Here is a 67,098-nt window from a genome sequence, read left to right on the forward strand (position 1 = left end):
AAGATAGTTTTACTAGATGTAGAGCCCGGTTTGACATATTTTTTTCTCTTAGTACTTTAAATATGGCATTTAAATCAGGCTTTTCAGTGCATCCTGTCCTTTGTCATTGCCAATGACAAATAAGCTGCTAATCTTATTGATGAACTATTATACGTGACAATTAGTTTTTCACTTGCTGCTTCAAGATTCTGCTTTTGTCTTTGACTGTTTGATAATATGTCCTGGCTTTGATTTCCTAGTTTATCCTAATTAGAGTCCATTGACCCTTTAGGTATGGAGATTCGTATCTTTTACCAAATTAGAACATTTTCAGCCGTTATTACTGCAAGTATTATTTTTCTCCTTTCTCCTCTCTTTTAGGCTGAATATACATGAACGTGATGGTTCTAGGGAACAGTAAGATGACCCTCAGGTGGGATGCACAAGTTCCAGTGTTTATTTGCCAGCAGAGGGCATTCCCACAACATACATGGTTGTTCAGGCATAGGAAGTAATGATGATGCAGGCTAGAATAGTAAGGATATTCAATGAGTGATCAGTGAGTGATTAACATAACATCTTCAATTCAGTTGGATCAGTGTCCACAAGGAGCTTGATAATGACCAGGACATCAAAAAGAAAATAATCCACACAGCAGTGGTCACATAGAGGCCAAACAATGGACAGTGAAGCCTGAAGGAGAGAGTTGGCAAGCCCTGTAAACAAGGACATGGCTGCAAGAAGGTGACAGATCTGTTGGTGCATGATTGTAGCAGAGTGGAGGGACCAGCAGATGACAACATAATGGTCAACAACCAATACAGTAAAAAGCACACACTCCATGGAGCCAAAAGCCAAAGCCACAGAATACTGAACAATGCAGCTTATGTAGCTGATATTCTTAACTTCTCCACAAGCTTACCATTATTTGAGGAACAATGCAGTTAGTAAAATGCATGTCCAAAATTGAGAGGTTTGGGAAGAAGAAGTACATTGGGGTGTGGAGCCTGCTATCCAGGAGGGAAATTAAGATGATGGCTGCGTTGCCTGTGAGTGTCATCATGTAGAACCCAGAAACAAAGAAAGGATGAACTCAACCTGGGGATACTCTGAGAAGTCAACTAAGATAATGTCTTCCCCTGAGATGACATTATTTTCACCATCTTCTTATTTCATAGCAACTGAAATAAAATCAAGTATTCTCTCTATATTGCCAAAACAGATGGACAAAAATTAGTCAATTTTTACATAATAGTCCCTACTAATTCATAGGTTTTTCTAACAATTCCAAACAATGAGAACTCAAATTTCCTGATGTATAAAATAATTTAAATGATTTAAATGTAAATCCAAAGTCACAAAGAATGCAAAAACTTGATGGAAGTAGCCTAAAAGTACATTAAGGTCTTTTAGGTGCTTCACTTGATCCCATTAATTAAATATTTATCTAGGAAGCCTATAGTTTCTATTTCACTTAGATATCCACTCTTAATTGGTACACTCTTGATTAGTGTAGGAAGAATGAGAGAAAATATCAAGTGATAATAAAAATGAAACGAAAACTAGGATATGGTAGTTGATGTGATAAATTAATTCGCCCTGGCAATGAGTATGATACAATAGTGACTGTGATATTAAAATAAGCAGTGAGTGTTGGACCAAACTGACACAGCCACAATGATAAAATTTTTGTATATAGTTTCAATTGGTTTCATGAAACCAATAAGGTAATTTCTTGTTTCCCTCACAAATACTAGTTTGCTTTATATTCTGTTGACATAAAACAAATAGATGACTAGTTGTTTCTTTAGCAAACATGAGGTTAGTCAAGATCAAGAAGTAACTGCATTTCCAGATTTGCAACCATGGTGAGACATGTGCATGTCCCCCACAAAAAATGGAGAGAGCTGTTTTAAATAGGGGCAAATGAAGTTGAGATAGCTCTAGTAAACAGAGTCCACTGGAAAAATTAAGAGTTTGAAGTACAGTAGCTTTTCATTGGGTAAGTTGTGACAGTTTCTTATTGGCTGAGCTCTTGAAGGAAGAAGAGGAAGTCTTTTTCGTTTTGGGCTCTGTTATTTTTATAGGTGTGAAAAGCTTCCCTGCCTGACATCCAGACTATCTTAAGTGAGATTTCCTTTTATTATTTCTTGACAATTTCTCCCTTTTGATCAAGATTGTTCTCTGAAAGCATCACTGATTGAGAGTCAGGTTTTCTGGTTCCAGTGACTTTTTATCCCTCAATGCAAAGAAGGACATTCCTGGATATACTGTCCTACATCAAATGGAAATTGCACAGATTTGAAACCTATTGACGTTCACATCTGAATCACAGGGAGTTGTAAGAAGAAGAACGCTGAAGTACTTATTATGTGAAGTCCCTAAGTTAACAAGATTACAGAGATTGGTGATCATCTTTAGCATTGTGTCATCATCAAAGAGGAACTTCCAACAGACCTGGTCTATATATCTTGGGAAAGCTATCTCATCAGATGTCAGCTGCTTCAGTTCTGGGAAATCTTTGCTTTCAGGTCAACAGATGGCTGTCAGTTTGAGTCAAAGTTTCGTGCTTTCTTTAGGTGTGTTTGTGAATCCAAGAGTCTATTTCCTGAAATTTGGTGACACAAAGGTTGGTTATCAGTACCTGATAGAAGCCTTACAAGCGAGTTTGAAGATAGTCCTTCTGGAGCAGCTGTCCCCAACTTTTTTGGCACCAGGGACCGTTTCATGGAAGACAATTTTTCCACAGACGGATCGGGGGCAGGGGGATGGTTCAGGCGGTAATGCGAGTGATGGGGAGCGGCAGATGAAGCTTCGCTTGCTCGCCCACCCGCCGCTCACCTCCTGCTGTTTGGCCTGTTCCTAACAGGCTGCGGACCGGTACTGGTCTGTGGCCCGGGGGTTGCGCACCCCTGTTCTGGAGATTTCATTTCTAAAATCCCCAAATATCCAGGTTGCAAGTGTGAGGCTTAAGACATTTGTCTCCCATGAGTGCACTGTGAAAAGATCGCTTTACCAAAACATGCTTACTTTTAGTAGAAGAAATTAGGACTTCACAATATTGGAGTACCTCTCCATTTAGCAGTTGTGGGTCAAAAGAGGCAAGAGTCAAGTGCATTGGGTATCCTGTGGCTATCTCAAACAATGAGCATTTATGAGTTCCAAGAGGAGAATTTATAGCAATGCTTTTGGCCAAGTTATTTGGAGGGCCTCTACAATTTTCCAATTGGGACTTCATGCCTTCACCTAAACCAGAGGAATGAGGGTAGTAAGTGCAGTGACAGTTTTGTAAAACTTACCAAACAGCACAGATGTGTTGAAGTACTTGACCACTAAAAAGGATTCTTTGTCCTTTATGCAGTTAGAGAAGAGTTTCCCAGGTGGGGACAACCTTTTCCTAATGGTTTTAAGCCACAAAAGAGGGAGTAACCTGCCTGCAAGGGAAGGCTTCAGTTCAGTGTTGAACAGGCCATGACTAAAACATATTTATATCCACAAGACTGGGGAAGTTGTATGAAATTCATGTGCCAGACCTCAAATGGTTAATTAATCAGTTTAAAAAATCAGGAAACAGTATGAGCAAGCTTCCCTGGGTTGAGCTTTGGACAAGTGGATCAACTGAGTTAGGCATTTTTGCAGGATTTTAAATAATTCCCCACAAATATTGATTCATGAACATTGTTATCTTGTCAATAAACCTATGGTTTAATGCAGGCACAGGGGTGAGGAATGAGAATTTTAGAGTGTTAGGTCCAAACCTAGTTTTCTCTTTTATCAAACCAACAGTTGTTGAATTTCCATCTTGCTTTTCCTTTTCTGAGGATCACTGCTTCTCTAGTGAGATTTTCTGTGTTGTAATTTAGAGAAATATCCCTTTGGACCATGAGAGTTTTGGCTGCTGTTGGGTCCTTAAAGGGCAGCATTCCTTGTGAAAATGTCAGCAAGGTGATATCCCTAGCTTTCAGAGAGTCAAGTTTAGGATGACCTGAAATATTAATAATAGCTGAAGTGTCAGTTTGAAGTGCTGCATCCAATGATTCCTGAACATAGGGGCCATTTAAAATTTTATTTTCCCTGGAAGTAAGGAGTCACATTGCTTCTAAAACTTTCCAAAATCATGAGCCACTCCAAAAGCTTATGTACTATCAATATAGACATTGGCAGTTTTGTCCTTGGCTGAAGTACAAAACCATATCAGAGTACATAATTCAGCCTCTTTGGGAAAAGTAGTCATAGGTAAAGGTGCTGCCTCAGCAGTATCAATGGAAGTTGCTGTAGCATAGGGAGAACAATATTTGCCATTATTGCCTTTTAAATAAGAATCTTTGGTGAGCCATGAGAAATTGACTTCATTGGTGATGGAGGTGAGAAGACTAGCAGGGTTAAAGTGATTAAAACATCAACAAGAAAAATATGGTAGACACCTATTTTTTCAGCCAGGGTTTGAGTGTCCTGGTAGGGTCATTGCTCTTGCCCTTTGGTAGCTTGGCTGCTAGTCAGATCGAGGATGAAGCAGAACAGTTCTTTAGAAGTGACCACACAAACAACTGGGCAGTTTCGGCATGTACATCCCAATTCTGGTTTAATTATCAACATGTTACAAATATCCTATATGTTTATAGAACTATTAAGAGGCTAGGTATTCCTGACAGGACAAGAAAAAGAAGATGGAAACACTTGGGGTGGAAGATTGAAGATTTAAATGGTGGTCAAGACAAGATGGTGGAGTAGAAGAACCTTGAGCTCACCTCCTCTCACGAGAACACCAAAATCACAACTAATGGTGGAACAACCATCAATAAAAAAGACCAGAGCCTACCAAAAAGATATTCTACATCCAAAGACAAAGAAGAAACCACAGTGAGATGGTAGGAGGGGCACACTTGCAATATAATCAAGTCCCAACCCCCATAAGTGTGCAACCAACAAACTGGAGAATAATTATATTGCAGAAGTTCTCCCATAGGAGTGAGGGTTCTGAGCTCCATGTCAGGCTCCCGGCCTGAGTGTCTGGCAATGGGAGGAGGAGCACCCAGAGCATTTAGCTTTTGAAGGCCAGTGGGTCTTGATGGCTGAAGCTCCACAGGACTCCACTCTTGAAGGGCACACACAAGGTCTTGCATGCACAAGGACCCAGGGCAAAAGCAGTGACTTCATAGGAGCCTGGACCAGACCTAGTTGGTATTGGAGGGTCTCCTGGGGAGATAGGGGCCAGCTGTGGCTCTCTCTGGGGTCATAAAAGCTGGTGGTAGACATAGCAGGGAGCATTCATCTATGTGAATTCTGGCTGGAGGCAGACATCTTTGGTACTTGGCACCAAGACCTGGCCCCTCCAACAGTCTGTAGGCTCCAGTGTTGGGATGCCTTAGGCCAAACAAAAAAAGGGTGCAAACACAACCCCACCCATCAGCAGAGAGGCTGCCTAAAGACTTCCTAAGCCCACAGCCACCTCTAGACATGCTGCTTGACATGGCCCTGTCCACCAGATGGCCAAGAACCAGCTCCAACTATCAGTGGACAGGCACCAGCCACTTCCACCAGGAAGCCTGCACAAGCCTCTAGACCAGCCTCACTCATTGGGGGACAGATACCAGAAGCAAGAAAACTATAGTCCTGCAGCCTGTGGAACTGAGTTCACAAACAGTTCAGAACCAATCTTGGCATCAGATGGTCCCTGGACCTTGGGTGATGAGAAGGTAGTGTACTGCTGGATATATATGACATCCCCTACAGAGGACCACTTCTCCAAGGTTGAGAAGCATAACTAACCTTCCACATATATAAACATACAAGTAGAAATTTAGACAAAATGAGAGAGCACAGGAATGTGTTCCAAACAAAGGAACAAGATAAAACCCTGAAGAAAAACGAAGTGACATGTAGATAAGCAATCTACCTGAGAAAGTGTCAGAGTAATGATCGTAAAGATGATCCAAGAACTTGGGAGAAGAATGGATGCACAGAGTGACAATTTACAAGAAGTTTTCAACAAAGAGAAAACATAAAGAACAATCAGAGTTGAAGAATATAAGAACTGAAACGAAAAATACACTAGAAGGAATCGACAGCAGAATTAATGAGGCAGAAGGACAGATAAGTGAGCTGGAAGACAGAGTGGTGGAAATCACTGCCATGGAACAGAATAAAGAAAAAAGAATGCAAAGAAATGAGGACAGTTTAAGAGACTTCTGAGACAATGTCAAACACCAACATTCACATTATAGTGGTCCCAGAAGGAGAAGAGAGACAGATAGGGTCTGAGAAAATACTTGAAGAGATAATAGCTGAAAACTTCCCTAACACAGGAAAGGAAACAGTCACCCAAGTTCAGGAAGCACAGAGAGTCCCATACAGGATTAACCCAGGGAGGAACATGCTGAGACACATAGAAATCAAATTGACAAAAAGTAAAAATAAAGTGAAAATATTAAAAGCAACAAGAGAAAAGCAACAAATGACATACAAGAGTATTCCCATAAAATTATCAGCTGATTTTTCAGCAGAAACTCTGCAGGACAGAAAGGAGTGGCATGATATATTTAAAGTGATGAAAGGGAAGAACCTACAACCAAGAATACTCTACCCAGCAAGGCTCTCATTCAGATTTGACAGAGAAATCAAAAGTTTTAGAGACAAGCAAAAGCTAAAGAATTCAGTAACACCAAATCAGTTTTACAACAAATGTTAAAGGAACTTCTCTAAGAGGAAAGGAAAAGGCCATAACTAGAAACAAGGAAATTATGAAATGGGAAAGCTCTCCAGTAAAGGCAAACATAGAATAAAAGTAGGAAGTCATCCACACACAAATATGAAATCTAAACCAGTAATCATGAGAGGAGGAGAGTACAAATGCAGGATATTTGAAATGCATTTGAAATTGAGATCAACTTAAAACATATATATGTATACATATACACATATATATACATGTTACATACATATATACAGCACTATATATATGTGTGTGTGTGTATATATATATATATATAGACTACTATATCAAAACCTCAAAATCTATAATAGATATACAAACAAGAAAGAAAATAGAATCCAAACACAACACTAATGATAGTCATCAAATCACAAGAGAAGAGAATAAAAGAGGGAAGGAAGAAAAAAGGCCTACAAAAACAAATCCAAAACATTTAACAAAATGGCAATAAGGACATACATACTGATAATTAACCTTAAATGTAAATGGATTAAATACTCCAACCGAAAGGCATAGATTGGCTGAATAGATACAAAAATGACCCATATATATGCTGTCCACAAGAGACCCACTTCAGATCTAGGGACACATACAGACTGAAAGAGTACCCCGCTAAGATCCACCTTGTTGACTATCAAGTAAAATAAAAGAACATATTCTAGAGGAAATAATATCCATAGGACCAAAAAAAAAATGCCACCAGAAAGCCTGCTCTTCTAGGGGAAAGTGCAGTGAAACACAGTATGTTTGTAATAGACGTTCTGTTCCCCTGCACAGAGGTGCTTGCTATACACCTATCACACTCTAAAGAAATATTAGAATGCTTTAGTAAGACATGTACAAAGTTTCAAATAAATACATTAAGTGCAAAAAAAGTTGTTGATATTTACTCAAACGTGGGTGTTTCAATATTCATTTATGTAACAAATTGCTGGCCACAGGTGTTAGTTTCTGCAAAAATCCCCTGGTCAATAATGTGTTAATGCAAACTCTTTATTATTCAAATCCTAGCCGGAAGGAATGACAAAGAGCAAAGGGCAAAACATAGAAATTCACATGAGACTATATACACTATGATATTTACAAATTTATGCCATCTTTTACTAGCAAGGAAAATGAAACAAGGCTTTTCTAGCCAAAACAAGAGTAGATTTTCTCATAAGAAGGATGGACTATATATGGGTAAGGAATATCCAATACCTGGCACTACAGGAGGCCAGTACGAAAATCCCAACAAATACCAAAATGTCACTTATCAATAGCCCCACACAAAACAATCAAAACATAAAAATTAAACCAACCTGCATATTAGAAATACATGTCAATTCAACCATGGAACAAACAGGCTTCAAAATGAAGAGAAAAATGTTAATTGATTTAAGGACAAAACAATACCTGTTAATCATTAAGTAGTATTGCTTACAGAGTACTTACAGAATTCTCTCACTTCAGTGTTCATTTTTGAACGTGTAAGTAGTAAATATCCAGTCGAGAGATCCCCTTTAAGAATGAGGCACTGATAAAGACAATATAACTCTAAAAATTATTCTTTCATGTTATTTTTTTCTGGAACATTATACATGGATTAATTTGTATCAGGCTTTCTCAGATTTCTTACACATACAGGGTTTCTTTCCAGTGGGAGTTTTCACATGTAAGAATGAAGGCCAACTGATGTTTTCCCCACATTGCTTACATTCAAGAGAGGTTTCTATTAAGTATGAGATCTTTCATGCCTTCGAAAGGAATTGGGTCGACTGAAGGCTTTCCCACATTCTCTACATTTGTAGGGTTTCTCACCAGTGTGTATTCTCATGTGCCCTCGAAAGGTAGTGCGATAAATGAAGGCTTTCCCACATTCTGTACATTCATAAGGTTTCTCTCCAGTGTGAGTTTTTTCATGTGTTCGAAAGGATGTGTAACAACTGAAGGCTCTGCCACATTGCTTACATTCGTAGGGTTTCTCTCCTGTGTGAGTTCTTTGATGTATTCGAAATGAACTGGGAAAATTGAATGCTTTCCCACATTCCTTACACTTATAAGGTCCATCTCCAGTGTGCATTATCATGTGTGTTCGAACACTTGAGGGAGAAATGAAGGCTTTCCCACATTCTTTACATTTATAGGGTTTCTCTCCAGTGTGCTTTCTCACATGTCCTTGAAAGGTTGTGCGATAAATGAAGGTTTTCCCACATTCTGCACATTCATAGGGTTTCTCTCCAGTGTGAGTTCTTTCATGTATTCGAAAGGAACTGGGCCAACTGAAAGTTTTACCACACTGTTTACATTCATATGGTTTTTCTCCAGTGTGAGTCCTTTCGTGCGATCGAAACGAACTGGGACAAATGAAGGCTTTCCCACATTCCTTACATTTATAAGGTCCATCTCCAGTGTGTGTTATCATGTGTGTACGAATGCTTGAAAGAGATATGAAGGCTTTACCACATTCCTTACATTCATAGGGTTTCTCGCCAGTGTGAATTCTTTCATGTATTCGCAAACCTAGAGGAGAACTGAAGGTTTTCTCACATCGTTTACATTCATATTGTTTCTCTGCAGTGTGAATCCTTTCATGTCTTCGAAAGGAACTGGGACAACTGAGGGCTTTACCACACTGCTTACATTCATAGGGTTTTTCTCCAGTGTGACTTCTTTCATGTATTCGCAAACCTAGAGGAGACCTGAGGGATTTACCACACTGTTTACATACGAAGGGTTTCTCTCCAGTGTGAGTTCTTTCATGTGCTCGAAATGAAGTGGAACAACTAAAGGCTTTTCCACATTCCTTACATTTATAGGGTCCTTCTCCAGTGTGTGTTATCATGTGTCTTCGAAAGGTTGTGAGCCATGTGAAGGCTTTACCACATTCCTTACATTCATAGGGTTTCTCTCCAGTGTGAGTCCTTTCATGTCTGTGAACAGATTTGCGGTAACTGAAGGCTTTCCCACATTCCTTGCATTTATATGGCTTCTCCTCATCTTCATGATACTCATATGGTTTGTGTCCACTGTGAGATCTGATGTGTCTATTAAGGAATGAATGACGCATGAAGACTTTCCCACACACATTACATTCACATGGTTTTACTCCAGAAAGAGTTTCCTGGTTCAGATTAAGATTTGGAATCTGGCTGACAGTTTCTCTATCTTGATTACCTTCTTTGCTTTCACAGAGTTTTTCTACCATATGACTTCTGTAAAAAATGAGAAATTATTAATGATTTCTTTACCAATTTCACATTTATTAGTAGGGTATTAGAATTATATTTTTATATTTTATAGCAAAAGTGAAGGTTTTTTGCCCTTTCTGAACTTTTTGAGGGTGATTTATACTGAAAGCTCTGTAAGAGGACTTGACATAGCTATTATGAGAACAGTAATATTAATATATTGGGTTTCTTAATATTGTTTCCAAAAACACTGGACATCTATGTCATGTTTAAGTAAATGTTTTCGGTGAAAAAAATTTAAGGATAACTTTGAAGCTGGGGTTGTTTTTTCGTTTATTTTAAAAAGTTTATGACATACCAGGATTCTCATGTGGCACACTGCTATCTACTGTGTGTGACTCACCTTAGTCTTCTCCCTTGGGTTTTGTACCAATCTTCAATGTTATGATTGTCCCATTTTTTTCCTAAAATGCAGACCCAGAAAAATAATGCAAATTATTGGAAATTATAGAAAAATATTAGATTCTAGGTCCACGATGAGCTGTGACCATGCTTAGTTTATTTACCAATGTACAGCAGTCCCCCCTTACCCCCAGTTTTGCTTTCTGTGGTGTCAGTTACCTACGGTCAATTGCAGTCTGAAAATACTAAACTGTGCTCCCTTCCAAGTAGTATGATGAAATCTTGCAACGTCCTGCTCTGTCCTGTCCAGGATGTGAATCATCCCTTTGTTCAGTGTATCCATGCTGTATATGCTACCTACCCATCAGTCACTTAGTAGCCATCTCAGTTTTCAGATCACTGTGGTGGTACTGCAGTGCTTGTGTTCAAGTAATCCTTATTTTAATTAATTATGGCCCCAAAGCGCAAGAATAATGATATTGGTAATTAGGATATGCCAAAGAAAAGTTATAAAGTACTCCCTTTAAGTGAAAAAATGAAAGTTCTTGATTTAAGGGAAGAAAAAAATCATACACTGATGTTGCTAAGATCTATAGGAAAGATGAAACTTCTATCATGAAATTTTGAAGAAGGAAAAAGAAATTGATCTTAGTTTTGCTGTCTCATCTCAAACTGCAAAAGTTATGGACACTTAACACTTATGCATGTTAAGTTCATGTCTATTATACGTGTTCTGTTCTTAGTTATCATTATCAATCTGTTACTGTGCACCAAATTTCTAAATTAAATTTATTATCATAGGTATGTATGTATAGGATTCAGTACTATCTGCAGTTTCAGGCATCCACTCGTGGTCTTGGAATGTATCCCCTGCAGATAAGGGGGGACTACTGTATTCCTTTTCCATATTCCACATCTTGGAACAGTGTTGATGGGCAAGAAATACTTGTTCTCTAACTGAAGAAGTGAAGGAATGTTGTCATGCTTACCTATTGAGGCCAGGTTCCTCAAGGTTTCCTGCATCACATCTCTGTAAAGTTTCTTCTGCGAAGGATTCAGTAAAGCCCACTCCTCCTGGGTGAAGTTCACAGCCACATCCTCGAAGGTCACTGAGTCCTAAAACATCCCAAATATGTTTCCAGTAAGATGTGTGAATCTGACAGAACTGGGGATTTATACTCAATTTATAGGAAGATTACATATAATTCTGTCACCTTCAAACATTTATTTTATGTCTTGGTCATCAGAAACTGACTCTATGTCCTTACTTCTTCATGAATTTAACAGCATAATGAACACGTGCAAATTATTTATTCATTTTCACTGTGATCACTTTAAATGTTATTGCTCTCTGATGTCAGGGTCTAGAGCACCTTGGAGAAATGAGAGAAATGCTACACAAATGAATCAAATATCATTTTAAACACATCAATCTCTTGTGAAAAAAAACTCATCTCCTTGTTATTATACACCATTTAACTCTGTATACTCCACTGATGTATGAGGTCAAATATGCAGGAGTTTTTAAGGAATAAGACACAGTGAAGAACTGGAAGCTTTTTCTTCTATTCCCATCACCAAACATGACAGTCCAGGAGGCCTGTGGAAATCCAACTTGTGAAAAGGATCAGTTTGCCATACTGGCCTGAGAATTACTCCAGGTGATTAGAAATAGCCAGGTGCAATTGGCTAGGTTAAAATATTCTTGTAAAGAAGTAGTACTTTTAGCTTGTGTAAAATTTATTGCAGACTCAGTTTCTCCATTCTCTCTCTGTCCCATTCATGGAGCTAGGAAGTTACTCAGAAGTTAAGGCTCAGACAACTTCACATGATATGACATGCTAAAAAGACAAAACTACTTAGACCTCAACAAAACCCTATACACAATGAGCCTCAGAGCTGCTTCTCGCCAGTTTTTAGCACACATAATGAAATGATGAAGTGCCAAAAGATTTCTTTTTGGTCAAAGCCCTTGCTAAATAACCTTGAGGAACAGGTTAAGAGCTGCATTTTGCACAGGAATTCACTACACTCCATAAAGGTCTGATGGTGAATCTGCCCATGATTATATAATGCATAAAGGATTCACAGCGCTTTCCTCCGAAGAATGTAAAACCTCCATTCTCTAATTTCAGGTGGAAGTTTCCTGGCCAGCCACTCCAGAGGCAATCCTCCCAACATGTCTCATTTCTGAGCTCCCACATGGTGCACAGAAGCATAACGGCCCAGCCCTAAATATAGGAATACGTAAATTGATGACACCACACACTGCCAATAGTGTACAAAAGGGTTTATTACTTCCATAATTGAGGTCTCTGAGGAGTAAGGCAGGCCTCACAAGAAGGCATGAAATGGCTTGAGAGTGCAAGGAAAAGTACATGAACTTAATTTTTAGTTGAGGTTGTGGGTGGACTGAAGAGAGAGTTCACATACAAGGGCAGAAGCAGGCATGAATTGAATCTCTTGTCACTGCCAAAGGAAGGAAACTAAGGCTTTCCTATCATCATGGATACATGTGGGTCACAAGAGGAGGAAGGAGGGATGAGGCTTCAAAGCTGTCAGCAGTTAAACATAAAAAACTGGAGACAGAGACTTCTCTTTTCTTGTTCATTGTATAATGAACTTAGAAACTATCATTCCTAACCTCACAAGAAAAAAAACAAAGAACTGAAGACACAGAGCAAACCAGTTTCCAAAATCGGAAAGATAGAAAGAAGCTATTTTGAAACAGCTATTCTTTTTTTTTTTTTTTTCTGTACGTGGGCCTCTCACTGTTGTGGCCTCTCCCGTTGCGAAGCACAGGCTCCAGACGCGCAGGCTCAGTGGCCATGGCTCACGGGCCCAGCCGCTCCGCTGCATGTGGGATCTTCCAGGACTGGGGCAAGAACCCGTGTCCCCTGCATCAGCAGGCGGACTCTCAACCACTGTGCCACCAGGGAAGCCCTGAAACAGCTATTCTTAACAAGGCCTATCCTCAGAAGAGACTATTTCACCAGGGCCTAATGCAAAGACAAAAAAGAATACAACATCTAAGAACTTTGGGACAATGACAGCAGGTGTAAAATACACATAATGAGAATACCTGATAGAAAAGCAGAAAGGAAAAAAAAATAAGTGAAGCAATCATCACTGAGATTTTCCTAACATTAGTGATAGTCAGCAAACTGCAGATCCAGGAAACTAAGAAAAACACAAAACATGAAAAACAAAAAAACAACACCAAAAACTTCACTGCCAAGCACATCATTTTCAACTGGAGAAAAATCAAAGACAAAGGGAACATTCTGAAAGAAGCCAGAGGGAAAAAACAAACCTTAGTTTTACTTAAGGATAAGAATTAAATCAGACCTCTTTTCAAAAACTATGCAAGCAAGAAATATCATATAACTGGAATCAAACTATCCTTTGGAATCTGGGTTCTTTCACTTAGCAATAAATATATATATATAAGATTTATCCATGTTGTTGCATATATTAATAGTTCATTACTTTTTATTGCTGAGTAGGATTGCATTGTACAGATGTACTATAATTTATTCATTCACCAGATGACATTTGAGTTGTTTCCAGGTTTTGGTGATTATGAATAAAGGTGCTGTAAACATTCACATACCAAAAAACAAAACAACAACAACAAAAAACCCAACTATGCAAGAGAATGGAATGAAATATTTAAAGTGCACAGTGTAAAAAAACACCATCCTACAACTCTGTGTCAAGCAAAATTATTCTTCAAAAGTGAGGGAGAATATTTTGTAATAACCTACATGGGAAAAGAATCTGGAAAATAATTATATATATAAATTAAATAACTGAATATATATATAATAATTGAATAACTTTGCCATATATCTGAAATGAACACACACTATAAATCAACTATACTTCAATAAAAAAATATTAAAAAGCCGATAAGCCTTTGTAATAAAAAAAAAAATCTCTAGGACTGCTGCATCTCAGGAAAAAAAAAAGTGACGGAGAAATACTTTCTGAGAAAAATTGAGGAACTCTGATATCAATACACCTGGTTTTACAAGAAACAGTAAAAGAAATTCATTAGAAGGTACAGGCATACCTTGGAGACAATGAGGGTTCAGTTCCAGACTACCACAATAAAGCAAATCACATGAATTTTTTGGTTTGCCAGTGCATGTAAAGTTATGTTTATACTATTCTGTACTCTGTTAAGTGTGCACTAACGTTATGTATAAAAATACAATGTACATACCTTAATTTAAAAATACTTTATTGCTAAAAAATGCTAACCATCATCAGAGCCTTCAGCAAGTGATGGCAGTAACATCAAAGATTACTGATCACACACCACCATAACAAATGTAACAAAAATTTGAAATATTGTGAGAATTACCAAAATGTGACAGACACACAAAGTGAGCAAATGCTATTGAAAAAAAGGTGCCAATAGATTTGCTTCACACAGGGTTACAACCAACCTTCAACTTGCAAAAAATGCATTACCTGTAAAGTGCAATAAAGTGAATTGCAATAAAATAAGCTATGTCTGAAAATGATATAAACAGGTGAAACATTAGAAAAGAGGACCCTTTAAGAACTGTTCTCAGTTCACTATAGCCTTGTTGGTCTCATGGACACAAGCCCCACTGGTTTTCAAAGCTAGATGTTTTGGAGCTTCCCTGGTGGTCCAGTGGTTATAAGATTCTGCCCTTCCACTGCAGGGGGCATGGGTTCCATCCCTGATCAGGGAACTAAGATCCCACATGCTGTGTGGCTAGATGTTTGGGGGGCTTGTCTTCATGTGTGACTCTTAAAAGCTGGGGTGCCAAGTGTGGGGTCTAAACCCTTTGCTCCTCAAGGAGAAGCTTGGAGTTTTGAGTGTCTTCCTGAAGGTGGGGTACCATGTGGGGGGGGTTGGTTATGGTAAGATTGTGCCTCAGCTTCTACCCACTTTGATGTGGGTGTTCTCATTTGCCCTGTGCATAGGGAATCGCCAGTTATGGGCAACGAGAGATGAGCTGCTGCATGTTCCTGTATGCATGACAATGTCTGCTGCTGCCCTGCTGGATCACACCCCAGGCTCTCGGGGCTCTCTCCGCATAGCTAGACTGAGTCCTCTCCCAGGGCCTGTCTGCCCGGGATTCCTGGGGTGCTGCCGTGTGTGTGCAAGGACAATGGTTGCTTCCAGCCGCCCCACCAAGATCACACCCAAGACCCTTGGTCTTTGTGTCCAGACCAAATCTTTCCCTAGGTCCCAGTTGGCCCAGATCTCCCACCAGGCTGTGGCGTGGAGTGTGCAGGGCCAGGGTATTTGCCCAATTCAGACTGGGGAGTGGCGAGGCTCTCTCTGCCCTGATTGTTGACAAGCCAGCATGTGCACAATCCTTGCGAGTAGTGTCTTGGCCTCTCCAGCCCTTCTGACTGTCCTAGTGGTTCTCCAAGCAGCCAAGGGAGCTAGTCTCCTCTCTGCAGGATGCCAGGACTGGGACACACAGACTGTGGCTCCACCTGCTTGCTCCCCAAGGTGAGGGGCTGCCCGTGTGGACCTTCTCTTCCTTTCAGATCCCTCCCAGGGGCACAGATCCCAACCTGATGTCTTTTTTTCTGTCCTACCCAGTTACATGGAGATCTTTCTTGCAGCTTTGGTTGTACAGAAGTTCTTCTGGGGACCTCCCTAGTGGTCCAGTGGTTAAGACTGCACTTCCACTGTAGGGGGCGTGGGTTCGATTCCTGGTTGGGGAACTAAGATCCTTCAAGCTGTGTGGCGTGGGCCAAAAAAAAAAAGTTCTTCTATCAGGTTCCAGTTAATTTTCTGTGAGAACTGTAGAAGATTTTTGATGTGTTTTTAGGGGTAGGTGAGTTCCACATCCTCCTACCCTGTCATCTTGATTCCCCTTTCTCCTTTCCAATTATTAAATTATTATACTATTTGTTATGGTGATCTGTGATCCATGATCTTTGATGTTTCTACAATGACTCACTGAAGGCTCAGACGATGATTGGTATTTTTTAGCTCTAAAGTATTTTAAAAGTAAGGTATGTACACTTTTTATACATAATACTATTATACACTTAATAGACCTTGATATAAGGTAAACATAGATTTATATACACTAGGAAACCAAACTTCATGTGATAATTGCTTCATTGTGATAACTGCTTTATTGCAGTGGACTGAACCTGCAATATCTCTGAGGTATGCCTGTGGTAGATACACAAAATATAAAGATAAGGAATCTAAGCATACCAAAAAAGACAGGAATCTAAGCAAGCGAAGAAGACAGGAAAATAGGAATTACAAAACAGCCAGAAGACAGTGAACAAAATAGCAATAAGGACATACCTATCAATAATTACTTTAAATGTAAAAGAAATAATAAATTCTCCCATCAAAACACAGAGTGGCTGAATGGATTTAAAAAAAAAAAAAGACTCACCTATATACTGCCTACAAAAATCTCACCTGAGATAAAAGTGCACACAAAGACTGAAAGAATGGAAAAAAAATATTCCATGCAAATGGAAACCAGAAGAAAGCTGGGGTAGCTATACTTGTAACAGTCAAAATAGACTTAAGACAAAGACTGTTATAAGGGACAAAAAAGGTCATTATATAATGATAAAGGGGTAAATCCAAAAAGAGAATATAATATTTGTAAACACTTATGCACTCAAAATAGAAACATTTGAATATATAAAACAAAATTTAACAGATCTAAAGGGAGAAGTAGAAAGCCATACAATAACAGAAAGGGACTTTAATATCCCAATTTCATCAGTGGATACATCATTCAGACAGAAAATCAATAAAGAAACACTTGCCTTCAGTGACATATTAGGCCAGTCATTCTGTCCAAAAGCAACAAAGATACACAATCTTCTCAAGGGCACACGGAACATTCTCCAGGAGACAGCATATGTTAGACCACAAAACAAGTCTTAATAAATTTAAGATTAAAGTCACATTAAGCATCTTTCCCAACCACAATGCAATACAACTAGAAATCGATTATGAGAAGAAAACTGGAAAATTCACATGTGGAGATTAAACATGATACTGAACAACCAATAGGTTAAAGAAATCAAAAGAGAAATTTTAAAAATTACCTTAGACAAATGAATTGGAAATATAGTAGAACCCCATTATCTGTGAGGGATACATTCCAAGACACTGAGTGGATGCCTGAAACCATAAAGAGTACTTAACCCCACAAATATAATGTTTATTCCTATACATACACATGCACACACAGAGTGCATACAACGAACAAAGGGATGATTCATATCCCAGGCAACATGTAGCAGGACGGGACAAAGTTTTCTCACACTCCTCAGGACAATGCACAATTCAAAGCTTTATTTTAAAAAATGTTTAATGTATTTTTAAAATGTTTATTTCTGTAATTTTCCATTTAATATTTTCAAAGCACAGTTGACTGCAGGTAACTGAAACTGTAAAAAGCAAAACTGCAGATAAAGGGAGACTATTGTGCAACATACTGAAACTTACAGGATGCAGCAAAAGCATTTCCAAGAGGGAAGTTCATAGTGACAATGATAAATCAAGAAACAAAAAAGATCTCAAAAAACCTAACTTTACACCTCAAGGAGCTAGAAAAAAAGAAAAAACAAATGCCAAAGTTAATAAAATGAAGGAAATAACAAAGATCACAGTGGAAATAAATGAAAAAGACTGAGAGTAAAAAAAAAATCAATGAAACTAAGAGCTTTTAAAATATGACAGAAAAAAAATTAAAAAATAAAAAAATAAAATATAAGACAGATATCCAGTAGAGATGGTGGAGGAATAAGACGTGGAGATCACCTTCCTCCACACAAATACACCAAAAATACATCTACATGTGGAACAACTCCTACAGAACACCTACTAAATGCTGGCAGAAGACCTCAGACTTTCCAGAGGGCAAGAAACTCCCCACGTACCTGGCCGGGTGGCTGACAGGATCTTGGTGCTCTGGCCTGGTGCCAGGCCTGAGCCTCTGAGGTGGGAGAGCCGAGTTCAGTTCACTGGACCACCAGAGACCTCCTGGCCCCATGTAATATCAATCAGAGAGAACTCTTCCAGAGATCTCTGTTTCAACCCTAAGACCCAGCTCCACTCAACGGCCAGCAAGCTCCAGTGCTGGACACCCCAAGCCAAACAACTAGCAAGACAGGAACACAACGTGACCCATTAGCAGAAAGACTGCCTAAAATCATACTCAGTTCCCAAACACCCCATAACACACCACTGGACACAGCCCTGCCCACCAGAAAGACAAGATACAGCCCCACCCACCAGAACACAGGCACCAGTCTTCTCTACCAGGAAGCCTACACAAGCCCCTGAACCAACCTTACCCACTGGGGGCAGACACCAAAAACAACATGAACTACGAACCTGTAGCCTGCAAAAAAGAGACACCAAACACAGTAAGTTAAACAAAACGAGAAGAGAGAGAAATATGCAGCAGATGAAGAAGCAAGGTAAAAACACACCAGACCAAACAAATTAACAGGAAATAGGCAGCCTATCTGAAAAAGAATTCAGAGTAATGAAAGAAAAGATGACCCAAAAATCTTGGACATAGAATGAAGAAAATACAAGAAGTGTTTAACAAGACCTAGAAGGACTAAAGAGCAAACAAACAATGATGAACACCACAATAAATGTAATCAAGAATTCTCTGGAAAGAATCAACAGCAGAATAAATGAGGCAGAAGAAAGGGTAAGACCCTGGAAGATAAAATAGTGTAAACAACTGCTGCAGAGCAGAATAAAGAAAAAAGAATGAGAAGAATTCAGGACAGTCTCAGAGACCTCTAGGACAACATTAAATGTATCAACATTCAAATTATAGGGGTCCCAGAAGAAGAAGAGAAAAAGAAAGGAACTGAGAAAATATTTGAAGAGATTATAGTTGAAAACTTCCCTAACAAGGGAAAGGAAATAGTCAATCAAGTCCAGGAAGCAGAGAGAGTCCCATGCAAGAGAAATCCAAGGATAAACACGCCAAGACACATATTAATCAGATGATCAAAAATTAAATACAAAGAAAAAATATTAAAAGCAGCAAGGGAAAAACAACAAATAACATACAAGGGAATCCCCATAAGGTTAACAGCTGATCTTTCAGCAGAAACTCTGCAAGCCAGAAGGAAGTGGCAGGACGTACTTAAAGTGATGAAAGGGAGAAACCTACAACCAAGATTACTCAACCAAGCAAGGATCTCATTCAGATTAGACAGAGAAATTAAAACCTTTACAAACAACCAAAAACTAAGAGAATTCAGCACCACCAAACCAGGTTTACAACAAATGTTAAAGGAACTTCTCTAGGCAGGAAACACAAGAGAAGGAAAAGACCTACAATAACAAACCCAGAACAATTAAGAAAATGGTAATAGGAACATACATATCAATAACTACGTTAAATGTAAATGGATTAAATGCTCCAACCAAAAGACACAGACTGGCTGAATGGATACAAAAACAAGACCCGTTTATATACTGTCTACAAGAGAGCCACTTCAGACCTAGGGACACATACAGATGGAAAGTGAGGGGATGGAAAAAGATATTCCATGCAAAGGGAAACCAAAAGAAAGCTGGCGTAGCAATTCTCATATCAGACAAAAAAGACTTTAAAATAAAGACTATTACAAAAGACAAAGAAGGACACTATATAATGATCAAGGGATCACTCCAAGAAGATGATATAACAATTGTAAATATTTACACACCCAACATAGGAGCACCTCAATACATAAGGCAAATACTAACAGTCATAAAAGGAGAAATCGACAGTAACACAATCATAGTAGGGGACTTTAACACCCCACTTTCACCAATGGACAGATCATCCAAAATGAAAATAAGGAAACACAAGCTTCAAATGATACATTAAACAAGACAGACTTAATTGATATTAATAGGACATTCCATCCAAAAACAACAAAATACACTTTCTTCTCAAGTGCTCATGGAACATTCTCCAGGACAGATCATAGCTTGGATCACAAATCAAGCCTTGGTAAATACAGGAAAACTGAAATCGTACCAAGTGTCTTTTCCGACCACAATGCTATGAGACTAGATATCAATTACAGGAAAAAATCTGTAAAAAATACAAACACATGGAGGTGAAACAATACACTACTTAATAACCAAGAGATCTCTGAAGAAATTAAAGAGGAAATCTAAAAATACCTAGAAACAAATGACAATGAAAACACGACAACCCAAAACCTATGGGAGGAAAAAACAATTCTAAGAGGGAAATTTATAGCAATACAATCCTACCTCAAGAAACAAGAAACAAGCAATACAATCCTACCTCAAATAAACAACCTAACTTTACACCTTAAGCAATTAGAGAAAGAAGAACAAAAAACCCCAAAGTTAGCATAAGGAAAGAAATCATAAAGATTAGATCAGAAATAAATGAAAAAGAAATGAAGGAAACAATAGCAAAGCTCAATAAAACTAAAAGCTGGTTCTTTGAGAAGATAAAGAAAATTGATAAACCATTAGCCAGACTCATCAAGAAAAAAAGGGAAAAAACTCAAATTAACAGCATTAGAAATGAAAAAGGAGAAGAAACAACTGACACTGCAGAAATACAAAGGATCATGAGAGACTACTACAAGCAACTATATGCAAATAAAATGGACAATCTGGAAGAAATGGACAAATTCTAGAAAAGCACAACCTTCCAAGACTGAACCAGGAAGAAATAGAAAATATAAACAGGCCACTCACAAGCACTGAAATTGAAATTGCGACTAAAAATCTTCCAACAAACAAAAGCCCAGGACCAGGGCTTCCCTGGTGGCGCAATGATTGAGAGTCTGCCTGCCAATGCAGGGGACACGGGTTCGTGCCCTCGTCTGGGAAGATCCCACATGCCGCGGAGGGGCTGGGCCCGTGAGCCATGGCCGCTGAGCCTGCGCGTCCGGAGCCTGTGCTCCGCAGTGGGAGAGGCCACAGCAGTTAGAGGCCCGCGTACCGCAAAAAAAAAAAAAAAAGCCCAGGACCAGATGGCGTCACAGGCGAATTCTATCAAATATTTAGCAAAGAGCTAACACCTATCCTTCTCCAACTCTTCCAAAACATAGTAGAGGGGAGGACCCCTGGTAGCAAAACCAGACAAAGATGTCACAAAAAAAGAAAACTAAAGGCCAATATCACTGATGACCATAGAAGCAAAAATCCTCAACAAAATACCAGCAAACAGAATCCAAAAGCACTTTAAAAGGATCACACACCATGATCAAGTGGGGTTTATCCCAGGAATGCAAGGATTCTTGACTATACGCAAATCAATCAATGTGATACACCATATTAACAAACCAAAGGATAAAAACCATACAATAATCTCAATAGATGCAGAAAAAGCTTTCAGCAAAATTCGTTTATGATAAAATCTATCCATTTATGATAAAATCTCCAGAAAGTAGGCATCGAGGGAACTTACCTCAACATAATAAAGGCAATATATGACAAACACACAGCCAACATTGTTTTCAACGGTGAAAAACTGAATCCACTTCCTCTAAGATCAGGAACAAGACAAGGCTGCCCACTCCCACCACTATTATTCAACATAGATTTGGAAGTTTTAGCCACAGCAGTAAGAGAAAAGAAAGAAATAAAAGGAATCCAAATCAGAAAAGAAGAAGTAAAACTGACCCTGGTTGCAGATGACATGAAACTACACATAGAGAATCCTAAAGATGCTACCAGAAAACTATTAGAGCTAATCAGTGAATTTGGTAAAGTAGCAGGATGGAAAATCAATACACAGAAACCTCTGGCATTCCCATATACTAACAATGAAAAGTGTGGAAGAAAAATTAAGGAAACACTCTCATTTACCACTGCAACAAAAAGAGTAAAATACCTAGGAATAAACCTACCAAAGGAGACAAAAGACCTGTATGCAGAAAACTATAAGACACTAATGAAATAAATTAAAGATGATACAAACAGATGGATATATATGTGTGTATGTATGTGTGTGTATATATATATATATATATATATATATATATATATATATACACACACACACACAAATACACACACACATACACACCATGTTCTTGGATTTGAAGAATCAACATTTTGAAAATGACTATACTACCCAAAGAAACCTATAGATTCAATGCAATCTCCATCAAACTACCAGTGGCATTTTTCACAGAACTAGAACAAAAAATTTTACAATTACTATGGAAACACAAAAGACCCCGAATAGACAAAGCAATCTTGAGAAAGAAAAATGAAGCTGAGGAATCAGGCTCCCTGACTTGAGACTACACTACAAAGCTATAGTAATCAAGACAATATGGTACTGGCACAAAAACAGAAATATAGATCAATGCAACAGGATAGAAAGCCCAGAGATAAACCCACGCACCTATGGTCACCCTATCTTTGATAAAAGAGGCAAGAATATACAATGGAGAAAAGACAGCCCTCTCAATAAGTGGAGCTAGGAAAACTGGACAGCTACCTGTAAAAGTGTGAAATAGAACACTCCCTAACACCATACACAAAAATAAATTCAAAATGGATTAAAGACCTAAATGTAAGGCCAAACACTATAAAACTCTTAGAGGGAAACATAGGCAGAACACTCTATGACATAAATCACAGCAAGATCCTTTTTGACCCACCTCCTAGAGAAATGGAATTAAAAACAAAATGAAACAAATGGGACCTAATGAAACTTAAAAACCTTTGCACAACAAAGGAAACCATAAACAAGATGAAAACACAACCCTCAGAATGGGAGAAAATATTTCCAAACAAAGTAATGGAGAAAGGATTTATTTCCAAAATATACAAGCAGCTCATGCAGCTCAATATCAATAAAACAAACAACCCAATCCAAAAATGGGCAGAAGACCTAAATAGACATTTCTCCAAAGAATATATACAGATTCCTAACAAACACATGAAAGGATGCTCAACATCATTAATTGTTAGACAAATGCACATCAGAAGTACAACGAGGGCTTCCCTGGTGGCGCAGTGGTTGAGAGTCCGCCTGCCGATGCAGGGGACACGGGTTCGTGCCCCAGTCCGGGAAGATCCCACATGCAGCGGAGCGGCTGGGCCCGTGAGCCATGGCCGGTGAGCCTGCACATTCAGAGCCTGTGCTCCGCAACGGGAGAGGACACAACAGTGAGAGGCTCACGTATCGCAAAAAAAAAAAAAAAAGAAAAAAAGAAATAAAAGATAAACTGAAAAACCTTTAGCTAGACTCATGAAGACAAAAAAGAGAAGATCCAAATAATAAAATCAGAAATGAGAAATGTTACAACAGGTACCACAGAAATACAAAGGATCAGAAGAGACTTCTATGAACAATTACATGCCCCCAAAATTGGACAACCTATAAGAAATTCCTAGAAACATACAACCTCCCAAGACTGAATCATGAAGAAATAGGAAAGCTGAAAAGGCCAATTACTAGTAAGGTGATTCAATCAGTAATCTAAAACCTCCCATCAAAGAAAAGTCTAGGGCCAGCTAGCTTTACTGGTGAATTCTAACAAACATTTAGAGAAAACTAATATCAATCCTTTGCAAACTCTTCCAAAAAATAGGACAGAACACTTCGAAACTCATTTTACAAGGCCAACATTCTGCTCATACCAAAACCAGACAAGGACTCCACAAGAAAATTACAGGCCAGGAAGAAAGTAAATATAAGAATCCTGAAGAAACTATTATTATACAAAGTTCAACAACAAATTAAAGGGATCACACACCATGTTCATGTGGGATTTATTCCAAGGATGCAAGGATGGTTCAACAGCTGTGTATCAATCAATGTGATACACCACATTAACAAAATGAAGGATAATAACCACACAGTCATCTTGATAGATGCAGAAAAAGCATTTGACAAAATTCAACATCCATTTATGATAAAAATACTCAATAAAGTGGGTATAGAGGGAATGTACCTCAATATAATTAAAACCATATATTACAAGCCCACAGTTAACATCATACTCATCAGTGAAAAGCTGAAAGTATTCCCTCTAAGATCAGGAACAAGGCAAGGATGCCCACTCTTGCCACTTTTATTCAACATAGTATTGGAAATCCTAGCCATAGCAATCAGAGAGAGAGAGAGAGAGAGAGAGAGAGAGAGAGAGAGAGAGACAGACAGAATCTAAATTGGAAAGGAAGAAGTAAAATTGTCACTCTTTGCAGATGACATAACACTATGCACAGAAAATCCTAGTGACACCAAAAAACTAGTAGGGCTCATTAATAAATTTGGTACAGTTGCAGGATACAAAATTAATATACAGAAAAGCTGAAAGCTTTTCTTCTAAGATCAGGAACAAGACAAAGATGCCCACTACATAGTATTGGATAAGCTAAAACAATTAGGCAAGAAAAAGAAACAAAAGGCATCCAAATTGGAAAGAAAGAAGTAAAACCGTCACTATTTGCAGATGACATGACATTATATATAGAAAGCTCTAAAGACTCCATATCTGTTGGAACCAATAAACAAATTCAGTAAGGCTGCAGGATACAATATCAATATACAAAAATCTATCTCTATACACTAACAATGAATTATCAAAAATAGAAATTAAGAAAATAATACTAATTAGTTTGGTATTAACAGTTACATGCTACTATATATAAAATAGATATAAATAAGGACCTATTATTTAGCACAAGGAGCTATATTCAGTATCTTGTAATTACCTATGATGGAAAATAATCTGAAAAAGGATTATATATAACTGAATCACTTTTACTGTATACCTGAAACTAACACAACATTGTAAATCAAGTATACTTCAATTTAAAAAAAAAAGCCAATTAGTAATTAGCAAATCAGATCATATTCTAATTAGATCAAACTCTTGAAAACCAGGAATTTCAGTCTGAGAGAAAAGAGATACACATTTACTAGAGAGACTAAAATCCTGTAGTCCTGTGGAAACATCAGTCTAAACTTAAATTTTATCTTTTGTAAAAAAACAAAAAATTCTCTACTTCAGTGACAAAAAAAAGAGAAAACAATTCTATTTACAACTGCATTAAAAAGAATAAAATACCTGAGAATAAATTTAACCAAGGACGTGAAAGACTTGTATACTGAAATTTATAAGGTGCTGATGAAAGAAATTGAAGATACAAATAAATGGAAAGATATTTTGCCCTCATGGATTGGAAATATGTCCATTCTACCCAAGGCAATGAACAATTCAATGCAATCCCTATCCAAATTTCAATGGCATTTTCCACAAAATAGAACAAACAATACTAAAATTTGTATGGAACCACAAAGACCCTGAATAGCCAAAGTAATCTTGAGAAAGAACAATACTGGTAGCATAATGCTTCCTGATTTCAAACTATATTACAAAGCTAAAAACAAAACAGTATGGTATTGGCATAAAACAGACATATATAGATCAGTGAAACAGAATAAAGAGTCTAAGGAAAAAACCCCATGCGTATATGGTCAATTAATTTTTGGCAAAAAAACCCAGAATATACAATGGGGAAAGGACAGTTTCTTCAATAAATGGTTTGGGAAAACTGGACAGCTACATGCAAAGGAATGAAACTGGACCACTATCTTACACCATATACAAAAATCAACTCAAATGAATTAACTAAATTGGAAGATTGGGATAGACATACACACACTAATATATAAAAAATAGAGGACTTCCATGGTGGTGCAGTGGTTAAGAATCTGCCTGCCAATGCAGGGGACACAGGTTCCATCCCTGGTCTGGGAAGATCCCACATGCCGCGGAGCAACTAAGCCCATGCGCCACAACTACTGAGCCTGTGCTCTAGAGCCCACGTGCCACAACTACTGAAGCCTGCATGCCTAGAGCCCATGCTCCGCAATGAGAAGCCACTGCAATGAGAAACCCGTGCACCACAATGAAGAGTAGCCCCCGCTCTTTGCAACTAGAGAAAGTCTGCATGCAGCAACGAAGACCCAACACAGCCAAAAATAAATAAATAAATAAATTCAAAAAAAAGATAGTAAGGACCTACTGTATGTATAGCACAGGGAACTCTACTCAATACTCTGAAATGACGTATATGGGAAAAGAATCTAAAAAAGAGTGGATATGTGTACAACTGATTTACTTTGCTGTACACCTGAAACTAACACAACATTGTAAATCAACAATACTCCAATAAAAATTTTTTTTAAATGGCATAAGACTTGACATAAGCCTCAATACCATAAGAATCCTAGAAGAAAACACAGGCAGTAACCTCTTTGATATCAGTCTTAGAGATGATTTTTTTGGTTTTGACACCAAAAACAAAAGCAAGAAAAGCAAAAGTGAACAAGTGGGACTACATCAAACTAAAAAGCTTCTGCACAGCCATGGAAACCATCAACAAAAAGAAAAGGCAAACTACTGAGTGGGAGAAAATACTTGCAATCAAATGTGATAAGGAATTACTATCCAAAATATATAAAGAACTCATACAACTAACTCAACAGCACAAAAACAATCTGATTTAAAAAAAATGAACAGAGGATCTGAACTGATACTTATCCAGAGACATACAGATGGCCAGTAGGTACATGAAATGTGCTCAACATTACTACCACAATGAGATATCACCTCACACCTGTTAGAATGACTATTATCAAAAAGACAAAAACTAACAAGTGTTGGTGAGTAAGTGCAGAGAAGGCAACTCTTGCACATTGTTGGTGGGGATGTAAATTGATGAAGCCACTATGGAAACCAGTGTGGAGGTTCCTCAAAAAATTTAAAAATCCAAACAAATTTTTTGGCCAACCCAATATTTGCACCCCCATGTTCTCTGCAACACTATTTACAATAGCCAAGACATGGAAACAACCTAAGTGCCCAATGATGGATGAATGGATTTAAAAAATGTGTACACACACACATATATATATATAATGGAATACTAGTCAGTCATAAAAAGGAAATCTTGCCATTTGTGACATGGATGGACCTTAAGGGTATTATGCTAAGTGAAATAAGTCAGAGAGAAAAATACCATATGATCTTACCTATATATGGAATCTGAAGCAAAGAACGAAAACCCTGAGTATTCCCTCGCAGTCCAGTGATTGGGATGTGGTGCTTTCACAGCCGTGGGCCTGGGTTCAATCCCTGTTCAGGGAACTAAGATCCTGCAAGCCATGCAGCAAAACAAACAAACAAAAAAAAAACCCCCAAGTTCACAGATATGGAGAATAGACTGGTAGCTGCCAGAGGTGGGACGTGAAGGTGTGGGGGGGGGGCGCTGTTGAGGGGTGGGCGAAATAGGTGAAGGCAGATCAAAAATTACAAACTTTCAGTTATAAAATAAGTCAGGGGATATAATGTGCAGCATTGTGACTATAATTAATAATACTTTATTGCATATCAGAAAGTTGCTGAGAGGAAATTTCAAAAATTTCATCACAAGAAAAAAAACTGTAACTGTGTGATGATGTTACGCTAGTTTAACTAGACTTATTGTGGTAATACTTCACAATGTATACAAATATCAAATCGTTATATATCAATTATATCTCAATATCTCACTTGAAATATATCAATTATATCTCAATAAAAATAAGTAAAATGACCAAAAAAAGAAATGATTAAGGAAGACATAAAAATTGCAGGAACAGAGACTATCAACAAAACCAAAAGCTGGTGTGCTTTGAAATAATCAGTAAAATTGATAAAGGTCTAGTCAAGCTAACTGAGTAAAAAGGGTAGACAGAAGTTAGTAATATCAGGAATGAAAGGAGTGTAAATAAAATGGAAAACCATTTGATAGAATCTAACATCCACTTATGATAACACACTAGGAATAGAGGGGAGTTCAGGCTCTTGAGATAGAACATCTTCATGAAACTTGTAGGCAACATCACAATGGTGAGAAACTAGATGCTTTTTTTTTGTAAGGTAAGAAACTAGGTAAGGAAGTCTCCTCTCACCACTCCTATTCAACACTGTACTGGAAGACCTAGCTAATGCAATAAGGCAAGAAAAGGAAATAAAATGTATACAGATTGGGAAGAAAGAAATAAAACTGTCTTTGTTGTGTATGACATGATTTTCTATGTAAAATATCTGAAAGAAACCATAACACCAGAGATCCCTCCAGGAATTAATGAGAGTATAGAAAGACTGAGAATACAGAAGTCAACTGCTTTCTTATAGACCCAGAGAAATATAGCCAACTGATCTTTGATAAAGGACTAAAAGGCAATTCAATGGAAAAAAGAAAGTCTTTTCAACAAACAGTACTGGAAATAGTGGATATCCACATGCAAAAAACAAGTAAACCTAGACACAGACCTTACACAAAACTTAAAATAGACCATAGCTCTAAATGTAAAATGCAAAAGTAAAAAACTTCTAGAAGATAACATAGGAGAAAATCAAGGTGATCTTGTGTTAATTGATGAATTTTAAGATACAACACCAAAAGCAAGATCCAAGAAAGAAAACAATAAGCTTCACTTCATTAAAATCCCCTGTGCTACAAAAGACAGTGGTAAGAGAATATAAAGACAGTCACAGATTGGGGAAAAAATCTTTGCAGAACACTTATCTGACAAAGGACTGGTATCCAACAAGTCTAAAGAACTCTTAAAATGCAACAGTAAGATGACAAACAATCCAGTTAAAAAATGGGCAAAATTCGGGACACTTCCCTGGTGGTCCAGTGGTTAAGACTCCATGCTTCCAATGCAGGGGGCATGGGTTTGATCCCTGGTTGGGGAACTAAGATTCCACATGCTGTGTGGCACAGCCAAAAAAAAAAAAAAGGGCAAAATTGAAAATAAGCAAGAATCCCTGAGGAAAAAAAATAAAGTCCCAAACATGGGGGAAAAATGGGCAAAAGATTTGCACACACATCAATAAAGAAGATATACAGATGTTAAATAAGCATATGAAAAGAAGCTCAACATCAAATATCATTAGGAAATTGCAAATAAAACAAATAGATACCACTAAACGGTTATTACAACAGGTAAAATACAAAACACTCAGAATACCAAATATTGATGAAGATGTAAAGCTACAGGAATCCTTACTCATTGCTGATGCGAATGGAAAATGGTATGCCTACTTTGGAAGACAGGCGGTTTTTTCACAAACTAAACATACCCTTATCATAGGATCTAGCTCCTAGATTATACTCCTTGTATATTTATATTTACCCAAATGAGTTGAAAACTTGTCTTCACACAGAAATATGCAAATCAGTGTTTATAGGTGTTTTATGCATAATTGCCAAGACTTAGAGTTAAGCAAGATACACTTCAATAGTTGAATACAACCAGTGGTACATCCATATGATGAAATATTGTTCAGTGATAAAAAGAAATGAGCTATCAAGCTATCAACAGAAAGGAGGAAGCTGCTGTGTACTGGTTTGTTATAATTTCAAATTAATGCATTTATGGCTTAAGTGAAGTTGTTTTGATCTACCTGCTTATGGCTCAAGTAAAGATATTTTGGTCCAAGAGTGAATTTGTTTACTTTGGGAGGCCATGTCAGGATGACGCCATCAAAATTGTGCTTATCATTATGAACATGTGGAGAAGTGACAATCATGTGACGGACATTTAAACTTTAAACACCAAGAATCTGTGAGGACTTAAGTTGAGTGTTCAGTCTGGGTAAGGCTACTCTTTGCTAATCTAAAAAGCTCTCAGAAGATCATGAGACACTTGCTCCTGCTGTGGCCAGGTTACTCTTGGATAGCAATGGTGTTAAAACAAGCAGCAGTCTCAGGAAGAGAAGTTTGTTTCTGCCTTGGCGAGCCTACTCCTCATAGGCAGTGGTGCAAGCCATGAAATGGTCCCTGGACCAAGCAGCCTACCTTGCCTGCCAACACTAGTGCCTTTGCCCAGCAGGGAGGGATCTAAGTGGGCATCTGATACCCAGCTTTTAGTTGGAAGGACTGACACTATCACGAACCAATTCATATAAAGGTGCAACTCAACTAAATTTGGACTTTATTTCTTTCATCTTCCCTTTGGCTGGAACAACAGTGTAATTAAACTATCATTGGTTTGGGGTACGTTATGTCTTTACTGGCTTATTAAGAGACATTATCCTATTTGCTATTGGCTTGTGAAATATTATAAATTATAATTCCCGCAGTGAACCTGTGTTAAATAAATTACTGGCAAAGACAGTCTCAGTCTCTGAGCATAATTTGCCTGAATGAAACAGGAAACTTAGAAGCATATCGCTAAGTGAAAGAAGACACTCTGACAAGGCTACAAACTGTATGATTCCTACTGTTTAGGACATTCTGGAAGAGATAAAACTATGAGCCAGTAAAAAGATCTTTGCTTGGGAAGGATTTGGGGGTTTGAGGGAAGGATGAATGAACAGGTGAAGCACAGGGTATCCTTAGCAAAGTTAAACTATTCTATAGAAATGATGGATACATGTCATTATACATTTGCCAAAACCCCTACATTGTATAACACAAAGAGTCAAGGCTAATATAAACAGTGGACTTTATAGCATCGATATTGAACCATGAATTGTAACAAATATACCATAATAATATGAGATGTAAAAAAATAGTACAAACTGTGTGGATGCAGAGGGGTCAAGTGGGAACACTCTGTACTTTCTGATCAATTTTTCTGTAAGCCTAAAATGTTCTAAAAAACTGGATATCTCACTGTTTCATACCTTACTATTTTTTAAATCCTTTACAAACATTATTTAAAATTAAGAGAAATTTATATACACCGTACTTTCCTACCTAGTAGTCTGTTTTTAATTAACTGTTGCTACTTTAAATTTATTTTTAAATTAATTTTAATTTTTCTACATAGGAAATCATTCTAAATTTAATTCTTTAAACACTATTGGGTATAAAACTGCAAACTGTAGAAAGTGAAAAACTTCAAATGTCTTTCTAACTAAAAGGACAAACGACATCATAGTTTGTCCCTCCACTATATTTCACATTCAGGATATGGTCAGGAATGAGTAGCATATTATAATGCATTAGGGGTTTGCATTTAATCCATGAAGAAACCTACTAGGATTTTCAAAGACTTTCCTAAGTTTGAGTAGTTTTTCTCATATCAATTAAAACAGAAATTCAACAGTTTTTTTCACTCATCAACACAAGTAGAAATTCACTTGCCTTAAGAATTGTACAGCCTTTTAAATATCAAAGTTCTCTAGGGACAAGCACATACAGAAACTGATCTAAAAATGAAAAATGTGCCTGAGAACCTAAACATACCCATCTCACAGCTTAAGATTCTGTTGCCTAAAAGGCACAGAAATTCTGTTTGGTTCCAGGATTTTCTTGCCTTAAACACATATTTTTCAATCAACTTATATTTTTCAAAGCCTAAGAAATCAAACATCACATACACTCACCAAGGAAATAAAATTGCAAACTGCTAAGGGAAACTAGAGTTAAAGGACTGAAATATCCAATAGATAAAGGCATCTAAAGAAAAGAAACACAAATATTCAAATCAGCTCAGGTAAGAAGTCTGCTTGCCCACAGTTAAGAACGAAAACCCACATTCAGAAAGTTAAACGCATTCCCAAGCTTGGGGTCTAGATACCCAGGTTGAGATACAACCCCTAAGGTGGGTCAGTCCCTGGTGAAGGAGGGTAGGGACACCTGAACAGTCACCGGAGAGAACTCTCCTCACATTCTCACAAGTGAGGAAATTCTCAGGTAGATTCAGTTTAAGATCCGACTTAAACTCCCAAATTCATAAACTTTTTGTCCAGGAGACAGAACTCCTGACCACAGACTTTTTTAATACACAAAATACACTCTGAGTGCTATATCATGGATGCAGAACTCAAACATAAAACATCTAGGCCAAAGAAAACCCCCCCACTGCCGGCTCCAGATGGGAACTTTAGTTTGGAGTCACTGGCCTCAGGCCTCTGCTCCAGTCACAATACTTTGGATCACCAATGATGATTTAAATGACATAAACCCAGTGATTCAATAATCCAGACAAATCACTCAACCCAGTATTTATGTGTAAAGGAAGAGAGAAGACTGTAAGGCAATTTTTTTTTTTTCCAACAGGAAAATCCCAAAACACCTATTCCTGTCGGAAAATGAAGATGTCAATGAATTAATTCCAAAAAAAGAAACTGATTTGTAAACAATCGTATTGGAACACTTCTAGATTTTGCAAGTCTAAGTCCTGATATGCCATTGGAAATCACCCAAAAGACCTCAGAATATTACTACATCCACTCAGGGTGGGGAAAAAAAAAAAAGGAAACAAAAATTTTAACACACAGAATGTAATAATGAAATATTTTTCTGAAATTCACCTTTCTTGCCTCTTTGGAAAAACTTTATACTGTCTCCCCAGGTCTACTGAATAAATAAAATTTACACTTATTGAAAAACTGAGTCTCAAATAAGTGAATAAATCTTTTCAAAGAGAGAAACTCAGGAACGGAGGCAGTGCTGAAAAAAGATCACCCAGGAAAGTTTCTCAAGAGGACCCTCCACCCAAAGGTCTTCCCATAGGATGTCCGTGACCAAGAAGGATTTTGAGAGGAGAGGCAAAAGCATTCCATATAACATATTCCAGGTAGTGGTTCTCTGCTTTCCTCTCAAGTAAAACAGCTGTAACAATAAATCTTTAAAAAGAGCCATCCATGGCTCCGTTGATAAATGATTAAACAATTAAAATACTGCATCCGTTTGCAACGCACCACGGAGAAAAACAGTTATTAGTGATACTATGAACTGCAGAGGGGAAGATGGCATTTGGGAATGCGGGGAAACATCTGTAAATTTAGGGATTTATTGCCAGCCCTAGGAAGAGCTAGGCTGGGGGGACAGGGTCGTGGATTTGAGATCCTGTTCCTCAAACATTTTAAGAAGTGAGAGTAAAATGATTCCCCTGGAGAGAAAGGGGGAACCGGACACCCCCAGACCACAGCTGCTCCCACACGTGTACCCCAGAGACCGAGTCACGATTGCCCCGAGTCCCTCCCTATGGCCACCGCGCCGTGTGGGGGAGACTCGGGTTCGCAGGGACAGGACAGGACACCCGGGGGTCCCCGCTGTCGACCCAGCCCCTAAGGCTGTGTGGCACGCCACCGGCTGACTCGGGTCCGCAGACTCTGGAGTTGGCCGCACGGGAGGCCCGGTTCCATCAGTCCCACCGCCTCCCTCTCCCAACACCCGACCCCGCACACTCACCGTTTTTCGGTTTCTGGAGTTTCCGGTTGTCCACCCCATGACCGCCGCGGCAAGTGCCGGTCACAGCGACACAGAATGCGGCATAACCACCTGGAGCCTTTAAGGGCAGCAGGAGCTGATACGGCCACTGTCAGAACAAGCGGCACTGAGCACGCAGTCCACGCCTCCGGCGTCATCGTAGCAGCACCGCCACGTAAAATAATCGGCGACTCCCCTGATTGGACAGTTCACAGGGCCCCGCCCCCCCATGCCTGAGTGACAGGAGGGCGGAGGTCGCGTCTTTGAGCCAACCTTGTCCTGGCAGTGCGTGGGAAATGTTCTCTCCAAGGACACATCGTCAAACCGTAAGGCCATTAAGGCCTGGCACAGAACTGTGACCCTTCACAAACATGGACACTTCTGTGTCCTCACTATTCGGTAATAATGAGGCTGTTCCAGGAATTCCCTGGCTGTCCAGTGGTTAGGGCTCCGTGCTTCCACTGCAGGGGGCACGGGTTGGATCCCTGGTCTGGAAACCAAGGTCCTACAAGCCCCACAGAGCAGCTCCCACCCTCCCCCCCCCAAAAAAAGACTCTGTTCCACTTTCATCTTTAACCATTTCCTTTAGGAGAATTCTGTCCCCCCTCCCCACCCTCACTCATCTGGTACTTTAAGTCCCCTGGCCTCAGGGGCACTTGGCTCTGGTGGGAGGATGAACCCCACAGTCCTAGACCAGCCCTGAAACCTCAAACACTAGCATGTGTGAAACACAGGCAGAGAAACCACCTTTTCAATGGAATTCCATCAATACTCTGTCGAAAGGTCAAAGGAGGTAAAACTGAAAGAACACTGCTGAGTGAAAAATATTTAGATGGTAAGGGTATGTAGATAAACAAATCAGGACAGTGGTCATGAATGGGGCAGGATGGAGATAAGTCAGGCATGGGAACATCAGGACACCTCACCACTGCCCACAGGCCATTTAAGAATCTTCATGATGATTCCAAGGATGTGTATATTATTACTAAATCTTACCACAAAACATTTTGTACATTTTTCCCTGAATATATTTTATGATAAAAATTGTAAGAAGAAATTCAGTTTGGAAAATAACATAATTTGTATATGTTTTTTTGCCCTGTAAGGTGGCAATCTGAGTTTTTATTCATGGTTTTGGCAGCAAAAATTAGTAATATCGACTGAAAAAAATGCACAATATAAAAGTTGAGAATTATGTTTTATGTGGCAGACTTCCTGAGGACTCAAGCCTGGGAGGCCGTCTCTCAGGTAGCTCTGAGGGACTGCTCCAAAGACGTAAGGGAGAAGCCAGGATATACAGGAGTTTTGCGATAAAAACAAGGTAGTGGAACATCAAAAGATTATTGTTAATTAAAGAAAACCAGGTATCTCAAGTTAATGAATTAGCGCTTTTCTACATGTGGGAAGATGCGAGAGTCTGGGCTCACTGAAAACATTCGTTTGATATGCACCTTAACTATCTAGGGCCAGTATCCTTTTTTCCACCCTGAATCCCCTCAGGGTGCACAGTTGGGGATGGCTTGATGGCTGATGACTTAATGGCTGCAACATCCTTTGTTTATCGATATGGCAGGCAGCATTTTTCATCCACAGTAACAAGCCATGTATCTATTGGGTTGGTCAAAAAGTTCGTTTGGGTTTTTCCACATTATGGAAAAACCCAAATGAACATTTTGGCCAACCCAATATTTAGAAAAAATGGATTACATAAATTCATCATCATTTGTACCTTTTAAAAATAAAGGGTGGCGTGCACTGATACGTAAAAATCTGGAGTATTTATCAATAGAACAATTAAGCAAAGTGTATTGATAAAGATACTGAGAAATAAAATATTGCCTGCCATATCAGTAAGCAAACGATGTCACAGTCATCAGCGATTGCAGTGCCGAAAAGGTGAGCTGGTGAGCCCGGAGGAAACTCAGGATGTGAAAACACAAGATACTGACCCGAGATAGCTGAGGTGCATATCAAAGGAATGGTTTCAGTGAACCCAGACTCTTGCATCTTCCCATACATAGAAAAGCGCTAAATTCCTTAACTTGAGATACAGTAAGTCCCTGCAAACAACCCTTCAAGTTGCGGACTTTCAAAGATGCAAATGAGCGTTCCATCAACGTTAGGCTTGAGTGAAACTGCAGCTTGCCCTCCGTCTCCTATTGCTGAAGATCCTTCAGCTCTACCATCTCCCACCTCCTCTCTCTCCTCCAGTCAGTCACTCTTCTTGCCTGTTCACTCGATGCCAGCCCTGTATGCCAGCTGTTGTACTGTACTACTGTACTTTTCAAGGGACTGTACTGTAAGATTAAAAATGTTTTATTTATTCTTTTTTTAATGTATTATTTGTGTGAAAAGTATTATAAACCTATTTCAGTACAGTACCATATAGTGATGGTGTTAGCTGGGTACCTAGACTAACTTTGTTGGACTTACAAACAGATCGGACTGATGAACGTGCTCTCAGAACCAGAACTCATTCTTATGTAGGGGACTTACTGTAACTAGTTTTCTTTTATTAACAGTAATCTTTTGTTCCTACTACCTGCCCTTTGTTGCAAAACTCCTATATATCCTAGCTCCCCTCTCGCCTCCTCAGAGCAGTTTTCTCAGGGTTACTTGAAATGCTGCCTCCGGACTTGAACTCCTCAGTATGTCCACTGAAGAAAACACAACTCTCAACTTTCAGGTTGTGAATATTTTTTTCAGTTGACAATACCTTACCCCTTCTATAACTGTTATGGTAACCTACTGTGCTAGGGGGGTCCCTACCCTAGGTTTGACTGACAACACATTACTGCCAGGAACGTATGAAAGAGTTTATTACTGCCATAATGGAAGTGTCTGGGGAGGGCAGGGAAGGCCTCTTAAGCAGGTGGGAAGTGCCTTGACAGAACAAGGCAAGGAGCCTGGCCTGAGTTTTTTGTTTTTTAAAAAATTTTTATTGGAGTATAGTTGATTTACAATGTTGTGTTAGTTTCTGCTGTACGGCAAAGTGAATCAATTATACATAAACATATATCCACTCTTTTTTAGATTCTTTTCCCATATAGGTCATTACAGAGTCCTGAGTAGGGCTCCCTGTGCTATACAGTAGGTCCCTATTAGTTATCTATTTTATTTATTTTAATTAAAAAAAATTTTTTGGCCACACCATGCAGCACATGGGTCTAGTTCCCAGACCAGGGATTGAACCTGTGCCTCCTGCATTGGAAGTGGAGAGTCTTAACCACTGGACACCAGGGAAGTCCCTCTATTTTATATATGTTAGTGTGTATATGTCAATCCCAATCTCCCAATTTAACCTTCCCCGCCCCCTTTCCCCCCAGTAACCATGTTTGCTTTTCACATCTATGATTCTATTTCTGTTTTGCAAATAAGTTCATTTGTGCCATTTTTTTAGATTCCACATATAAGCGATATAATATGATATTTGTCTTTCTCTGTCCGACTTACTTCACTCAGTATGAGAATCTCTAGGTCCATCCATGTTGCTGCAAATTTCGGCCTGAGGTTTTTGTTTGCTTGTTTGTTTGAATTGAGATTAGGAGGCGGACTAGTGTGAGGTTTTGCACAGAAAGGCAGAGGCTACCAAGGATTTCATCTCTCACCAGCACCAAAGAAGTAAGCACCCAGGGCTTCTTGTCATCTTGTACAGATGTGGGGCACCAGGAGAAGGAAGGATGAGGCTTTAAAAGTTGTCAGCAGTCAAACATAAAAAAAGGGAGTCAGACTTCTAGATTCTCATCTGGCATGTGAAGAGCATGGAAAGGGACAGTCCTATAATCCTCACCAGAAAAAAGCAAACAAACCTCAAATTAACGGCTCGGATCTATCAAACCATTAATCACAGGGCCGACTGCTGTCTCCAAAATTGGAGAGACAGTAAAATAGAAAATCTGAAATACGCCCACAATATTCTGCTCTTAACAATGCCTGTCCTCAAAAGAGTCTGTTTAGCCAGTGCCTAACTGACGTGGTGGGAGGGTGAAGTAGGAGATGGATGGGCCCCTGGGCCAGACAGCTGGTGTTTGTCAAGTGGAGCAAAACTGAAGTTTTGTCCTCAGCCAGACAAGAATGATGCCCGTTTCCCTTCCTCCACTGATATGGAGGGAATGAACCAGCAGTGGGGAGTTTGTTGCAGCAAAATTAGAAATGAAGTTTTTCCTCTCCTGAGAACAAGGAAAGTTAAGGGAACAGTGATCAGGCTAGAGAAGAAACCAACAGGCCTGAAAGAGTTAATCACTCCTAGCTATATTTTAACTGGTACTAATCTGTAGTGTCTGTAACTAGATTAGTCCTTCACAAAGCTAACCTATCACTACCTGACACTATGTGAATTACATCCTGCACCTATCACCCCCTAACTCTGTGTGATGTAAATTACATCCTTCACCTGGTGTTTAAGCTCCCTGCACTCCCTTGTTACAAGTCACCCCTTGTCGCTTTTTGCATTTCAGAAAGAAGGTCACAGGCCAATAAACCAGAGACAAACAGGCCCAGTTACCGGGATGGGCTGCCTGACTCCAGCTGTGACTGTTTTGAAATAATGCAAGAAGAAGAAAAATGCAAGACCTTCATGATTTGATCCTTATCATACACCCCCGGACTTCGAGCCCCACCTATAAGATCTCCTCTGACTCCTCAGGAAGTGAGGGCACAGTTCTTGAGGTGCTAGCCTGCTGTGTTTTCCCCTTTGCCTGGCAAAGAATTAAAAGCTATCTTTCTTTTCCTCCAAAAACTCTGTCTCCATATTTCTGTTCAATATCAGTGCACAGAGAGCCAAGATTTTTTTGGCAACAGGGGAAATTTGCTAACTTGAGTCCCCTCTAGTCTTTCTGCCTGACCTAAGTTGAGGGAGAGAGAGACCTCAGAAAGACTTGTGAGGTTGAGAGTTTTGTTTTGTTTAAACCCCAACAGCAAACACGTGGTGTGTTTTCTGAAACCACTTCACCAGCTCTCCAATTCCAACTGGGTGTCTTACAACTCAATTCTACCACTAACCAAAGTTAACATCAAATTCCACAGTTGAAGGGCCCAGTCCTGTTGTTGGGGGAACCTCTGACCGTAACTGCCCACCCTGGCCAGACACGATAGTAGCCACTTGCAATGAGTTATCTTACAACAGGAGGTTCTGGTAAGGAATGAACTAACAGCTACCACCAACCATAAGAATTCGGCAAAGGTCAAAAGGAGAGAAGAGATGCCAGTCTGTGTATCTTACCAACCTCCCAGAATCCGTCTCACTGGAATCCATCTTGGCTGAGCGATGGTCGTGCCACCAGGAAGGACCCTGAGTCAGAATGATTGGCCAGAGACAACCCAGAAACGAACCCCATTACTATAACACGTGAGACTTTGAGCCATGTGGCAGAGCAGTTCTTCTGGGTTCCCCTACCCTGCTGCTCTCCACCCGGGCGCCCCTTCCCAGTGAAATCTCTCGCTTTGTCAGCATGTGCGTCTCCTTGGACAATTCATTTCTGAGTGTTAGACAAGAGCCCATTCTCAGGCCCTGGAAGGGGTTCCCCTTCCTGCAACACCACAAGACGACCCCCGTGTCAGATGCCAGCTGCAAATGCAAGGCCCAGGCCACACACGTTTCTGGATGGCTGACGACAAATTCGGAAGTTCCCTATAACACCTCATATCTGTTAATTTGATAGAATGACTATTAGAACTAAGAAAAATGCTTTACTTATTATTATCAGTTTATCTGAAAAGATACAAGTCAGGGGGCTTCCCTGGTGGCGCAGTGGTTGAGAGTCCACCTGCCAATGCAGGGGACACGGGTTCGTGCCCTGGTCCGTGAAGATCCCACATACCGCGGAGTGGCTAGGCCCGTGAGCCATGGCCGCTGGGCCTGCGCGTCCGGAGCCTGTGCTCCGCAACGGGAGAGGCCGCAACAGTGAGAGGCCCGCGTACCGCAAAAAAACAAACAAAAAGATACAAGTCAGGAACAGCCAGATGGAAAGGGTGCACAGGGCAAAGTAGGGAAACAGGGGTAGGAAGGTTCCATGCCCTCTCCTGGCATGACAGCCTCCCAGCACAGTGATGTGTTCACCAACTCAGATATCTCTGAATCCCGAGGTTTAGGGGTTTTGATGGAGTTTTCAACATTGGGGGGTTGAGCATGGGCTGGGCTGAAAGCTCTAAGCCTCTAATCATAGCTTGTTCTTCCTGGTAACCATCCCCCATCATGAAATCATCTATGGGTCTGGAAACAGTTGCCTCATTAGAACATAAGATGCTACTATCACCCTTATCACATGGGAAATTCCAAGGGCTTTAGGAGGTCTTTGCTAAGAACCATGGACAAAGACCAAATATCTTTCTTATACCACAGAAGGGTCACAGCCCATGGTCACATACTGAGACCCAATCATGGGACTATAAAACATTTCCTTTCCACCCTCAACGTACCACCACATCAAGAAGACACCTGGGCTTCCCTGGTGGCGCAGTGGTTGAGAGTCCGCCTGCCGATGCAGGGGACACGGGTTCGTGCTCCGGTCCGGAAAGATCCCACATGCCGCGGAGCGGCTACGCCCGTGAGCCATTGGGCCTGCGCGTCCGGAGCCTGTGCTCCGCAATGGGAGAGGCCACAACAGTGAGAGGCCCGCGTACCGGGAAAAATATATATATATATGTATATATATATATACATATATATATATATATATTAGGTGTTAGGATTAAATGAGATCTGGGTAAGGTGTTTGCACAGTCCCTGATATATGGTGAGCATTAAATAATTTTTATTTCCATTAATAATATTATTGATTTTATTATTAAATAAATGAACGCATAAATTTTCCTCCCTGGAAAAAACCATACCGCGTCTGTTTGACATGCACCACGGAGGACAAATAGTTGATAATGATGCTGTGAATTAGAGACGCAGGGCTTTGGGAAGGCGGGAAGGGACCTGGAATTTATGGATTTAATGCCAGCCCTAGGAAGAGCTAGGCTGGGGCGACAGGTTCGTGGATTTGAGACTCTGCTTCCCCAAACATTTGGAAAACTCAGGAGAAAACGGGTCCTCTTGGGGAGAAAGGTGGCACTGGGGTCCCCACAGACTAAAGCTCCACCCACACTTGAAGACCAGACACAGAGTCTGAAGACTCTACCCGAGGTCAATGCACAATCTGAGGAGAGACAGGTTGCGGGTGCAGAGCTGCCCAGAGAGGCTCCGGGGCCAAAGTCACCACGCACAGTGATGGGACAGGACGCCCTAAGTCTCGGCAGCTGGCCCAGCCCCCGCGCTGAGAGCTGGAGGGGGCTTAGGTCTGAGCTGAGCCCCAGGCGGACTTGGGTCTGCAGACTCCGGAGTTGACCGCAGCAGGGTACGGGTCCCACAGTGGTAGGTTCCGACTCAACCCCTCCTCCCTGTCTTGGGACACCTGGCCCCTCAACTCACCATTTCCTGGCTTCTGGGGTTCCCCTGGGGTCCTCCCTTCCACCTCTGCAGTTCACAGCATCATATACGGTGCAGACAGACACCTGGGACCCGGGAGAGCCGATGAAACGCTACGCTGAGCACCTACAGGTGCCTCTAAGCGGTCGGCTAAGTGTTGCCCCACCCACCTTCCCGTGCTGCGCCCCTGATTGGACAAGTCATGAGACCCCACCCCCTTTCCCTGAGTGACAACAGGGCAGAAGGTCACGACGTGGTTGAACTTAATGAGTTTCAGCCAGTGGGCTGGAACTTGCCCCCTCCAGGGAAGTTTGTTTTTAAACAAGACTTTTTCATCGGTGTTGCTAACCAATATTATGCATAATCACACAGTGAAAGCCACAGGGCTTATGGGAAAAATGGGATTGGGTGGGGTTCAACACTCAAAACTTGTCACTGACATTAAAAAAAAAAAAAAAGGGGCTTCCCTGGTGGCGCAGTGGTTGAGAGTCCGCCTGCCGATGCAGGGGACACGGGTTCGTGCCCCGGTCTGGGAAGATCCCACATGCCGCGGAGCGGCTGGGCCCGTGAGCCATGGCCGCTGGGCCTGCGCGTCCGAAGCCTGTGCTCCGCAGCGGCAGAGGCCACAACAGTGAGAGGCCCACGTACCGCAAAAAAAAAAAAAAAAAAAAAAAAATGCGTGACAGGTAACTTTTAAAAATTGTGAATCACTATGCTGTACACCTGAAATGAATATAATATTGTGAATCAACTATACATTAATAAAAAAGAAAGTTCAAACTAAAAATAAAGACGTGTGTATGACTGGAAAACATCAGTTCTAGAGGAACCTGTGGTTAACAACACTGCGCTGTGTACTTCAAATGTTCCAAGGGTAGAGCTCATGTGTTCATATTACAAAGAAAAGGAAAAGCAAGGTGAACACCATGCAATGATTGTAAGTGAAATGAAATAAGTTCTCTCTAAAAGCAGTTATGAGCAACACCCCTAAGTGTGAGGACGGGAGTGTGGTAGGGCTGGAGGAGGCTGTGCTGGTGCGGAATCTGGGGGCAGCCTTGGGGGCTGACAGCATCAGGGACACGCGGTCTGGAGACGCGGTTCCAGGGGAAGGGACAGGACACAGACTGTGTTCCTCTCACAGCCTCAAAAGACAGACACGAAAACCGATGGAACCTGAGAGGGACAAGATGCCTGAATGTCCTGCGTGTCGTAACCAACAAGTCTTATAGAGATGAGCAAATTCACAGAAGCCTCGATGAACAGCTGCTGGGCTTGGTCAAGGGGACACACATGGAACTAGGGGCCTGCCTGTGCTTCTGGAGCGTACGTGCAAAGGTAGGAAGACTGATCACATACCAGGGAGAAAGCAAATCTCAACAAGTACCAAAGAAGCTGTACTGGGACTTCCCTAGTGGCGCATTGGTTAAGAATCCGCCTGCCAATGCAGGGGACATGGTTTCAAGCCCTGGTCCGGGAAGATCCCACATGCCGCGGAGCAATGAATCTTGTGCGCCACAACTAATGAAGCCCCCACCCCTAGAGACTGGACTCCACACCAAGAGAAGCCACAGCAAGAAGCCAGCACACCACAATGAAGTATAGCCCCTGCTTGCCACAACTAGAGAAAGCCTGTGCGCAGCAACAAAGACGCAACACAGCCAAAAATAAAAAATCAAAAGAAAAAGAAAAAAGCAGCAGTATCATAAGGAACATTTTCTAATCACAATGCCATTAAGTCAGGAATCAACAATGAAAAGATAATTTTAAGCCCAGGGAGCTGTTCCCGTTCTCCCACTCCGGCCGCATCTAGGAATGGACCTAGAAGCCCACCATGGCTTCTAAAGTCTGGCCCGCTTACAGCCCGGCCCGCTTACAGCCCGGCCCGCTTACAGCCCAATCTCAACACAGCAGCTAGAGCAAACTTAGAAATCAGAAAAGGACATCACATCACATCATTTTTGCTACAAAGCCTTCCAGTGGCTTCCCATCTCTCTTACATTAAAACCCTAATTCCTCACATGGGTCTATAAAGCCCTGAATGACCAGGACCCTGACTTTTGACCACACCCATCTCACACTATTTTCCACGTTGCCTTCTGAAACACAGGCCTGTGATTCAAATATGTCAAACCAGTTCCTGCTTCAGGGCCTTTGCATGCGTGATTTCCTCTCCCACGAGTGCCAGGTATACTTTTCCACTCCCCTTCTTCTTGGTTGGCCTTTTCTCAACATTTCCGTCTTATATCCAAATGTCACCTCCTCTGAGAAGCCCCCAGGCTTGCTCCAGCACATAGCCCTATTTTATTTTAATCATATGCATCATTATCTTTACCTGTTTATTTATCCTTTGTCCCTTTGCATAACCTCACCCACAACTAGAAGGAAATCCCATGAGGGGAGGGTCCTTATCTGACCTGTTTATCACTCGATCAAAAATGTAAGGTGCTCAAAAAAAAAAAAATGTAAGGTGCTCAAAAAGGGCTTACATGTTGAATGAACAAGGGGACATCTGCTAGGCTGACTGCAAAGCAGATTAGCAAAGGGCTCTGTGAAGGTCCTGACATCCCCATCATTCAGGTACTCCTGATCTCAGGCTCATTCCAACACTCACGGTCAAGGTACCTCATGCTCATTAGGGCCTGGGCATTGCCTTGTCACTCAGGTGACTCTTTGGAAAGCTTGCCCTCCTCTCCACTGCTTTGATATTTGTTCCAAAGCAAGGTCCACAGGTGTCCCAGGGATCTAGAGCAAGACTTGACAAAAGATATTTCTTAATCTAGACTTGTAAAAAAACATGGAGATGCAGTAAGATGTTCCCTAAGGGAAGCTGGGTACCCTGGAGGCCACAACCAAGAGGAGAAGAAGTGGTTTAGGAAGAAAAGGGTGTAATGAGGGCTGAGGTGTGGGGCTGGAGGATGTGGAGATGAGGTGAGGGCAGATCCCACAGGTGGCTCCAACGCTGCTCCCAGTGGGTAGACGTGGCAGAGCAGATCACTCCCCTGACCCTTGAGGGGGAAACTCTCTAGAAACAGTCAAAGCAGCAAATTATTTAATGGGAAGTGAGGGGATTCAGCCCCAGATAATCCTCTTATTTTCTTCTCCTCTGGCTTACCTATCCCATACCAGGAGGAAACGCCCTTGTGCCACACCAGGTATCAGTCTGGCCCTGAGTCCCAGACTCAGCTCTTTGTCTCTGATCTCTGTCATTTGTCCTCCATTGGGAGAAGCAAAGATCATAGAGCCCAGACCTTCAGAAATTCCATTGTGAGGACCTCGTGTTGCTTAGAAACTGCTGTGGCAAAGAGGTAAGAAGGAGGCAAATCTTTTCCTTGCATGCTTTCCTGGCATAAAGGCAGGGATGTAGGGGGAAGAAAAGCCCACCAAAACCAAGAAAAAGTCCCCAGCCCTGGAAAGGGCTCTCCAAGCCCCAGTCTACACTCTTATGTTCTTTTACCTCTATCTCTAGGTCAGCTCTCCTTTCGTTGTCCCTCAATTCTGGGCTTCCCCCTCATAACCCACTCTACACCCACTTGAATATCCTTCCCCCCATTTTTTTCTTCAGGGGGACATTTCTCCATCTACAGAGCTTCTCCCCTACGCCTAACACTGAGCTAGGTACTGCACATAAAGAGGGAAGTATAATGTATTGCTCTGCTGGGAGGATGCAAAACCAAGAAATGAAACACGTGCATGCAGTGTGATAGCTTGTCCCAGGTGTGGTCCAGTTTCCACAAGGTACGGGGAGGTCCAAAGGGAGTGTGTTCATCACTGCCTGGGGATGCCAATGAAGATTTCAGGACCGAGTATGGAAGGGAGCATAGGACTTTTCCAGGTGAGAGAGGACTCATCCAGTGAGAGCGACTGGTAAGTGCAAAGTTCCAGAGCTATGAAATTGTACAGGATGTTCCTAGAATCATAAGATGTTGAGTAGTTGAGTATCTATTGTCAAAGTATTATATTCCAATAGATAAAAATGTGACTCTCCTACAAATATATAGTGAGCGTATGTCAAGAACATTTATTAATGAGGGAGCCAGGTGAGTAAAGCTAGTTTGCAGAGCATTTGAGGAACAGGGATTTATTTTGTCAGGAATGATGGATTTAGTTTTTCAAGTTAGATACAAAAATACAGAAAAATAAAACCTTAGCCCTTGGAGTTATCTTTTCTATCAGATAAGTCTCACAGGGCAATAAAACATAACCTTTGGGGTAATATTTTTATTTATTTATTTATTTATTTATTTATTTTTTGGGGGGGTAATATTTTTAGATGAACAGAAATAATTTGCATTCCACTGGACAGAAACTGCTTGCAATTTATTAATCTCCTATGAGTTAACACTAACTTCACAGAGTCTAGGTATGGAACAAAGGAACACTTGCCCCCAAAATGAGAGAAGTAGGCAGGCCTATCAGACAATACTTCAACATGATATTGAGAAGAAATGTAGGCATCCTTTTGCCTTATTGAAAAGTTTTGGGTAATTTTCCCCTTAATTCAAAGGATGGATTGGAATACATGATGAGGGTGGGAGTGTGGGAGACAAACCTGGAGTAATAAGACAGGGACCAGATCGTGGAGGACATTGGGATTTGGGCTTTCTCCTGGAGGATATAGAGCCACTGAATTATTTTTTAAATGCATACAATGATGACACTGAACTACTCTGACATCCCCTGCAGGATGAACTTAGAAGGATGCCAGTCTGCAGCCCAGTGGAGAGGTTATGCGGACCTGAATTAAAGCAGCATTGGTGAGTGAACAAAGTGTCCAGTGGCCGTTTCTGTTGACATCTGGATACCAAAGGCAGTCAGACTCTCCCTAAACAGCAATCTTCGTATGTCCATGTGCTTTATTAATCGGTATTGTAGCAATAGCCTTCCTCACTCAGTCCTGGCTTCATATCCTACTGCATGTCTGAGTCTCAGATGTTCCCACTGACAAAGTTCCTCTCGCTTGTCTGCCTATGATCCATGGAGTCCTGAAGCAATAAACCTGCATCTGTCACATAGTCTGATTATATCCCTCCCATACAGATCTTTTATTCTGTATGCTGTATACATACCACTACCACCATCACCAAGTATTCAAAATCAAAGCAAATATCTCCAATTCTCTGCTAGAGTCATCAGCAATGTCTGCCTCCCATTACTGGATGTTACCCAGTTTGCAATCCCTCATTATCATTGCAGCCAGGTGGAGATCTTTTAGTTCTGCAGGCTGTTACCTTTGAAATGAACACACCAATTATAACCTATACAATTCTGTGATGGTAAATATTTGGTCAAATATTATTCAGGGTGTGTCCATGATGTTTCTGGACACATTTATATTTACATTTACATTTGAATCTGTAAACTGAGGAAAGCAGATTGCCCTCCCTAATGTGGGTGGGCCTCATCTGATCAGTTGAAGGCATGAATAGAACAAAAAGGCTGAGTAAGAGAGAATTCCTTCTCCCTGACGGCCTTCAGCCTGTAACTTTTTTTTTTTTTTTTCCAGCTTTCAGGCTGGAACTAAAATACCTTCCTGGGTCTCAAACCTGCCAGTTTTCAGACTGGAACTATACCATCAGCTCTCCTGGTTCCTAGGCCTTTGGGCTCAGACAACTATACCTTAGTTCTCCTGGGTCTCTAGCCTGCCAACTGCAGACCTTGGGACTTGTCAGCCTCCATAATTGTGTGAGTTAATTCCTTATAATAATCTCTTTACACACACACACAGATCCCCTGCTGGTTCTGTTTCTCTGGAGAATCCTGACTTATTACACAGTTTCTTCATCTTTTCTTTTTTTAAAAACATTTATTTATTTTTGGCTGCGTTGGGTCTTCGTTGCTGTGCACGGGCTTTCTCTAGTTGCGGCAAGCCCGGGCTACTCTTCGTTGTGTTGTATGGACTTCTCATTGCAGTGGCTTCTCTTGTTGCAGAACACGGGCTCTGGGCGTGCAGCCTTCAGTAGCTGTGGCACGTGGGCTCAGTAGTTGTGGCTTGCAAGCTCTAGAGCGCAGGCTCAGTAGTTGCTGTGTACGAGCTTAGCTGCTTCATGGCATGTGGGATCTTCCCGGACCAGGGCACAAACCCGTGTCCCCTGCGTTGGCAGGCAGATTTTTAATCATTGTGCCACCAGGGAAGTCCCTTCACCTTATTTTCATCTTTATATTTTTATTTTACTCCTGCTTTCCCTTTCCTTTCCTCTTCCAACCACTATTCCCTCTCAGCCTAGAATAATGGCTCATGATAAATTATCTTTTGTTGAGGGGGCTATACCTGACCTACCCCATGGGAACAGGGAGAATGGAAAGGCCATCCTGAAATTTGTTCCAAGATAGGAATATAGTTCTCTATAAATAACTTTTTCTGATCACAAAGTATCAATAATATATTCTCATTGTGGAAAATTAAGAAAATGTAGGGACTTCCCTGATGGTCCAGTGGTTAAGACTGTGCTTCCACTGCAGCGAGTGTGGGTTCAATCCTTGGTTGCAGAACTAAGATCCGGCATGCCATGTGGGGCAGCCAAAAAATAAAATAATTTTAAAAAAATGTAGAATAGGAAGAAACAAAATCCAAAGAAAGTAGGCACCCATAATCCCATAGATATAATCAATGTGGACATTCTGGTGAATTTCTTTCTAGTCACAGAGTTCATCTCCAAATTGCTATTGTTCTAAATGAATGGCTTTCTGTCCTATTCTCCCCACTTACGATTATAACATGGACTCTTTGTCATGTTAGTGTTCTCAACCGTCCCATTTTGTTTGTTCAAAAATCTCCACTCTATAAACATTATACGCTAACAGCAATACTCCAAACAGTATTCAGATAGTCCCTGACTTACAGTGGTTTAACTTTACTATTTTTGACTTTCTATAATGAAGTGAAAGCGATTAGCATTCAGTAGTCTCATGATGCTGGACAGTGGCAGCCACCGCAGCTCCGAGTCAGCCAGAGCAATCAGGAGAGTAAACAACCGATGATGCACTTACAACCATTCTGTACCCATACAACCATTCTGTCGTTCACTTCCAGTACAGTATTCCATAAATTGCATGAGTGAGTCAACATTTTATTATAAAACAGGCTTTGTGGGAACTATACTCAATATCTTGTAATATCCTCTAATGGAAAAGAATATATTCTTTACATATAGATATAACTGAATCACTTGGCTGTACACCTGAAACTAACACAACATTGTAAATTAACTATACTTCAATTTAAAAATGGGTTTTGTGTTAGATGATTTTGCCCAACTGTAGGCTAATGTAAGTGTTCCGAGCACGTTTAAGGTAGGCTAGGCTAAGCTATGATGTTGGGTAGGTTAGGTGTATTAAATGCGGTTTCAACTTAATGATATTTTCAATTTACAATGGGTTTATCAGGACATAACCCCTTTATAAGTCAAGAAAGATCTGTACTCTAACAGTAATGTTCTATAAACATTATACAAGGCCGACCCCTGAGATATTGCAAGTTTGGTTCCAGACCACCACAACAAAGCGAATAGCACAATAGTGAGTCGCACGAATTTTTTTGGTTTCCCCGTGCGTATAAAAGTTATGTTTACATTAGACTGTAGTCTATTAAGTGTGCAATAGCATTATGTCTAAAATAACAGTGTGTATAACCTTAAAAAATACTTTATTGCTAAAAAATGCTAACCGTCATCTGAGCCTTCAGTAATAGTAGTAACATCAAAGATCACTGATAATAAACAAGTATGATATAAGTAAAGTATAATATAACAAGTATAATAAAGAAAAAGTTTGAGACATTGTGAGAATTATCAAAATGTGACAGAGACATGAAGTGAGCAAATGTTGTTGGTAATACGGCGTCAATAGACTTAGTTAACAATTTGTAAAAAATGCAGTACCTGTGAAGCACAATAAAGTGAAGTACAATAAAATGGGGTATGCCTGTACTGTAACAGCAATACTCCACAGTACATTCTAAAATACCATAATGGATTTCCCTGTGTGGGCTAGTGGTTAAGACTCCACACTCCCAATGCAGGGGGCATGGGTTCGATTCCTGGTTGGGGAACTAAGATCCCACATGCCACACGGCATGGCCAAACAGAAAATCATTCATTCATCCATTCGGTTCAATAAAATAAAATAAAAGCACCATAACATAAGAAGTAATGTTGCAACAGTCTCATACCTAAATCTTTGGGGACCAATCTAATAACCTATTTTCTTAGAATTAAAATAGAGGGCTCCCAGTGTATATATACATTTGCAGGGGTCCAAATACTTACTAACTTGATCTCTAGAATAGCTTAGCCAAAAGGCGTCTTTTCAAACACAGTCATGCCATTTCACTTATTATGACCAACATTTGATAGTCTCATTAAATCTGGTGCTGGTTTTGTTTTGTTTTGTTTGCTATTTCTTTAAATGGAAACACAGTCTTGCCATATTACCCAGAAGTTGTGTTCCTAGTATTGACCCAAGTGAGTTGTAAACTTATGTCCACACAAAAACTTATACAAATTTTATGTAGCTTTATTCATAAGTGACCAAAATTGGAAGGAACCAAGATGTTCTTCAGTAAACAAACTGTGGTTACATCCAGACAATTAAATATTATTTAGGAATAGTAGGGAGTGAGCTATCAAGCCATCAAAGGACATGGAAGAACTGTAAATGCATATGTAAGTAAAAGAAATCAGTCTTAAAAGGTTACACGATTCAAACCATATGCCATCCTAGAAAAGGCAAAACTATAGAGACAGTAAGATCAGTGGTTGCCGGTGGTTGGAGAGGGGAAAGATTACATGGAGCACAGGGGATTTTTAGGGTACTCTGTATGATACTATAATGGTGGCTAAATAATATTATGCATTTGACAAAACCCATAAAACAGTACAACACCAAGAGTTAACCCTAAAGTAAACTATGGACTTTAGTTAATAATAATGTATGAATAATGGTTCATTAATGATAACAAATGTATCACAACAATGCAAAATGTTAATAATAGGTAAAACCAAACTCCAGCAGGGAGAGCGGTAATAAATGGGAACTCCACTTTCTGCTCAATTTTTCTGTAAACTAAAACTACTCTAAAACTAAAGTCTACAAAAATAGCATCTAATTGTTCCTTTACTTTGGTTTTCATTGATATATTTATGGAACTTGAGCATTTTTTCATGTTTTTATACACTTGTATTTAGCCTTTATTTTTTTCTACTTGTTTTTTTTCTTACTGTTTTTACGAGCTTTCTAATATGTTGTATTGCACTTTTATATTTTCTTATAAATCCTCCCTACCTCATGTCATTTGGTATTATTGATAAACACATGATTTATTGAATGTATTTATTTATTTGGCTGCGTCGGGTCTTAGTTGCAGCATGTGTGATCTTCATTGCAGCATTCGGGATCTTTCGTTGCAGTGTGCAGGCTACCCTCTAGTTATGGCACACAGGCTTAGTTGTCCCATGGCATGCGGGATCTTAGTTCCCAGACCAGGGATCAAACCCGTGTCCCCTGCATTGGAAGGTGGATTCTTAACCTCTGGACCACCAGGGAAGTCCCTACTGAATGTTTTTTAAACTACTCATCTAATCCTTTGTGATTCCTTTCACTGCTCTTCTACTTAGGAAGCTTGAACACTTCATGAAGTCATATAAATACATTATTTGTATTCATTTCTAATAGTGTTCTGATTTCAGTTTTGCCACTCTCTTTTCTATTAGGTATTTATTTTGAGGTATTTTTCAAATGTTTTCTAAACACCATTTATTATATCATTTATCTTTTATGGGTTGTGATATATCTATATTACAAACTAAATTCTCATATTGGCTAGTATCTGTTTCATGACTGTCCAGTTTGTCTCACTGATATTTCTGTATTTATGTCCATTGCACTGTTTTAAAAGTTGCCTGTCCGCCTTCATCTCCTTTTACAAACTTTCTTGAATTTTCAACTAAGTTAATATTCCTTAAGTATGACCAGGCAATACTACTAATCACTTTCCTTGAGTGGATGGATCATAAGAGTCTTAATCAGAATAATTACCTCAGAGGAGTCAAAGGTAGCAACATTACCATAACACTCAACGCTACAGGAAAGCAGAGCCTATGCCTCTTACCTTTCTATACTTAGTTCTAACCCACTGCCTGGCATACAGTAGGCACTCAAATAATAGTGGAATAAATAGAAGATGAGGAGATGCAGAGAATCGTTTAGATGTCTACAAATATCTAAATATTATAATGACAAAGAGAAATGATCTTCAGAGAGAGGAACTAAAACCATGTAAGTTATAAAGAGACACATTTCAACTCAAAGGAAGGAACTTTTTCTTAAATATGTATGAAATTGAGGATAACTGTCTCTTAGTTTAGAAATTCCCTCCTGTGGTAGAGACGTAATATTCAAACAGAAATTAAGACTTTTTTTTTAATTTTAAGGAGGGACATAAAAGGTAGAAGGCTCTCATTCTCTTTATTTTCAATTGAAAAGGCTTCATGATAAGTGGTCTCTTTGTTCTTGGTTAAAAGATTTTATGATAGGGACTTCCCTGGTGGTGCAGTGGTTAAGAATCCGCTTGCCAATGCAGGGGACATGGTTCGATCCCTGGTCTGGGAAGATCCCACATGCCGTGGAGCAACTAAGCCCATGAGCCATAACTACTGAGCCCATGTGCCACAACTACTGAAGCCTGCGTGCCTAGAGCCTGTGCTCTGAAACGAGAAGCCACTGCAATGAGAAGAACATGCACCACAACGAAGAGCAGCCCTCGCTTGCTGCAACTAGAGAAAGCCCGTGTGCAGAAACGAAGACCCAATGCAGCCAAAAATTAATTAATTAAAAAAAAGATTTTATGATAGGGAATTGCCTCTACAAACCCTGACAATTTCTGTCATTCATTCAACAAATATTTATAGAGCACCTATTATATACCAAGTACTGTACTAAGTGCTTAGGTTACAAAATTAACAGGAAACAGAAAAGGCATAGTCCTCTCAACCTAAAGAAATTTAAAGAACTGCAACACGAGCATGCAGGGCACCATTAGAATGTATGGTGGGAGTTCTGATTTGGTCTTTGGAATTGGGGTGTATTATGCTACACTGATCATTACGACAACGACAGAGGGACAAATTGGGAGAGTAATGGAGAAGTTACAATATGATAATGGAGGAATTATCTATAAAATCTTTGCACGATATCCTTCTCCGAGTCAAACCTGAGACAGAGAATGGTCTGCTTCAAGATATTATTTCAAGGCAAATGGCATGAGGGTAATAAAACATCATTAAATTCTGCAACTCCCAATGATCTCTTTCTCTCTACGTTTCCCTGGAACTTGAAGAGACCACAATGGCAAGGCAGAAAGGAGTTGTTACCGAGGCTGGTACTTTCGCAGGAATTATACAGCAAAGGAATAGTCATGAGTCAGGGAAGATGCAAGACACCCCTGCATGGTGTGGGACATTCATTTCTAAAGAGGTGTTCCTGGTAGTAGTGGTTGAAGCAGGGAAGGGAGGGTATTATTGAGGAGATCTTGGTCTAGAAAATGCTAGATAAAACATAAGACTTCATAAGTGAATGAGTTTCAAATGTATGGCACATTCCTGTTTTGTCATTGTTTGAACATTATTCTTGCCTCTTTCCAGGCAATTTCCATAAGTTATATAGAAACAGGGAACCAAACAGCTATTTCAAAATTCATCCTTCTGAGCCCTTCGGAAGATATGGACCTGCAGCCCCTCCTCTTTGGGCTGTTCCTGTCCATGTACCTGGTCTGTGTTATAAGGGAACCTGCTCACCATCCTGGCCATCATCTCAAGACTCCCACCTCTACTCCCCCATGTACTTCTTCCTCTCCAACCTGTCCTTCACTGACATCTATTTCAGCACCACCACAGTCCCCAAGATGTTAGTGAACATCCAGACGCAGAACAAAGGCATCACGTATGAAGGCTGCCTTACCCAGATGTATTTTTTCATGATCTTTGCTGGGCTAGATAATTTGCCACTGACAGTGATGGCCTATGACCAGTTCATGGCCATCTGTCACCCTCTATATTACATGGTGATCATGAACCCTCGCCTTTGTGGTCTCCTGCTTTTGTTTCTTGGTTGATCTGCCTGACATATTCTTTGTTGCAAAGCTTGGTTTTGAGGGTGTCCTTCTGCAAAGAGGCAGAAATCCCCCACTTTTTCTGTGAACTTGCTGATTCTCAAGCTCACCTGCTCTGACGCCCTTGTTAATGATATCCTGCTGTATTTTGTAACTGGCCTGCTGGGTGTTATTTCCCTGACTGGGATCCTTTTCTCTTATTCTTATCTCCTCCATAATGGGCATTTCATCTACTGGTGGAAAGTATAAAGTCTTTTCCACCTGTGGGTCTCACCTCTCAGTCATCTCCTTGTTCTATGGTGCAGGCCTTGGGGTCTCCCTCACTTCTGGAACAGCCCATCCCTCCAGAAAGGGTTCAGTAGCCTCGGGGATGTACACGGTAGTCACCCCCATGCTGAATCCCTTCATCTACAGTCTGAGGAACTGAAGGGGGCTCTGAGGAGACTTTTCACTAGAGGAACGTACTCTCAGTGAGATAATGGAAGTTAAGGGCAGGCAACAGAGATCTCAAGTGCTGATAATTGGTGTTCCTGAATATGTTACCTGAAGACATAGAAAAGAAATACCATTTATGATATACTAGAAGAAAACATTCCTGAGCCAAAGACAAACTTGAAGCAGCACACCAGAATGTTCACTGTCCACCAAGAAAGAATGGCCAACTCTATATAGGAAAAAAATCTAAAAAAGAGTGGATATATGTATAACTAATTCACTTTGCTGTACACCTGAAACCAACACAACATTGTAAATCAACTATACTCCAATAAAAAGTTTTTAAAAAAATGGCCAACCAATAACAAAACTTCTCATGAAAACAAACTATTTCAAGGATATAGAGTCCTACAAGCATCATGGGAGGAGAAATCAAGTCAAGGAATGCAGATGGGGAGAAGAGAGGACAAGAGTGACAACAGAAGTTTACACACCGGCTCATCTTTTAACCCTCTCGGGTTATTCTAGCACCATGCCTACTGGACCATGTTCTTCCCTGGTCTTGGTTTGAAAACTATTACTTGGACCGTCTCATACCAACCTCCCTCACTCCGTAAGATTTTACTTACTGATTCTTGCTTTGGTGTTGGCTACTGACTTATACTGAGGATAATAAGAAACTTAATAAGAAACTTCTTTAGGAAAATCATTGTAGTGTCTACTTTAAGAGAAGGGAAATTCTGGTCTTTGTCAATCCATTTGATCTGGAATAAAGGTCCACAGCAATCTACTCGCTGTCTTCCTCGGCTGGCCCTTGCTTCCCCAAATCTTCACACACCTGTTTCCTTTTCACAAGTTGGGCTTCAAATCAAAACTGTCAGCTCTTCCGAGAGCTCCACCCTGACCACCATCCTCCTATTCATTCGTTTCCATAGCACTTATCATATTTTGAGAGGTGGCAGAACATAAAGGCTAAGAGGGCTCTGGGTTAATATTGCCATCATTCACTATGAGTGCAACCTCATGCAAGTTACTTAACTTCTCTGTGCCTCTATGCCTCATAATATATTTCCTGAAGAGTTCTGGTGGGGATTAAATGGTACACATAAGAGAGCCCAGAACAGTGTCTGGTATAAGCACTCAATAATTGTTTTTTTTTTTTTTTTTTTGCGGTACGCAGGCCTCTCACTGTTGTGGCCTCTCCCGTTGCGGAGCACAGGCTCTGGACGTGCAGGCTCAGCAGCCATGGCTCATGGGCCCAGCCACTTCGCGGCATGTGGGATCTTCCCGGACCGGGGCACGAAACCGTGTCCCCTGCATCAGCAGGCGGACTCTCAACCACTGTGCCACCAGGGAAGCCCAAGCACTCAATAACTGTTATCCATCACAAGATCCATGAGAGCTGTCTGGGTCCATGTTCACCACGTGAAGGTACAAAGGGATCCATTATCAGCAGAAAAGGTAGAAAAGCTGACTAGAGAGGGTTGATCAGGCTATGGATTTAGATGAGGCTGAATGAATCCCCAGAGCTCTGACTTAGGGCACTGAGGACGTCATGTAGGAGGGGGCCCTGTGCAAGGCTCAGCCCTCTGAATCGCCCCAGGAGCACCATGTGCTGGAAATCAGATCTGTAGAGTCCAGGAGAGAACTTTCCTGGATCTAGAGACTAAGGATTGGACCAGGAAATGGCCCCAAACAAGGACTCCCTACAACAGGGAACTGGAGGGCAGAGCATCCTTTATACTGGTTCAGCTCCATGGGGAGATTCTCTTGAAACAAGAGCAAAGAATTAAAACCTGTCTTGGGTTGACTTGAGGAACGAGGAACACTCTTGTTGAATACAAGATTTGGACGCAGGCAGATTCCAATGTTTGAATCCTAACTTTATTATTTACTCTCTCTCTAAGCAGCCTCAGATTCTTCATTTGTAAATAATTGCTGGGGTGATTATAGAAAATCAGTGTTAAGTATCAAATGTACACATTTTGAAAAAGCAGTGGATACCATATTCATGAACACAATATTTGTGCCCCCATCTTGTGCCAAAAAGAGGTATATCTATTGGCAGGATCCTGCACCCCACAAAGCTCTGCCCAGCTGCATTCTTCTCCAGGAGAGGTCTGAGTGTGAGATAAAAACTGATAGCTGGGCTTCCCTGGTGGCGCAGTAGTTGAGAGTCCGCCTGCCGATGCAGGGGACACGGGTTCGTGCCCTGGTCCGGGAAGATCCCACATGCCGCGGAGCGGCTGGGCCCGTGAGCCATGGCTGCTGAGCCTGCACATCTGGAGCTTGTGCTCCGCGATGAGAGAGGCCACAACAGTGAGAGGCCCGCGTACCGCAAAAAAAAAAAAAAAAAAAAACTGATTGCTACCGGAAAAAAAAAAAATCACTTTACTCAGTGCAATGTCTTAGCTTCCAACCATTCTATGGGACCTCTGGCCCTGGTGACCTGGGGCACTGGAGTAAGATGAAGCCAAGATAGGACCATCCTAATAAGCCTGAACAGTGTCTGACTGTCCTCCATCTTTCAATTAGTTGCAGGTATAGAAATTATTATTCTACCACAGGGATTTTCAACCTCGGTACTGTTAACATTTGGGGCCACATAATTCTTGGGGGGGGGACGGGTACTGCCCTACGCATTGTAGGATGTTTAGCAGCATCTGTGGCCTTATCCACCACATGCCAGCAGCTTCCGCCACTCTTACCTCCCATTCAAAAAAGTAAAAAGGTCTTCCCTGGTGGTGCAGTGGTTAAGAATCCGCCTGCCAATGCAGGGGACAAGGGTACAAACCCTGGTCCGAGAAGATCCCACATGCCGCGGAGCAACTAAGCTGGTGTGCCACAACTACTGAGCCTGCGCTCTAGAGCCTGCATGCCACAACTACTGAAGCCCGCACGCCTAGAGCCTGTGCTCTGCAACAAGAGAAGCCACCGCAGTGAGAAGCCTGTGCACCACAACGAAGAGTAGCCCCTGCTCACCACAACTAGATTTCTCTCGTTGCGTGCAGCAACAAAGACCCAACGCAGCCAAAAATAAATAAATTAAGAAAAAAAAAAGCAAAATAATAGGGAATTCCCTGGCGGTCCAGTGGTTAGGACTAGACCCTGGTCAAGGAACTAAGATCCTGAAAACTGTGCAGCGCAGCCAAGAAAAAAAAAAAAAAAAACTCCAAATATTGCCAAAAAAAAAGTAAGGGTTAGACCCTAGTTTTCCTAAGGCCCAAAAGAGAACGTACCTAAAATACTGGTCTCTAGACAGAAGAGTCCTTGCATGGAGAAGGAGGCCATAGGTCTGGAACAGACCATCAACGGACATTTGTTGAATAAACAGATGAACAAATCTTAGTGACCGAAGCGCCAGAGAACAAGAATCTTATCTGTTCATTGGTTGCCTGGGTAATGATGGGGAAGGATTACAAAGGGACATGAGGAAACTTTTGGGGGATCACCACCTTGACTGTGACAATGGTTTCACAAGTGTACATATAGGTCAAAACTTATCAAATTGTATATTTTAAGAATGTGCAGCTTCTTATATGTCAATTGTATCTATATAAAGCTATTCTCCCTCATTTGAAATTCTTGCAATATAAACACTGGCCTTGTGGCAACTGTAAAAATAGGTACCATTTCTTCCCTTTCCTGTACCCATGTCCCTTCTGTGTAATTCTGAGGACCCTTCCACACTGGGCTGACTCATGTGACTGCACTGGGCAATGGGGTGCAGGCAAACATGACACATGCAGGGGCTTGAAAAGCACCCTGCAGAGTGGAGCTTGCGCTCTTCTGGAACCCTCTGGCATCATGTGTACAGGCCCCATCTAGACTACCGGGGGATGAGACCGGAGTGAAGGGCAAGTAACCAAACCAGCAGCCAACTGCAAGCACATGGTAAGCCCAGCTAAGAACAGCCCAAATTGTCAAGCAACAGAATTGTAAACAAAGTAAATGGTGGTTGTTTTAAACCACGGTGTTTGAGGTAGTTTATTATGCAGCAAATATGAACAGGCCCCCTTCATTCCATTCTACTAAGGAGCACGCACAGGCTACCGTTCTTCCTACGCAGCAAATCGCATCAAATGCCAATGGATTTCCATCAACTTCAACTAACATTTAAATTGAGATTGATAAAGTCCTGATGTACATGTGTGTTATATAATGTCCCATGTTATCTCTTCAGCTTTACCTCCTACTTCAAAGATTGTCCTTTTACATGTCAGAGAATGTTATATGTGTTTTTCTGTGCCTTTGCACTCAGGATTGACATGCTGATTCAAATCTGATCCTGAACACTATAAATAAGCCTTCTACACGTAGCTTGCATCATCTCTTCAATATGGCTTTCCCTGAACTTCCAAAGTTCAGCATCCCTCCTTGGGGCCTCGTTAATGGATTACCAGGCCACACTAACTATCTCATTTGTTGTTTATATCTGTCTCTCCTCCTAGACCTTTACTCCTTTAAGGACAGTGCCATGTCTTTCTTCCCAAAGCCTAGTCCAGTGTAAGGCACTTAACTGATATTCACTGGTTCCCTAGAGAGGAAACACTCCTGAGTGGAGTGGAGTTACCCAAACATTACATAAGACAGAGCTGCTTCCTGCTGGAGAGGCCCCAACAACTGAAAGCCACAGTGAGACAAGAAGACCGGGTAGGAGTATAATTACAAGTTCTCTCCAGAGAGACTGTGTAAGGTATCACGACTGTCCCAAGAACTGGCAGAACAGTGCAATGAGATGCAAGAGCTCTGAGCCACTTAGGTGGCGATGGGAATTCAACTTCCTTCTGCCCTGTTACTTGACATGATGGAGGAACTGGGTTGAGGGAGTAGCTGTGCTGGGTTCCCAGGGCTCCTAATTAAAAAAGAGTCATATTTTACTCAATGCTGAGAGAAAGTGCTCTTCTCCCCTTGGGCTTGGCCTCTAGGGTACATTTTTTTTTTTCAAATGTAGGCAAGAGCCAGTCAATAATTGCTATTTCTTCACTAATGAGCTGAGGAAAACTTTTGATCTGCAGAACACTCACCACCTTCACTCACAGATGTGCAACTGCCCCCCACCAAGCACCCAAAGACCTGCATGGAGCACTGCAAGTGGACAGGGTGCAGGGACTTCAGGAAGACAAACGGAAGATGGAAGCCCTGTGACCTGCCCCCCTGACATAATGCACTATAAGCCCAACTGATCTATCAGGTGGTACCAGCATGAAAGGTACTGCAGTTGACAGATGAAGTGAGGCTGAACAGACAGCACTCAATAAATGGTCCCAGTTTCCAGCTGATAAGTTGACTTATTTCACCTGTGTCTTCTCAGGTGAATGACTAACTTACAGTGGTGTGTAGAAGACGGCAGTTGATCTATGTTACAGTATTCAAATCTGCCTTCTTCTTGGGTAAGGTAGAGAAACTTTTTTAGATATCACAAATATTAAGTCAGAAGGATTGTCAAAGGCCTGAGGCTGGAACTTGTCTTTAGGAAGCAGATTTATTTATCTACTTAGATTCTCAAGGCGTAACTGAGTACTTTTTAAAAAAATCAGCTTTTATTCTGAATTCATAAAAGTAGCAGTGGGCTAAAGACAAATATAAAGGAACGCACGTAGCTTAAACTGAAGGGAAAGGATTTTCCTGGGCTCGTGTAGAACAAAGGACTACAGTTTAAAGAATTGCTAGTCTTAAGCTCCTATTTAAAGAGTCTCTAGGGAGTTCCCTGGTGGCCTAGTGGTTAGGATTCCAGGCTTTCACTCCTGCAGCCCAGGGTTCAATCCCCGGTCAGGGAACTGAGATCCCACAAGCCGCACAGCATGGCCAAAAGATAAAAATTAAAGTTAAACAAACCCAAATAAATTTGAAAGGCTGCAAAAATAAGTAAATAAATAAAATTTAAAAAACATCTCTAGAAGAACCCAAGAACAGGGAAGATAAAAATAAGGACACTGGAGGATACTTTAGCCTCTGACACAATAGCTACACAATCAGCAAACACAGGCTAACTTCTAGCTAGAAAAACATTAAGCACATTAAAGGACTATCTACTGCGGTTCACTTTACCCAACACATCATGTCAAGATTTCAACAAAAAAACTGCAAGCCGTATTAAAAGGCAAGGAAAAAAGAAAAGAAACAGTCTAAAACAAGAAAGCAAGCATCAGAACCAGACTCAGTTATGGCAGAGATTTTGGAATTACCAGACTGGGAATTTTAATTAACTGTGGTTAATATGGTATGGGTTCTAATGGATAAAGGGAATATGTAAGAACAAATGGGTAATGTAAGCAGAGAAATGGAAATTTTAAGAAAGAATCAAGGACTTCCCTGGTGGCTCAGTGGTTAAGAATCTGCCTGCCAATGCAGGGGACACGGGTGCAAGCCCTGGTCCGGGAAGATCCCACATGCCGTGGAATAGCTAAGCCCATGCTCCACAACTACTGAGCCTGTACTCTAGAGCCTGTGCAACTACTGAGCCTGCGTGCCACAACTACTGAAGCCCGCGCACCTAGAGCCCGTGCTCCGCAGCAAGAGAAGCCACCGCAATGAGAAGCCCGTGCACTGCAACGAAGAGTAGCCCCCGCTCGCCGCAACTAGAGAAAGCCCGCGCACAGCAACGAAGACCCAACGCAGCCAAAAATAAAAAAATTTAAATTTAAATTAAAAAAAAGAAAGAATCAAAGGAAATGCTAAAAATAAAAAACACTATATCAGAAATGAAGAATGCTATCAAAGGATGGGCTCAATAGACTGGATGTGGCTGAAGAAAGAATGATCAGTGAGCTTGAAGATACAGCAGTGAAACTTTCAAAACTGAAATGCAAAGAAAAATATGAAAAGAAAAACAATATCCAAGAACTGCAGGACAATTTACAAAAGGTGTAAATGCATATAATGGGAATACCAGAAGGAGAAGAATGAGAGAAAAGAACAGAATATTTGAAGTAATAACGGATGAGAATTTTCCAAAATTAATGACAGATAGCAAACCACCACAGATACAGGAAACTAAGAGATCATCAATACAAACGGGATCAATAGAAAAAAGGAAAAAAAAAAGCCTAGATCTAGGCATATTATATTCAAATTGCAGAATAACCAACATAAAATAAACCTAGACTTTACTAACAAAAACAAAAAGGGTTCTTGTACCTGGATACTTTTTTTTTTTTTTTGTGGTACGCGGGCCTCTCACTGCTGTGGCCTCTCCCGTTGCGGAGCACAGGCTCTGGACACGCCGGCTCAGCGGCCATGGCTCACAGGCCCAGTCACTCTGCGGCACGTGGGATCCTCCCGGACCAGGGCACGAACCCGTGTCCCCTGCATCGGCAGGCGGACTCTCAACCACTGCGCCACCAGAGAAGCCCTGTACCTGGATATTTAAAAACCTTATTAACTCCTAAGTGAAAGTAAAAATACAAACTGAAATTACAGAACTGTAAAGAAATGATGATAATCAAAACTACATATTAGAATCTATGGGATGCATTCAAATCAGTGAGCAGAGGAAAATTCACTGCACAAAACACTTGTGAATGAAATGAAAGATTAAGAATAAATTAATTACTATTAAGAAAAAAAAAACCTAGAAAAAGAAAAATAAACCAAAAGAAAGCATAAGGAAGTAGTGGAGATAAAAGCAGAAATTAATGAGGAAGAGACTTCCCTGGTGGTCCAGTGGGTAAGATTCCACACTCCCATTGCAGGGGGCCCAGGTTCGATCCCTGGTCGGGGAACTAAGATCTCACCTGCATGCCACAACTAAGAAGTCTGCATGTCACAGCTAAAGATCCTGCATGCTGCAACTAAGACCCGGTACAGCCTAAATAAATAAGTAATAAGAAGAAATTAATTCCATTTTTTTCAAAAAACACAAATAAACCACTAGCTTATTTGATGCACGAAATGAGAAAGCAAATATAGAAAAAATAAGAGGTGATGACCACTGAATCAAAAAATATTTTTAAAATCATATAACCACTTTGCTGACCTCTATGTTAAATGAACAATTTCCTAGGAAAATACAGATTACCAGTGCTGACTCCATTCAGGTTAGAAAGCTTAAAACAGACTAATTTCCATTAAAGAAATAAAGTTCCTAAGAAAACAAACCACTAAAAAGCACTCCACCCCGATGGTTTCACAAAGAATTCTACCAAATCTTCTAAAAACCACATAGTCTTAATGCTGTACAAATTATTCCAGAGCTTGAAAAGGAGGCAAAAATTCCTAATTCCTCTCATGAAGCAGCCATAATACTAATACCCAAACCAGACAGACAGTACTAAGAAACCACACATCAATTATTCATGAATACCAATGCAAAATTCTAAACAAAATACTAGCAAACAGAATCCAACAACACATTAAGAAAATAATATACCATGGCCAATAAAATTCATTCTAGGGACACAAAATCTGTTGAGTATTGAGAAATTTATTAATATCATATACTATATTGATAAATCAGAGGAAGAGAATCACAATCCTCCTCATTGATCTTCAGAAAAACTTGCACAAAATACAATACCCATTCATAGTAAAACATTCAAGAACACAGGATACCTTCTCAATATGATAAAATATACAGTTGACCCCTGAACAACATAGGTTTGAACTGCATGGGTCCACTTATACATGGATTTTTTTTTTCCTCAAAAATTATGTACTACAATACTATATAATCTGCAACTGAATCCTTGGATGTGGAACCATGGATATGCAGGGCAAACAGTAAAGTTATACATGGATTTTCTGTGTGGAGGGTCGGTGTCCCTAACCCCCACGTTGTTCAAGGGTCAACTGTACACCTTAGTTCTAAAGAACATTTATCTTAATGAATGGAAAAACAATAGGGGCATTACCTCTAGAACAAGGCAAGAATGCCCTCTATTATCATACTAGAGGTACTAGCCAATGCAATCAGACAATCAAAAACAGTAAGAGGCATAAGAGTTGATAAACAAGCAAAGCTCACTCAGTTTGCAGATGATACGGTAGTATACCTGGAAAATCCCAGAAAATAAATAATAAAATGAACTCAAAAAATGAAAGAATTCAGTGAAGTATCAAATTATAAAATCAAGATACAAAATTAATAGCTCTCATATACAGAAACTGTGAAGAGAAAACATAATGGTAGAGAAAATTTAATTTACAATGTAATATTAAATACTTAGGGAAAACCTAACAAGAATGTAGAAAACTTTTACAAAGCAAATTCTTAAACATTCCTGACATACACTAAAGTAGACTTGAACTAATCGGAAGACATCCCCTGTTCTTGGATAAGATGACAACATTATAGAAATATTAATTCCCCCAAGTTAATTTATAAGTTATAAATTCAAGGCAAAGCCAATAAAAATACCAACAAGCTAATTTTATGGAGTTGGACAAGATAATAGACAAGTACATATACCTCCCTCCCCGCACACACACATGCATACAAGAATACCTAGAAAAACACTTAAAAAGAAAAACCATGAGGGGGAACTAGTCCATCCAGACATTGAAACTTATTATAAAGCCTCTGATTTATAATTTAAACACTGTGGCATGGTGTGTGAACAAACAGACCAATAGAATAGAATAAAGTCCAAATTTAGACCCAAGACATATGGAATTCAGTATATGACAAAGGTGAAAAATCCCTAGGGTAAAGATGTACTTTTAAAATAAATGATGCTGAGTTAATATGGAAAAAAAAAACCTTAATCCTCCCTCACACAATAACACAAAAAATCAATTCCAAGGGGTAGATCTAAATGTGTATACTAAAACAATAAAACCTATAGAAAAAAATGTGAAACATCTTCTTGCCTTCAGGGTAGGTAAATGTTTCTTACACAGGAACAGAAGAATGATGCCCATAAAGATTAGATGACATTCGGTATGTCTGGTGTTGTGTTGTGCATTTGCTTTGTGTCTGTGTGGGAAATGGTGAGGTATTATTAATATTATGGTCCCCTACCTCCAAGATCAATTCCAAAAATAATTTTATTAATCCTAAGACTGTAACTGTGGAAATAAAATGGCTTTTCAGTCCTGTGTTGCCAAAAAAAAAAAAATTAGGTGACATTAAAATCAAGAACTCATTTAATCAGAAGACACCAATTAAAACACTGAAGAGATAAGCCAGAGTGGGAAAAATTACTTGCAAAACGTATCCAGCCATAGGGCCCACATCTGGAATATATAAATCAGTAAGAAAAAGGCAGGCAACTTTAGTATCATCTGATCCAACTCCATAAAATAGCCTGTTGAAAAACAAATTTGTACAACCACTTTGGAAAATTGGCATCATCTATGAAATATGCATCCCATGTGATCCAGTGATTTCAGTCCAGGGTATACACCCAAGAGAAATATATGCACTTATGCACTATCAGAAATACTAAAATATGCTCACAGCAGCATTATTTACAATAGCCCCAAGCTGAAAAGACAAATGTCCATCAACACAAACTGCTTAAATAAATGGAATATTCAAACAATGGAACCCAATAAAATGTATTACTATCTAGAGGTCCTCACAAAAATACTGGGCAAATTCAGACAGACACTAAAGAACATATACTGTTTGGCTCCATTTGCATAGGGTTCAAAAACAAAAATCCAAGCCATGTTGTCAGAGTTAGAATATAAGTCACTTGTGAGGGGTAAGGAAAGGTTTGTTATGTGGACAAAGCGAGAAGGGGTTATCAGAAATGAGAGTAAAACATTTTTCTTGCCTGTTTACACGGATGTGTTCATGTGATAATTTAGCTGTATGAGTTAAGCACTTTTCTGCATTTCAGTAAAACCTGTTTTAAATGTTACCACACAGGTATCATTACACAAACACTGCAGAAACAACTGTGGCATTAAGATAAAATGAACATGCAGACTTTACAACCCAGCAATTTCACACTCCTGGAATAACTCAGCAACGCTCCAGAAGGCATGTACACAATTTCTTAAAGCAGCATTGTTCCTAACTGGGAAAAGTGGAAATAGTCCAGCAACTAACTGTACATCAGCACTAGTTAAACGAATTGTGGGATGAAAATACAAAAGAAACTACAACCACATTCAACGTGACTCTAAAAACACCCCTACTACTAATAATCTGGACCCTGTTACATTTAACTTGAACTTTGCAATGACCTTCTAACAGGTTTCTGTTTGCATCTTGTCCCTCTATTTAGCCTATCAACCCATAAGCCACTATGTTCCTCTAAAAACAGAAATTGAATGGCTGTCACTTCTGTCCAAAATCCTCCACTGACTTTCCACACTGAGAAAGAAAGGCAAAGTCCTTCCAGTTAACCCACAAGATGCTGCAGTGAACAGGACCTCAATCCAGCTCTGACCTCAACAACTTCTGCAACTCCCAAGCTTGCCTGACTCCAGTCACACTGGCCCCTCTGTCCCAAGCAAAATTCTTTTTCATGACCTTTGAACTGCCGAGGGTGCTCTTCCCCACATTACAACATGGTGCACACTGGCAGTGAATTTACATCTCTACTCAAATGTCCCCTTAAAAGAAAGGCTTTCACTATCCATCCAATAGTTCCACTGAACCCCTGCATCCCTCTCATCATCACCATGCTTAAATTTCCCAGCACTGAACCGACCACCACCTGATATACAATATATTTACTCATTTGTTTATCACGTGCCTTAATCCCAAGTAGAATGTGATCACCATGAAGGCAAAAATCCTGACTCACTGCTATAGATTCAGGGCACAAAACAGGGCCTGACATAAGAGAGTATGGACTTAAAACACAGACACTACTACTTGTTATTGAGCTGACCTCACACAAGCACCCTTAAACTTCCTTGCCTCAGACTGCCCATATGCAAAAGGGAGTTACTGGTGGTACCTACTTCTTAGAGCTTTTGTGAAAACTAATACACTTATTTCAACACAAGTCAAGAAGTAATGTTTAAGTACATCAGGGATTTGAAATACAATTTAAAAACATAGTTTAAGGATTTTTAAAACCCATATCCAACAACTAAAAGTATAAGTAGATTATACCCACACATGTAGCAGCTCTCCAACCTCACTAATGACCAGATGTATGGGTTACAGATAGCATCCAGCTGGGTACAGTGGAACCCTCCTGCCACCAATAAAACAATTATTAAATAGATTAAACAATCAAATATCCAAAATAGCTTAAACCAATAATCAGTTTTCTTTTTTCTCATGTAATAGGAAGTCTGGAAACAACAAATCCAGGACTATTGCAGACACTCAAAGAAGCCACGGGGGAAGCCAGGATCATTGTGATTTTTCTGCGGTTATCTCCCCCTTCAGCCTGTGGCTTGCATCCTCACGGTCATAAGATGCACCTTTAACACAAGATACTGAATCTCTTTTCAAGGTAAGAAGTCATGAGAAGAGCAAGGAAAAAAAAATGTAGAGAAGAATCTAGGCAAGAATGACTCTTTTTCAAAAGCTTTTTTACAGCCCATACAGTGATATGTGCTTATTTGTCAATGGCCAGGCTGTGGACATGGACTGTACTAGCTGCAGGAAAACCTGTAAGAGATTTTTAAAAATAGCACACCTTACTAATCAGACAAAACTTGGACTTTCTTGATATAAAAGAATATGAGATACTGAAGGAGCAACTATATGTTACTCTTGGCTGGATGGGAGGCCAAAAACATTCCAAAGGATCAATCTGATGAAGACATCCTGCTCTGATCACAACTGTATTTGAATTAGATACTTGTAACAAACAGGTACTAAAAATACCCACATGTTACACAGCATATAACACTATTCTAAAAAATTCCATCGGTCAAGTAAGTTGTCTAAAAGGAAATGAAGACATATCGAGAATGAAATTCTAGTAAAAATACTATATACAAACCTTCTGTGATGGGGCATAAGGGTTATTTGGAAGAGCATAATCTTAAAATTAAAGACTTAAAAATTCATGAGCTGGGGTCCACTTTCATGATGAAAGACTGATAAGTGCAATTCCACATTTACTAAGAAATCCCACTGGGGAGTGAATTCTCATATGCACAAGTGACAGGGCTGTGGATGAAATTATCTCCACATAGGGATTGTCTGCAGTGTGGGTTCTCATGTGTTTCCTGAAAGAATTACACAGATTATAATTTTGAAGTTTTAAATAGAAATTTCTCCTAGTGTGAGTACCCACGTGTTTCATAAAAAATGGAGGGATTGTTGGCTAAGGTTTCTCAACCTCAACAATACTGACATTTTGGGGCACATAATTTCTCTCTCTTGGGGGAAGCCTCCTGTCCACTGCAGGATATTTAACAGCAACCCCAATGTTTCCCAAAACATGCCAGTGGCACCTCCCCAGCTTTGACAACCAAAAATGTCTCCAGACATTGCCAAGTGTCTCCCGGGGAGCAAAGTTATCCCCAGTTGAGAACCACTGTAGACCAAGGACTGGCAATTTTTTTCTGTAAAGGGCCAGACAGTATTTTAGACTTTGTCGGGCACACATGATCTCTGGCACATATTTTTCTTCTTAAAAATGCAACAAATATTCTCAGCTTGCCAGCTGTACAAAAACAGACAGCTGGCCATAGTTTGCCCACCCGTTACCGACTTTCCCATGTTCCTTATTTCATAGGTTTTTCTCTTCAGTGTGATTTCTCTCATGAGGAATACAGTGAGACCAGGAAAGG

The 67,098-nt window shown here is 40.3% G+C and overlaps 2 pseudogenes across 2 annotated transcripts; one reads left to right on the forward strand and one right to left on the reverse strand.

Annotated features, from left to right (window-relative positions):
* Positions 1-331: 331 nt before the first annotated feature.
* Positions 332-33,593, reverse strand: LOC309819958 (olfactory receptor 2G3-like; annotated as a pseudogene). Its single transcript has 3 exons — positions 33,476-33,593; positions 11,253-11,379; positions 332-1,100 (listed from the first exon to the last, which is right to left on the reverse strand). The product of its transcript is annotated as an olfactory receptor 2G3-like (transcript).
* Positions 33,594-52,567: 18,974 nt separating this feature from the next.
* LOC309819752 (olfactory receptor 7D2-like) lies at positions 52,568-53,434 on the forward strand (annotated as a pseudogene). Its single transcript has one exon. The product of its transcript is annotated as an olfactory receptor 7D2-like (transcript).
* The last annotated feature ends 13,664 nt before the right edge of the window (positions 53,435-67,098 follow it).

The sequence above is a fragment of the Grampus griseus genome (assembly GCF_964374135.1).
Source record: "Grampus griseus genome assembly, chromosome: 3".
NCBI classification, from domain to species: Eukaryota; Metazoa; Chordata; class Mammalia; order Artiodactyla; family Delphinidae; genus Grampus; species Grampus griseus.